The 72,089-nt window shown below is 38.7% G+C and overlaps 1 protein-coding gene and 2 long non-coding RNA genes across 3 annotated transcripts; 2 read left to right on the top strand and 1 right to left on the bottom strand.

The window, feature by feature from the left end:
* Window positions 1-29,775: 29,775 nt before the first annotated feature.
* LOC103419335 (RING-H2 finger protein ATL52-like) lies at window positions 29,776-31,806 on the top strand. The gene has a single exon (XM_008357454.4). The coding sequence runs from the start codon at window positions 30,376-30,378 to the stop codon at window positions 31,540-31,542; it is 1,167 nt and encodes a 388-aa protein (XP_008355676.1). The 5' UTR covers window positions 29,776-30,375; the 3' UTR covers window positions 31,543-31,806.
* A 25,615-nt stretch (window positions 31,807-57,421) lies between these two features.
* LOC114823688 (uncharacterized) lies at window positions 57,422-57,753 on the top strand. Its single transcript, XR_003771689.2, has 2 exons — window positions 57,422-57,457; window positions 57,538-57,753. It is a non-coding gene; the product is annotated as an uncharacterized lncRNA (long non-coding RNA).
* LOC139193176 (uncharacterized) lies at window positions 57,745-59,305 on the bottom strand. The gene is made up of 3 exons (XR_011577579.1): window positions 59,041-59,305; window positions 58,905-58,955; window positions 57,745-58,108 (listed from the first exon to the last, which is right to left on the bottom strand). It is a non-coding gene; the product is annotated as an uncharacterized lncRNA (long non-coding RNA).
* Between the last annotated feature and the right edge of the window lie 12,784 nt (window positions 59,306-72,089).

Below are 72,089 nucleotides of genomic sequence, written 5' to 3'. Positions count from 1 at the left end.
GTTGGTGGCATGAAAGAGAGTTCAGGTTCTACATTTCATCACCTGGTTGGTGGCATGAAGATGAGTTCCTTCTTCACCTGGTTGGTGGCATGAATGGCAAGTTGCCAAATGATATTAGAGTACGGGTTGTACATTTCATCACCTGGTTGGTGGCATGAAGGAGAGTACGGGTTGTACATTTCATCACCTGGTTGGTGGTATGAATGGCAAGTTGCCAAATGATATTAGAGTACGGGTTGTACATTTCATTACCTGGTTGGTGGCATGAAGGAAAGTACGGGTTGTACATTTCATCACCTGGTTGGTGGCATGAAGATGAGTTCCTTCTTCACCTAGTTGGTGGCATGAATGGCAAGTTGCCAAATGATATTAGAGTATGGGTTGTACATTTTATCACCGAGTTGGTGGCATGAAAGAGAGTACGAGTTGTACATTTCATCACTTGGTTGGTGGCATGAAGATTAGTTCCTTCTTCACCTAGTTGGTGGCATGAATGGCAAGTTGCCAAATGATATTACAGTACAGGTTGTGCATTTCATCACCTGGTTGGTGGCATGAAGAAGAGTACGAATGGTACATTTCATCACTTAGTTGGTGAGAATAAGGGCAAGGTGTCTAGGCACATTGTAGCAAGTGTCGAATGACACAAAATATGTTAAACCTTTTCAAAGCACAGTTGGCTTATGTATGAATGTGTTGGAATGTATGATTGAACGAATATACTGTGAAGCTGTTCGTTTATTTGTATAGTCTTGTTGACATATACTTAGACTTTGTTTCATGTTGGAAGCATTCATGTTAAAGCTTTGAACCCGGGTGTTTCATTACTAGGAATGTAAGAGGATTAGGATTGAGTTGTCTAAATCACCTCTTTATTGAATTCATGCCAAATAGTCTTCGTTACATAGGATGCCAAACGGCTGAAGCTTAACACTTGTACAATGTGAGTTTACTTGTAATAGTACTTCAAGTGATCAGCGTTCCATGGATAGCCAAGGGTCTTGCCGTCGGAGCTTCTAACTTGTAGGAGCCAGGCCGACGGATGCCAACAACTTCAAACGGTCCATCCCAGTTTGGACTAAGTGTTCCTTCACTCGGGACTCTATCGCAGAGTAATCTTTTCTTCAATACCCAGTCCCCCACTTTGAAATAACAAGGTTTGACCCTTGAGTCATAGTAGTTGGAGATGCGCTGCTTGTAGGCGACATTCCTTAAGTGAGCCTGGTTTCTGTGTTCCTCGACTAGATCTAAGTTGAGGGTAAGTTGTTTGTCATTTTCACTTTGCACGTAGATCTGGACTCGGAACATTGCTTGCTCAAGCTCAACTGGGACAACTGCCTCTGTACCAAAGGCAAGTGAGAATGGGGTTTCTCCTGTTGATGTCCGATACGAAGTGCGGTATGACCAAAGAACTTAGAGTACAAATTCTGGCCAACAACCTTTAGCCTTGTCCAAGCTGGATTTCAAAGTTCGCTTGATTATTTTGTTGATGGCTTCAACTTGTCCATTATAATGGGGATGAGCTGGGGAGGCAAAACATAAGTTGATGTTGAACTTAGAGCAGAACATCCTGAACTTATTCTTGTCGAACTGTCGCCCGTTGTCAGTGACTATCGCATTGGGAATGCCGAATCTGCAAAGGATGTTCTTCCATACGAAGTCTTCTATTTTTGCCTCAGTAATGGTTGCCAATGGTTCTACTTCGGCCCTCTTTGTGAAGTAGTCAACTGCAATGATTGCATAGCGAAGCTTGCCCTTCCCTGCAGGTATTGGGTAAATCAAATCAACCTTCTTGGGCGAAGGGCCAAAGGCTGATCATAGGAGTGAGCGGCTCGGAAGGGGAATGAGGAATAGTTGCGTAGCGTTGACACTTATCACATGAGTGGGATATTTTGATGGCATATTGGTGGAGTGTTGGCCAGTAATATCCTTGGCGAAAAGCCTTGTGTGCTAGGGATCGAGATCCAGCATGATCTCCGCAGACTCCTTCATGTATTTCCCGAATGACTGTTTCCGCCTCTGCAGGCGTAAGGCATCTTAGGTATGGTAAGTTAAAACCCCGCTTGTAGAGTTGGTCATTAATGATCAAGTAACAGGTAGCCTTGTATCGAATTTGCTTAACTTGGACTTTGTTATTTGGAAGGGTGCCATGAGCAAGGAATCTATAAATCGGGGTAATCCAACAATCCCATTGTTGTAAGTTGCGCATTTCCGCAGCCATGGTGCTTGGTGCTGCCAACAATTTAACCTGAATTTTTCTCCCAATCTTGTCTTCCACCACTGAGGCGAGGCGAGCCAAAGCATCTGCATGACTGCTTGCCGCTTGAGGAATTTGGGTGAAATGGTAGTGGAAGTGCTTGAGCAACAATTGTGTTTGTGCCAGATATGCTGCCATGGAGCTATCCTTAGCGTCAAAGTTGTTGGTGACCTGGTTAACCACTAATTGGGAGTCACTGAAGATATCAATTCGTTTAACCCCAAGGTGTTTAGCCAAACGTAAGCCTGCTAGGAGGGCTTCATATTGGGCCTCATTGTTCGACGAGCCATCAACATATAGACTCCATGCTGGGGCTGTTGGTTTTATTTTCTGAGCTTCCGAGGGTAACGAAACCACTTATTTAGGCGTAGAAACAATGTCAACAGGATATGTGAAGTTAGCGATGAAGTCTGCCACTGCTTGGCCCTTCTCAGCTGGCTTTGGTTGGTAGAAGATGTCAAACTCACCCAATGCTATCACTCATTTGATCATTCACCCGGAAGTGTCAGGACTTTGGAGTATTTGTTGAAGAGGATGATTGGTAAGCACGATGATGGAATGTGCTTGGAAGTAAGGGCGAAGTTTTCGAGCAGACATAACCAATGCTAGAGCCAATTTCTCAATGTTAGAGTATCGTGTCTTCGCATCTTGTAAGGCTTTGCTAGCGTAGTAAATATGTCGTTCGACATTACCATCCTTTTGAATGAGAACAGAACTTACTGCTGAACCCAATACTAGCAGATAGATAATGAGAGTGTCACCAACCTCAGGTTTGGAGAGCAAATGGGCTTTACTCATGTAGTCTTTGAGGTTCTTGAATGCTTCAGTACATTCATCAGTCCATGTAATGTACTTCTTACTTCCCTTAAGTGCTTTGAAGAAAGGAGCACATCTATCTGTGGCCTTAGAGATGAACCTAGATAAGGCTACCACCTTGCCAGTAAAACTCTGGATGTTTTTTTAAGTTACCGGTTCCTTCATGTCGAGGATTGCTTTGATCTTCTCGAGATTAGCCTCAATGCCTCGTTGGCTTATTATGAAGCCTAAGAATTTGCCAGAGCCTACGCCGAAGGTGAAAGTTTCAGATAGGTTGGTGATGTGTTGGTCAGCATGTTTGCTCTTGACTAACATATCATCAACGTAAACTTCCATGCTCTTCCCAATCTGTTTGGCGAACATTGAATTGAATAGTCTCTGATAAGTCGCTCCTGCATTCTTTAGGCCGAAGGGCATGACTTTATAGCAATATAGTCCCCTGTCAGTAGTGAAGGTTGTGTGTTCTTAGTCTGGAGGATTCATGAGGATTTGGTTGTATCCTAAGTAAGTATCCATGAAGCTCAGGAGTTCACACCCTACCGTTGAGTCTATAAGTCTGTCTATGAGAGGAAGAGGAAAGCTATCATTCGGGCATCTTTTGTTTAGGTCGGTGTAATCGACACACATTCTCCACAAGACCTTTTGGAGCACGAGACTTTCCTTGGTCGGATTCTTCTTAACAAGGACAACATTTGCTACCCACGTTCAATAATTGACTTCACGGACGAAGCCTATGCCTTTGAGTTTTTCAACTTCTACCTTCATTGCCTCGTACAGTTCAGCGTCATAAGATCTTCGCTTCTGTCTCACTGGCTTGGTCTTGGGGTCAATACTTAAGCGATGACAGATTATATCAGGAAAGATGCCTAGCATGTCCTCGTATGACCAGGCGAAGACCTCAGTGTTTTCTTGTAAAACAGAGATCAATGCCAACCGAATGGGTGGTGACAAGGTGGTACCAATCTTCACCATGTGATCCGGATAATCTTTTGAGATAAAGACCTTCTCCAACTCTTCAGCAGGTTGTGCTTGCTGGATGAAAGAGTCATATCGAGGATCGTCAGGTTGACTGTTGCCACTGTGAAGATCCAAGTTGGCTTCGTCTGGGCTGGTCTTTATGACTTGGTCATGTATAGAAAGGGTTTCCTTGGGCACATGCAGGTGCTGTTACTTGACCGAAGTGTTGTAACATGATCGTGCGCTAAGTTGATCTCTTCTGATGTAACCATTGCCATAGGGGGTTAGAAATTTGATCGGATCATATTTATATATATTTTTACTTCGAATTCACTCGTCTTTTCTTGGTTAGTTCCTTATATTTTTGAGCTATTTACGTTATTTTTGTGTTTATAGGATCTATTATGCAAATTTACCCTTTATTGTCACATGATAATACTAATTTACATTTTATAAACAAGGTTTGTCCCTCTCTATGTCTATATATTAAAAGGAAGGCAGAAAAGAAGAATCCAATGGAAATAAGAAGACGGGCAAGTGCAAGCTGCCGTGGGTACTAGCAGGTGGACCAGCTGGTTTACATCGAGAGACGTGGGGACTAGGGGAAAAGATGCTGCTTTGCAGCTGGAGGAAAGCAGCAAGGAGCGGACGTGACTGGGGGGAGTAAAAAACGAAAAAGAATAAAATAAGAAAAGAAACGGGCAGACAAAATGAAGAGGCCAAGTAGGTGAGAAAGGCAGAAAGAATAAAAAAAACAGCTGCCTTTGGCAGCTGGCGTGACTGATAGAGAAGAAGAAAGATATAAAAATAAGAAGAGGCTGGCGTGATGAAGGGGGGTCTTGGAGTGAGAGAGAGGGAGCTGCCCTTTGGGCAGCGTGAAAAGAGACAGCAGAAATAGGGAGGTCAGGAGAGAGTCCACAGGGACGGAATAGGTGCTTCCATTTGGCAGCTTGAGGAAGAGAAATAGAGAAACCGAGGGGGAGAGAGGCGCATGTCAAAAGGCAGAAGACCAGCAGGCACGGGATTGGAAGCGGGAGAAAGAGTACTGGAAGGAGAAGGCTGCCTAGCAGCGTGAGCAAGGGACGTGACGGGCAGAAGGGCAGAGAGCAGTGGGGGAATAAAAGGTCAGGGACTGTGCAGGAACGGCGCAAAGAATAAGGACAGAGGCAGAGGGCTTCACTCCATTCTTATTGGTGTTATTTTCTCAAACTCATGTTTAATTTATGGTTTAATTAGAAAATAATGTGTAATTAAATTTATTTTGGCTAGAGGTTAATTCAAAGCCATGAATATATTTGTAATATGAATTGATTACATTCGGTTGTGATTTCATAAGTTGTGATTTCAATTTACTTATCCGTTCGTATAAAAACTGATTTGTGTATGTTGGTTAAGAGTGCACGCTTAATTTACATGCATGAATTTGATGCTAGAATATAAGTGAATTTCACCTAATCGTTATGAACTTATTTTCACAAGTAGTAAAGGTTGCTAGTCACAATCACGTTAAGTAAATTCTTGGCAAGAGTATCATGCTTTTCATAGTTACGAATGCCTCGTCAATGCTTATAGTTTTCACAAAGTTTAATGATCTTTGATTGTATCGCTATTGTGCTTTTCACGTAGGGGACTTTTGAAGAATGTTTTGAATTGTTGTATGCGTTTTTCCGTCCAATTCAATAACTTAAGGAAAACTTGAAGATTAAAAAAGTGCTGTTCACGGTTAATCTGGAGTATTGAGATTCACAATTTATTAAATGAACAACTGGAAATCATTTTGTATGCAAGTATAACATGTGTGGAGAAGAACCCTCTAGCTAGTCCGTCATTTATCATTTCACCTTAATTTCATGTTTTTGTCAATTCTGTAATTTAATTAAGTTTAATTTACTTTTCATCAAAACCAAACACCCATCCATTATTAAATTATATTATTTATTTAGTTTTCTTTATTGTTAGTCTTTTAATTTAATTTCCATCCATTTCAGTTCCTAGTGTTTAATTTAATTGTTTTCATTATTTTGAGTCATTTTAAGTGTGTTTCGAGTTATTAGAGTTTTTAGCCTAGTTTTGTGTCCTTGAGTCTTGTTTAATATTTTTAAATTAATTTAGAATAGATTAGCAATCCCTCCTAATCCCCGGCCTAGAACGATACCCTACTTACATCTATACTACAATTGTCAAAAAGAGGGTTTAATTTGTGTGTTAACTTATTTTACGCATCAAAATTTCATCAATAACATATGTGTCGATACCATGGCCTTGAGATCATTGATGCATGTGCGTCCGAAGATGACATTGTATGCCATTGGGCAATCAACCACAAGGAAGTTAGTGGCAATGATAGCTGTGTAAGGGCCTGTACCACTAGTGAATGGTAAGTGTATGCTCCCCAAAGGTTGCACGATATCACCGGAGAAGCTTATCAGAGGGGAAATCGAGCGGTCGAGCAAGTGTTTAGCTACATTAAATGCCCTGAAGCTTCAGCAAACATGATATGGACCGAAGCCCCCATGTCTACCAGGATTCATCGTACTTCAAAGTTGGCTATGTGAGCTTCCACGATCAGTGGGTTGTTGTGAGGGTAGATGATACCTCATTCTTCCTCAAGGTAGAAACATATTGGATCCTAGTTAGGCTTTTGATACTTACCTCCCTTGATATCTTCCACATTAAACACTTGGTGGCCAGACCTTAAAGCTCGTTCACTATTTTTCATGGCCCTATTGGAAGATTTAGATATGGGTGTGCCACCACTTATGGAATATATCACATTTACCTGGCATTGGTTACGATTACCCCTCGAAGGGTGAAGGAGGAATTGATCAATTTTTCCTTCACGTGCTAAAGCTTCAATATGATCACGAAGGGTGATACATTTCTCGCCGTCATGGCCGTTATGCTCGTGGTAGCAGCAAAATGTGCCCGTGTTCTTCGTGGGCTTGTAATCCGGGTACCTCGGCTTTGGCTTCGGTATCAAGTGTGCTATGCTGGGGTAAATGGCCACGCATGTGGCGTTCAAAGGTGTGTATGCCTCATACCTCATGGTAAGGGCTGTCCTGACACATGCTTGACCCACTGTGTTAACTGCCTAGGATCGGGGATTATCTTACTGATACCCTTGGTTATCACGGTAGTGTCCCTTACTCATTTTACTAAAATGAGACTGGTGAGGATGGAAATCTTTCCTTTTACCTTGAGATTGATATGTCTGTTGACTTGGCAAAGTATTACGTAAGGCAGGGGGAGGCACCGCTGCCGTTTGGAAGGTCGATGTCTTCTCATTTGGTTGGATTTGGCTTCCACTCCCTACTTGCTGATAAAGGGTGGTTGTGGGGTGTTTCCCTTGATATATCCTTGCCTCGGTGGAGGCATGGTTGTAAGCCTATGCCATCACTTTAAAGTAAGTCTTCCAAGTGTTGGCATTGATCATATACTTGAATAAACAATCATGTAGGCCTACCGTGAAGGCCTTGAGGGCGGTCTTGTCATTGCCTCAGCACAGCGAGAATACTCATGGCTGAAACGGCCAGCATACTCTCATAATGACTTGTCCGGCTTCTGGCAAATAGTGTACAAGTCATCTACAGAATGCAAGCGATCCGTCTGGGGAAGATGTGTTGAGAGATAAAAAGTTTCCTCAGTTCCTCAAATGAGTCTGCTGTCTCAGGTGCAAGACGACAATACCAATTTAGAGCTCCGCCAGAGAGGGTGGAGGGGAAGAGAAGACATTGCTCTTCGTCGGTGTGCATCCGATATGCCATGGTGGACTCAAAGAGGTTAAGGTGTTCAATTGGGTCTTCCCTTCCAGTATAGAGTTGTAAACCAAGCTTTTGTTTTGTCTTTGCTTGAAAGGGGTGTCGAGGATCCTCCTTATGAGAGGGCCAGGCCTGGGTTGGTTCCAGTCAGGTATCTCGACCTGACGTTCGTCTTTCAACTTGTTTACTTCCTCAATGAGCTGTAGGACAAGGGGGTCCTGAGTGGAGTCATGTACCACTAACTTCTAGGGCAAGTTTGTCGGAATACCTTAGAGTCTCCTGTACCTTCATGTTCCTCTAGGACATGTCGTTCCTTCTCTAGATTGGCAGCTGGCCTGGGTTGTGGGAGGGGACCGAGTATTTCAGAAACCCTTGGGTCATTGATCTTCGAGCATATGTGGAGGGGATTCTCTCGACGTTGCTTTAGGAAGTCTCGGCAGTCACGATAAACGGCTTTCGATCCTTCCAACCCTTCTGCAATGAGGTGTCTTCCTCCACTTCTCCTGCTTCGGGTCGAAGCAACTGGGTTAAGAGAAGTCTCATGTTGATCAATGTTTTGATGATTAGCTCGCTCCTCATCAGGGATACCCATGTCGAAGGAATGTGACCTTCCGTGTTGGGGGGCACCCAGATAATGGTTGATGTCCACATGGGCAACAAGCTCGCGTGTTTGAGTACGCATAGTTTTGTGGAGTGTCTCAAAGAGCTTCTCATACTACTCCTGGAGGACCTCATTCTTCATTGCTATCTTGTTGTTTTGAGCTTCTAGCTCATCGACTTTAGCTTGTAGAGCAACCCTTTTTTCTTCCTTTTTTCGTTGCTTCGCACTAGGTGCAAGAGGGGTGTCATTCTGTGTGATATGGCTTCCTTCGCTCCCCATGTTAGAGAGGGATGCTTGGTCAAAAGAGAGTGTACGAATGGTGGAAACCAGTTTGACAAAGCTGAAGAGAGTGGGAATAAGTGTCGTTCCCACAGACGGCGCCAAATGTTGATGCACAAAATCAATAGGGACTTTGGTACAACAGAAAGTGTTAAGTTTGTGACCTTCGCTAGATTGCTCCGGTCACTAGTGTGGATAAGTAAGTAAACGGATAGGGACAGGGAAGCAAACACAAGAAGTACGTGGTTCACCCAGATTGGCTACGTCCATAGAGTAGAGGAGTTCTCATTAATTGTGAAGGGTTTACACAAGTACATAGGTTCAAACTCTCCTTTAGTGAGTACTAGTGAATGATTTAATACAAATGACATTAGGAAATATTATGAGAGAATGATCTCTATTTATAGAAGAGAGTTTCTAATTTCATTCTGACATTGACACGTGTCGTGTTGTGATTGGCTTCTGATGTCGACACGTGACGCTCTGTGATTGGTCTTCTGGTTGTAGGGAAACTCTTCTGGGTCCTTGACGGTATAACGTTGACCGGTGCTCAGTAGTTTCGGGATTGGTCAAGTATGGTACAAACAGTACCCAACAAAGCTTCACAACAAAAGCTTCATTAATGGAGGACAACTACAAATTCTCAAAAGCTTCACACTATCTTGATCAAGATAGTGTGAAGCAAAATCAATTCATGGTACCCAACAAAAGCTTCAACTCCAAAGCTTCACCTACAAAGCTTCAACTCCAAAGCTTCACCTACAAAAGCTTCACCCACAATAGCTTCACCTACAAAAGCTTCACCCATAAAATCTTCACCAACAAAAGCTTCACCCACAAAAGCTTCACCCACCACAACAAAAGCTTCACCCATAAAAGCTTCACCAACAAAGGCTTCACCCACAAAAGCTTCCCCCACCACAAAAGCTTCACCCAAAAAAGCTTCTCCCACCACAAAAGCTTCCCCCACAAAAGCTTCCCCCACCACAAAAGCTTCACCCACAAAAGCTTCACCAACAAAAACTTCACCCACCACAAAAGCTTCACCTACAAAAGTTTCACCTACAAAGCTTCAACACAAACGCTTCACCTACAAAAGCTTCACACAATCTTGATCAAGATAGTGTGAAGCAAAATCAATTCATGATACCCAACAAAGCTTCAACCTCAAAGCTTCACCTACAAAGCTTAATATATATATATATATATATATATATATATTTTGGAAATTCGAAAATTCGAAAATTCGGAAATTCGAAAATTCGGAAATTTGAAAATTAAAAAAAAAAAAAAAATTGCCTAGGCCTTCTCTTCTTTAGGCCTAACAACTTTCATAACAAATATATATGAAGGAGGAGTTTTGGGCTACCACTTAGAACGGAAAATGGTGAAATTTTGTTACTTTGGAAACTTGGCTACTAGCAAGACACCTCCTTCGTCAACTCCCTCAACTGGAGACTTGGGGGACTCCTACCATATACTACTGCACCTTGATACTCGGAAGTCTCACGACCACTCAGTGACTTGGATTTTTTTAAGTCTCCAACCGAGAAGTTTTCCTCACTCGGGAAATTAAGGGAGCACTACCTCAACCTACATGCTTCACTCACAAAGCTTCAACATACAAGCTTCAACAAAAGGAAAAATTCAAAGAACTTAGTGAAGAAGGCCTTGGTGTATTTTATTTATACCATATTTAGGGTCTCGTATTTAGACCTCGTATAAATACTCGGGGGACTTAAATGTAATTATGTAATAAAGGAAGGGGTAAATATGTAATAAGTAAGGAGTCCTTATTCTATAAAAGGACCCCTCACCCTCACAATTAGGGGTGGGTTCAAAAAACCGAAAACCGAAAAAAAACCGAAAACCAAACCGAACCAAAACCGAAAAAACCGAACTGAACGAAAAAACCGAACCGAATTGAAAAAACCGAACCGAACCGAACCGAATTAATTAAATTAATTTTTTTATTTAATTATTTGTTTTGGGTATTATTTTCTAAACCCAATTTGTAAGTTAAAATGTGCTAACCCAATGTGTTGCCAAACTTTAAGCTCAAAATATTAAAAAAAGGCCTATAAAAACTCTAAACCCTAACCTATTATTTCTCCCCCATATAAGGTTCCGGAACCAAACCTCTTCCCGAAGTACCTACATCCATCTCCATAGCACTGTCTACTTCTGCGCCAGCTTTCTTTTCCAAATCTACTCTCATATAACATGTAACATAATCCATAAATATTTATTTCGGGTAGATTACTTGGGTAATTTGTGATGGAAAAGAATCCAACACACACTAAATAAATCCACCCACGCATTACCTTTACTAATCAAGTTGTCAACATGCAGTTACAAGCAAACAATTTAACTTTTCTAAGTCATTTGTACGATTTTTGTGTGATTTTTGTGTTGTGAGGTTGTTAGTTTGGACTTTGAAAGACTTGATTGATGATTTTAGTTCAACTTTAAATGTTTATTTCATTGTCTTTGATTCTAGTTAGAATGTTTATGTTATAATTGTGTTGGATATGTTAAAATTTAAAATTTCAATGTTTTTCATTTTTTGAAAAAAAATAAAAACAAAAAACCGAAACCGAACCGAAACCGAACCGAAAAAAAACCGAACCGAAAAAAACCGAAAAAAAATTGAACCGAACCGAACCGAACCGAAATTTCGGTTTGGTTTCGGTTTTGGCAAAAAACCAAACCGATTTAAACCGAACCCACCCCTACTCACAATTGGGGGAGGCCAATTCCTAAGGCCTTTCACCCCCTCTCAAAGCTCTCACATTCAAAGCTCTCTCTCCCTCAGATAAATACATAATCAGTGTGGATGTAGCCCAAACCTTAGGGTGAACCACAATACATCTTGTGTTATTTACATTTCTTGCAGATTCACGGTCGGATTTACGTTGTTCCAAGACCTCCGGTTTTGTGCATCAACATTTGGCGCCGTCTGTGGGAAACGATACTAAAAGTTGTGTCGGTTCTCTTTCAATTTTTCCCCTCACCACTGACCACCATGAATCTGCAAAAATCCTTAAAATCAACCTACCTCGAAACTCACAGGGTTTTTTAGAATAATAACAATCTCTTTCAATGGCAGACACCACCGCAGAAGTAGAGCAAGAAACGCCGCCACCGCCATCATCATGCTACTCGGTGATTCTGAGAATTATGAGCAAAAGGAGAACATGGGTATGTATATTCGTGCTAGTGTACACCATCTTCCTGACTTTTTCGTGGAACTTCCTCAAATCCTTGCTCTCCTAGTACAAATTGCAACCCCAGTTGTCTTTGTTGTCGTACGTATGACCTGTCTTTTTCGCCTCGGTGCTTATGGGGGTGGTATTCAAGCTGTTTTAGATGTTCGCGGCGCTTGCAGTGATGGTTCCAAGAACTGCAGAAACCCCGAGCAATCCTGGACGGGACCCGCCCTTGTCCCAAACTGCAACTCCCGAGCAATCTTCCACCAGCACCTGCAAGACCTGCCAGATCAAGGTTTGAGCACCGGTTCCCGGAAGACCATGTTTGCAGGAAGCAGACGGCGGCACAGCCGTCGTTGGTAGGGAAGGCTGTGAGTTGGAACAAAAAGGTCATGGCTGTTTTTGCTTTTGCTTCATGGCTACTGCTTTGCAAGACTGGACAGTGGAGATCACCGGCCTTGTCCGCTGACCGACCAGGTTCACCATGGACCAGCTTGTCCGCGAATTCAAGCCACGAGAGCTCCAAACCTTCAGCTATGGCCATGGTAGCTACTCCAGCGTGCGCCTCCTCAATCACCACCACCGCAACCCTCTCGATTTCCCGATTGAGTGGGAGAGGCTGAAGCCGAGTCCCTGCATCTTCTTTACAGGGCCATGTAAAATCATTCTTTTTTGGAGAGAAAGAAAAAGTGGAATAAAGGTGAAATGGAAAGAAAAAAAAAAGCGTTATGATGGGATTTTACAGCAAGAGTACACCAGCTTGTGTTCAAACAGCAAAAAAAGAAAAAAATGATGAGGTATATATACCAAAGATGCTTATGTCGGTACAGATCTTGTCGGCAAGGTTGAAAGAAATATTCTCGAGGATGACCCAAGAAACCCAATACTGAAGCGTTGTCTGCCACCTGCCAAAAGGGAAAAGAGAAAGCAAAAGCAAGGAATAAACACCCTATCAAAATGATGTGATTTACTTTTCTTGGTAGATGTATGATGTAATTTATTTTTCACATCTTTCGGAGACATCTGTATAAACCCCATCAGAGGGTAAAAAAAAAAAAAAACCTGCAAAGCCCAAAATAAATGGGCTGGAATGTTGCGTGGAAGGTGAAGGCCAATAAGCCCAAAATAGCTCTAACCGGGCGATCAAAAGTACGCCCAGTACTCCACAATTATTTGGCAACCTGCCGCTATTACCACCAACCAGGTGATAAAAAGTACACCCAATACTCCACAACTATTCGGCAACCTGCCGCTATTACCACCAACCAGATGATGAAATGTACAACCCGTACTCTAATATCATTTGGCAACTAGCCATTCATGCCACCAACCAGGTGATGAAATGTACAACCCGTACTCTCCTTCATGCCACCAACCAGATGATGAAAAGTACGCCCAGTACTTCAAATCATACATAAGCATTACTCATCCAATCATACATAAACATTCATGAGCATCACTTATGTCAACATTCATGAGTATCACGCATGTCAACATTTATGAGCATCACTCATGTCAAACATCCATGAGCATCACTCATGTCAATCAACATAAACATTCATGAGCATCACTCATGTCAAACATTCATGAGCATTACTCATGTCAATCAACATAAACATTCATGAGCATTACTTGATCGGATCATATTTATATATATTTTTACTTCGAATTCACTCGTCTTTTCTTAGTTAGTTCCTTATATTTTTGAGCTATTTACGTTATTTTTGTGTTTATAGGATTTGTTATGCAAAGAAAATAAAAATAGAACAAATGAAATTTTATGTAATAAATTCGTCAAAACTGTCTGTGTAGATCAGCTTTTAAATTAAATTAAAAAAATATATATATAATAATGATAAATCATGATGATGTTTGAAACATCATCATGATGGTTTTGTTTTGTAGAAGAAAAGAAAGGAACGAATGGGGAGAGAAGTGGACTGACGGGTGGGATTGGAAGAAAGGAAAGAAAAGAATAGAATAAGTGAAAGGGATCCAAGAGGGAGAGCTGCTTTGGCAGCTGGTGAGAGACAGGTCAGAAACAAAAAGAATAATAAAAAGAAGTAGAGAGATGCTGCCTTTGGGCAGCTGGCAAAGGAGATTGACGCGGGAGGAGAGAGAGGCAGCAAAGCTGCCAGCGAAAAGGAAAATAAGAAAAGAAGACAGCTGCCTTGCGTTGGGGGGCCTCGGTGAGAAAGGGGCTGCCCTTTGGGGCAGCTCGCAGAGACCAAGAAAAGAAATAAGCAGCACTTGCTGCTGTGAAGGAGAAACCGACAGTTTGGGCAGCGTGAGGCTGCGCAGAAATAAAAGGGACAGTGCGGCATGGCAGGAGAGAAGTGACGCAGGGAGTGAGGGCAGAAGCACAGAAACGCAGCAGATCTTATTCTCTCGGTTAAATCTTTCCAACTTATGATTAATTTTTGGTTTAATTTTAGAATAATGTGTAGCTAAATTTATTTTGGCTAGAGGTTAATTCAAAGCCATGAATATATTTGTAATATGAATTGATTACCTTCGGTTGTGATTTCATAAGTTGTGATTTCAATTTACTTATCCGTTCGTATAAAAACTGATTTGTGTATGTTGGTTGAGAGTGCACGCTTAATTTACATGCATGAATTTGATGCTAGAATATAAGTGAATTTCACCTAATCGTTATGAACTTATTTTCACAAGTAGTAAAGGTTGCTAGTCACAATCACGTTAAGTAAATTCTTGGCAAGAGTATCATGCTTTTCATAGTTACGAATGCCTCGTCAATGCTTATAGTTTTCACAAAGTTTAATGATCTTTGATTGTATCTCTATTGTGCTTTTCACGTAGGGGACTTTTGAAGAATGTTTTGAATTGTTGTATGCGTTTTTCCGTCCAATTCAATAACTTAAGGAAAACTTGAAGATTAAAAAAGTGCTGTTCACGGTTAATCTGGAGTATTGAGATTCACAATTTATTGAAAGAACAACTGAAAATCAATTTAAGTTGCATATGTGTCATGTGTGGAGAAGAACCCTCTAGCTAGTCCGTCATTTATCATTTTACCTTAATTTCATGTTTTTGTCAATTCTGTAATTTAATTAAGTTTAATTTACTTTTCATCAAAACCAAACACCCATCCATTATTAAATTATATTATTTAGTTAGTTTTCTTTATTGTTAGTCTTTTAATTTAATTTCCGTCCATTTCAGTTCCTAGTGTTTAATTTAATTGTTTTCATTATTTTGAGTCATTTTAAGTATGTTTCGAGTTATTAGAGTTTTTAGCCTAATTTTATGTCCTTGAGTCTTATTTAATATTTTTAAATTAATTTAGAATAGATTAGCAATCCCTCCTAATCCCCGGCCTAGAACGATACCCTACTTACATACTTTACTACATTTGATAAAAAGAGGGTTTAATTTTGTGTGTTAACTTATTTCACGCATCATTACTCATGTCAATCAGCTTCAAAAGCTTCATTTACAGAGCCCTAGCTTTAAAAGCTTCATTTACAAAAGCTCCAGCTTTGAAAGCTTCATTTACAGAGCTCTAGCTTCAAAACTTCACTTGCAAAGCTTCATTTACAAAAGCTCCAGCTTCGAAAGCTTCATTTACAGAGCTCTAGCTTAAAAACTTCGCTTGCAAAGCTTCAATACAGGGTATACAAATACCACCTCCGAAAAACCGCCATTTCGGCCCATACATGGATTCAATTTGAAGTCTCCAGCCAACAGACTCTATTGACGGAAGACTTGGGGGACTACATTATGTACCATATATTGGGCCTCAACTGGGCCTCATGAAAATACTTGGGGGACTTAGCCCATTATCTATGTACTGAGGAGCGAGCCCTTATTCTATAAAAGGGATTCCCTCATTTTCATTAGAAAGCACTCATGAAAAATACTTGGGGGACTTAGCCCATCACTTATGTATTGAGGAGTGAGCCTTTATTTTATAAAAGGGACTCCCTCACATTCGTTAAAAAGCACCGCCGCCAGCTGAGCAACCGCCTTGCCACGAGCATCACTCCTAACCCATTATTCATGTACTGAGGAGCAAGCCCTTATTTTATAAAAGGGACTCCCTCACCTTCGTTAAAGAGCATCGCTGCCAGTTGAGCAACTGCCTCGCCGCGAGCATCACTCCTAACCCATCATTTATGTATTGAGGAGCGAGCCCTTATTCTATAAAAGGGACTCCCTTACCTTCAAACACCACAAGCCGAGCCAACCAAGGCAACATAAGCCACAAGCCAAGCAGCCTCGCAACATGTGCTACTTCTAGTTGAGCATCATTTCAGATTGAGCACCGCCTCATATCGAGCATCAGTTCAAGACAACATCTAGTTACTTCGGCCCATGCATGGACTAAATTTCAAGTCTCCAGCCAAAATACTCACTTGACAGAAGACTTGGGAAACTACTGTTTATACCATATTTAGGGCCTCGTATTTAGACCTCGTATAAATACTCGAGGGATTTAAATGTAATTATCTAATAAAGGAATGAGCAAATATGTAATAAGTGAGGAGTCTTTATTTTATAAAATGACCCCTCACCCTCACAATTGGGGGATGCCAATCCCTAAGGCCTCTCACCCCCTCTCAAAGCTCTCACATTCAGAGCTCTCCCTCCCTCAGATAAATACATAATTAGTGTGGACGTAGCCCAAACCTTGGGGTGAACCACGATAAATCTTGTATTATTTACATTTCTTGCAGATTCACAGTCGGATTTACGTTGTTCCAAGACCTCCAGTTTTGTGCATCAACACAGTGCTCCCCTAAGTTCTTGAGTGAGGGAAGCTCCTCGGTTGGGGACTTGCAAGATCCAAGCCATTGAGTAATCACGAAACTTCTAAGTACCGAAGTGTGGTATCATTTTCACTTGCCCTATCTGTTTCATATGTAGATGTGACATCTTCTCTGGAAGTACTTTTCCTTCATCCAGGGGTGGTTTCTTTAACAGATAAAGATGCACAAGGTAATGTATCAATTTCACTTGAAGCTTACTTGTAGTTTCGGGCTTGGTCAAGTGCGATACAAACCCTATAGTAGGAGTCCCCCAGGTCGCCGAGCTAGGAGATTTGCCGAAGGAGGTAACAGATAAGGTAAGAAATCAAACTTCCAAGCAAGCAACCTGGATTGGAGGTTCAACTTCGGCTTCCGGTTGATTATTCTCATTTTTCTTGTGTCGTAAACAGCAACAAGGATAAGGACAAACAAATGGAGAGGAGATGATATGAGATACTTTTGCTTTTGAAGAAGTAACTTTCCACAAGCTTATTCTTGCACTAGGCTGGAGGGTTTTCTGGTTTCCTCCAGAGTATAAGGTCGACTCAAGAATTTGAGGGTCGAAACAAATCCATCAAATCTAGAGTACGTTCGACCCTGATGATATGGGATACTTTTGCTGTTGATAAAGTAGTGGATGTATCGGCACGTGTTCTGTTACGCTTGTCTCCACATGCTTCCTTGTATCCTTCTCACTTGCCATATTTGTTCCTCAGGCAGATGTGGTATCTTCTCTAGAAGCATAAAATGTTGAAGATGAGTACTCGAGAGAAATGCTAGGTAAGTAATCAGGCAAGGGATTCCAGGCAGTCAGTTCCTGACTAGAAGCTTGATTCCAAGTGCTGACTGATTGCTCTCTTCCTCCTTATCTTACAGGTAAGAACAAAGCCAAAGGAAAAGACAGAGAAAAAGCATGATATGAGATACTTTTGCTTTTAACCCTGATGATATGAGATACTCTTGCTCTGGTGTGGCTTGTTTGCAGAGGTACTATCGAGGGGAAAAGAAGTTGAGTATTTCGAGAGACTCTGCTGAGAGTGCCCTCTCAGATGTGAAGAAAAGTTGAGCATTTTTTTTATTTGCAGGTCTGCGTGGCTATGGAGAATGGAGGTCGACATATATAGGAGTCTCCCTAAAAACAAGTAATAGTGTTATTCCTTTACCCTTCTTGGTCATAGTAATGCAGTGGGAGCTACAAGCTTCAAGTGTTTTAACTTTGTCAGAGCACTTTGAAAAAGTGGTCTGTGGTATCTGGGAAGCGAATGTTGCATGTGAAGATTGCAGACAAGTTTTATTCAAGGAAATCTGGCTCTCAAAGTTCAGAGAGCGGTGCCTCTTCGGTTTTCAAACAAGCAATCCTGTCAGAGATCTAGTTCTCGAGATTCAGAGAACGGTGCCTCTTCAATTTTTGAGAAAGCAATCATGTTGGGAGTCTGACTCTTAAGATTCGGAGAGCAGTGTCTCTTCGATTTTTGAGAAAGTAATCCTATTGGGAGTCTAGCTCTCGAGATTCGGAGGGCGGTGCCTCTTCGATTTTTGAGCATGTAATCCTGTTGGGAGTCTGGCTCTCGAGATTCGCAGAGCAGTGCCTCTTCGATTTTTTAGCAAGTAATCTTGTTGGGAGTGTTTTCTCAAATGTGAGTAAAGGTTGGGCATTTTTGCCAGTCTAACTTGCCACAGAGCACGGAAGTTGACACACATTGAGACTTTCTAGTTATCAAGTAGTGGTGTTGTTCATTTACCCTTGTGGGTAATAATAGGGTAGCTGGACCTTCAAAATTTATGTGTCTAAACTTTTACAGAGATCTTTGGCAAAGTTAACTGTGGTACCCGAGGAGCTGATGTTGCGTGGGGAAAGTGGTGCCTCTTCGATTTTTGAACCAACGGTCATGTTGCCCTTTCTTTTATAAGGGCACCAATTGTGTGCAAGAAGTACATTCAAAGAGTTATTGCTTGTAGGAATTTTCCCCTTACTTCAGAGATTTATTGCATCTCATTTCTTCTTTATTGCATCTCATTTATTGCATCTCATCCGACCGTCGTTTTGACTTGAACTTTGGTGAAGAGGCAACCATGCCTTCTCAAGACAATATATGGTGCCCATCCTTCTTATCCCCTACTGGTCCTCTTACTGTTAAGGACTCTGTGATGAAGAATGATATGACCGCTGCGGTGGTGGCCAGGAACCTTCTTACTCCCAAAGATAATAGACTACTTTCCAAACGGTCTGATGAGTTGGCTGTGAAGGATTCTCTGGCTCTCAGTGTTCAATGTGCAGGTTCTATGTCTAATATGGCCCAACGCCTATTTGCTCAAACCTGCCAAGTTGAATCATTGGCGGCTGAAGTGATAAGTCTCAAACAGGAGATCAGAGGGCTCAAGCATGAGAATAAATAGTTGCACAGGTCGCACATGACTATGCTACAAACATGAAGAGGAAGCTCGACCAGCTGCTGGAATCTGATGGTCAGATTTTACTTGATCATCAGAGGTTTGTGGGTTTGTTCCAAAGGCATTTATTGCCTTCGTCTTCTTGGGCTATACCGCGTAATGAATCTCCAAATGATCAACCTTCGGTGCCTCCTTCTTATGGGGTTCTGCCTAGTACTGAGGCTCCGAATAATCACCCTCTGGTGCCTCCTCTTTCTAGGGCTCTGCCGACTGTTGAGACTTCTCCTGAGCAACCTTTGTGAAGGCTCCCTCTTGTTTGTTTATTTTGATTCATGTATATGTACATATTTGTAACTTATTGAAGATATCAATAAACAAGCTTTGCTTCATTTCAACGTATTGTGTTAAATATGTTAATGCACAAAACCATAGGTCTTGGAACAACGTAAATCCGACCGTGAATCTGCAAGAAATGTAAATAACACAAGATGTATCGTGGTTCACCCCAGGGTTTAGGCTACGTCCACACTGATTATGTATTTATCTGAGGGAGAGAGAGCTCTGAGAGTGAGAGCTTTGAGAGGGGTAAGAGGGCCTAGGAATTGGTCTCCGAGGGTGAGAATGAGCCTCCCCCAATTGTGAGGGTGAGGGGTCCTTTTACAGAATAAGGACTTCTCACTTATTACATATTCGCCCCTTCCCTTATTACATAATTACATTTAAGTCCCCCGAGTATTTATATGAGGTCTAAATACGAGGCCCTAAATATGGTATAAACACACTGTTTGTACCATACTTGACCAATCTCGAAACTACTGAGCACCGGTCAACGTTATACCGTCAAGGACCCAAAAGAGTTTCCCTCCAACCAGGAGGTCAATCATAGCGTGACACGTATCGACATCAAAAGCCAATCATAGCGCGACACGTGTCAACATCAGAAGCCAATCACAACACGACACGTGTCAATGTCAGAATGAAACTAGAAACTCTCTTCTATAAATAGAGATCATTCTCTCATAATATTTCTGAATGTCATTTGTACTAAATCATTCACTAGTACTCACAAAAGGAGAGCTTGAACCTATGTACTTGTGTAAACCCTTCACAATTAATGAGAACTCCTCTACTCCATGGACGTAGCCAATCTGGGTGAACCACGTACATCTTGTGTTTGCTTCCCTGTCTCTATCCATTTACATACTTATCCATACTTGTGACCGGAACAATCTAGCGAAGCTCACAAACTTAACACTTTCTGTTGTACCAAAGTCCTCACTGATTTTGTGCATCAACAAAAGCAATTTAAGAAACCTTCTCCACTGCTCCCCAATCCCCAAGTTGGACAGACACGCTATAAGATTTACGTGTCGAATTTGGGATGGAAAGTAAGATCAAGCCATCTGAGTGATTTTGTCTCTGAAATTTTCAAACTTCCAGTTTTAGCCAGGGTTGTCTGTAGCTGCCCTTCTAGGAAATCTGGTGGTAATGGATTTCTTTCTTTTACTACAAAGGAGGAAGCGGAAGCTGCATTTTCTTCTTTGCAAGGGAAGGTAAGAAATGTTTATCAAGTTGTCGGTCATTGCCATTCATTTGTTTTCTATTTCTCTGCTCAAGCTTTTATGATATCAGCTCAAATGGATGTGTATTTTTGCTAGTCTAAGTGATATAAGTTGGTTTAGCATCTTAACTTTCAAAAGAAAACTGTAATATGGATTTCTTTTATGATTCACACACATATCTATAGGACTCTGGATGTATGCCGTTATTGTAGAGAAAATTGTATCACTTATGTATGTCGCAATTTTACTCTTGTTTCAAAAAGAGGGGTTGGTAGTATCTGCTTAGGTACATACTTGAAAGCATGATTATGAAATTGGAATCTTATTAATTATCCACGGCAAGGTTCTAAAAAGCGCTAGGCGGGATCTAGGCGGCCTAGGTGGGATTTAGGTAAATTTCTTGTATATCTTGTAAATAAGTGCATATTAACACTTACAAAAAATTATACTTGTATGAAATCCATGGATAAGATAATAAAAAAAATGATAAAATGCAAAAAGAGTATTCAACAAGTCCAAAATTTAAAAACACATTAAGCATATATGCCATATAACCATAGTGAGGAGTATTGTAGGATGACAAATATACAACAAGTTCACAATTTTAAACCACTTAGACTTGGATAGGATTTTTTATTTTATTTTTTAATTTCATGAAAAAAAAAAACCGCCTAGAGCCAATCCGATTTTTCCAACCGATTTGCAAGAAAACGCCTCGACTCACCACCGCCTAGGCACTTTTTTAGAATAGTGATCCACGGAGCCGTATATATGTTCAGTATATTAATATGTAGTTCAATATCGTCGCTTGTTTTAGTTTGCATTCTGTAACTAGAAAAGCATTTTAGATGAAGAAGAAATAATTACACTGCATTTGGGTGCATGTTAATAGATTGTACCACATAGAGAGAGAGTAATTATTTAAACTTTGTGATTACTCAATGAAAGCCTCTTGACAGAATACAATTTAATATTACGTTTTAGGGTTTAGGGATAAGTTTCCAACTTATTTCTCTTTTCTTTCAACATATATCTTCAGACATTTTTCTGGACGGATGCTAATTGTATGTATAACAAAGTCGATCCTTTCTTGGGACAGCTTCTTTATAGTCTAAGCCGAGGTTTTGATTAGTACAAAGTGGATCACCTAAAAATTATGCTTGATGCCTTTGCTTACTGGTGGAATGTTTGAGTATGGACACATGGGTGTCCGTGTGCTGTGTTTTTTTATCTTGTTTGGGCAGGAGGTAGACCTTCAGATTTTACAAATAGAAAGTTTTTTGTTCGTTGTGTTTCCTTCTTGAGGGTTTAATTGATGAAAAAAATAGTCGGAGGCTGCAGGGTTGATGAGCACTGAAATGGGCTATAGCATAATCCAATCGTAGCTGTATGAAGGCAGGAGCATAGCTTAGTATAGATTAGTTGATGCTTTCTTTTCAAGTCACAGTTGATCATATATTGAAGGGGTTCATTTTGAACCTTTATGTTACTTGTTAGACATTGTCTATAACAATATGTAGTACTTGTCTGTACCTCAATTTCTTTCTTGCTCTTTTTCTCCCATAGGGTCGTTAATGCATAATAAGTTATTTCTTCGATTGAGGTATTGAGTAAAACTGATCAAGCATTCTGATAAAATTGTTTATCACTTACAATATGGTAATGGAGGAAAAGGTGGAAGGAGCAGATATATCATAGACTGTGAGGTACTTGGTTTACATCCTGGTTTATTAAGTTACGCATTATGGGCTCACCATGGTTCTTTGGAAAAGGAAGGAATTTGGGTTCTAAAGAAGAAGAAAGATCCCTAATAGATTAAACTCATAAATGTACAAGTACATATTACTTTGTTCTATTTTCTTGGAGATGTGATATCAGGGGCTGTATCTACCGCGATGAACAATGAATTCAGAGTCATCGCAAGCCACTGGTTTACTAAGCGTAAAATGCATCTACTGTATAGACCCAGGCTCCAAAGACGCTTGTAGGTAAGATTGTTTCTCTATTGTGTTTTACATGTATTACATGTGCGTACACGTGAACATGCACTTCCAAGTGTGTAGTTTCTTTTTTGCTGAATAAAGGAGCTGAGTATATGGTAATTGTTAACGTTATTGTGTTGAAGATCGGTATCTTGTTACATATCTCAAATCTTGGCTTTATACATTTTAGTTTTTCTTTACAGTTTAGAATCATCAAAATTCTATCAAAAGCATGTCAAATTTTATTCTGTGTGCTTTCTTTCCTTTTCTTTTTTACCACTATTTTTATAGCAGCTTTTCTTTCTATTAGTTGGTTGGAACCAAATTCACTTTAACATATTTGTGTTGGTTTGGGAAACTGGACCACATGAAAGGGATTAAGCTCTTGGGGTAAGCTCAAGTGGTTAGAGAGGGTTATATGATAGGTCAAGGGTTCTTCGATTCCCTTCCCTCCAACACAATCACTTTTTTTTTTTCTCTTCTGATACTGGAATCACTTTTGAGGATGTCCTCATTGCTAGGTTCTCTAAATTTAGATTTATATCTGTAAAGAAGGGTACAAATTGTTTATAGGCTAAGATGAATCTAGGGTTGGCGTGACTTTGGAAAAGAAGCGGTCCAAAGTTTAAAGGAACGCGTTTAGTAGAGGGAAAATCCAGTCATTCTTCGTGATGAAAGATAGCTTCGAAATTGTCTCATGGTACCGTAACTTAATGTCAAACCTCTTATTAAGGTTTTTACTCTACCTTCACATGGAAAATATTCAGTTTAGAGAAAGCAAAAGTTTGCCAATGTTGAAAGAAGTTTGGTAGAGAGACAAGTCTTCCTTAGGTCTTAAGGCTCCTGACACACGACAGCTTCTTTTTGAATGAGGATCTCCGGATCCTCTTTGTGAGGATCCTGGGGATCACTTTATCATGTCCGTTCATCAAACATCATGCGGTCAGTTTTCGTTATATACTGTTTGTGTTCAATTTTAAGTAAAAAATTTTAAAATGATTTTTTACTGCAAGATGACAGATGAACGGACATGATGAAGTGAGGATCCCGATAGGATCCTATTCCCTTCTTTTTAATACAATATCACATTTCCTTTAGTTTTTGACTTACTTTACTAATTTTCTTGACCAACAATATTTTGGGTTTTAGGAATATTAGAATCATGATTTCTTCTCTTATTTTAGGGGACTGTGATTTGTTCGACAGTTAATTTGTTGGGAACAAATGTTGGTCCCTACAACACTTTTCAAGCGAATATATGCTCATCTCAAGGGGAATCTGAGGCCTCCTTTTCTTGAGACCCGCATTTTCACTTTTGTGGATTTTGAAGAGAAAATGGAGCTATAGAGGGATGCTCTCAATCTTCTCAGTCGGACTTCTTGTTCTATATTATTGGTTCTCCTTATTTCGTAATGTTCAGCCATGATGAGAACAATGTACTTTCTAGTTCACCTTTTAAAGATAAACTCTGCAAAAAATTAATCAAATCAGAAATTGTGCTTCTCATTAAAACATTCTTGTTCAACCTTCTCGACTATTTTTATTCCGCGATGTTGCACCTCGCAATGTTAACTGAATAAAAATGGTTTGTCTCTTTATTGGATAATCGTTAAATGACCAAAAGATATTGAATTTGGGTAATTTTTTGACAGGGTTGATTTTCAAACGATGACTTAGAAGATAGTTGGTTCGAATTATTGTGCAACATTGCATGATGAGAAAAAGAACCAAGAAGATAGAACATAAATATTTCTCCTTGCGATATTCTTTCAAACATTATATTCTCCCTTTTTCTTTTCTTTATTTATCCAACATAGAAAGGATGTGTCTGTCATTGACTCATATGTTCTCTTTAGTCTAAAGTAGAGACTAATCAATGTTTGTCGCAAATCTTGTACAAAAACTTCCCTGCATATCCCCATTGTGTTGCTCTCCTTCTCCATCTCCTCACAAGACAACACTCTATCCTTATGTGGCTTACGCAGAATAAAGAGAGCGGCACGGTGGTGATATGCAACCGTGACACGAAAGTTTGTTCTCCAAATTTAGGCTTTGTTAATGTCGACTTCTATAGAGAAACTTAGTTGTGTGGATTTCTTGCAAAACATGCTCTTGAAAGTTTGGTATAGGCCTGGCAAACGGGTCGTGTCAGTCGTGTTCGTGTCGTTTTCGTGTAACACCTGTTATCTTAACGGGTCGTGTCGTGTCACACCCGTTATCTTAACGGGTCCTTAACAGGTCGTGTCACTTTACCCAACGGGTAAAGTGACCCGACCCGTTATGACCCGTTATGATCCGTTAAGAAAAATATATTTTTTTTCTTAAATTTGCACATACCACACATTGCCACATAAATATTACTTCAAAACATTAAAACATATTTGTCGTTTAAGTACTACATCTACACTCGAAAATAAGAGCCTAATAAAAAAATAATACATACACTACTAATCTATTACAAATTTTAAATGTGCAAAGATATGCAAAATGAAACAGTTTTTGTTTTCAAGGTTGTGAAATCTTTCTCAAAAGTTTAAACCTCAATTTAAAAAATCCTCGATTTACATCGATCAACATGAAATTGCATTGGAACTTTGGCTTGATCTATTACCTTCAAGAGTTATGTTGATAATGTTTTCAGTAAGGTTTTCCACGTCATAATTATCTTCTGCATAAACTAAGCATAGAAAAACCAAACATTAAAAATCATTCAAATTATGAGAAGTTTACCAAAATAATTATGAAAAAAAAATAAAACAATAGTACTATACCATACTTTTATTAAGTATAAACATAAGATTTTGTGGTATCCACTAGTGTAAATATTTTAAATTGAAGATCGAATTCAATTATTGTATTCATATAAGGTCAAGGAGTGTAGTTGTAAAATATCATCAAAATCGAAGTTAAATTAACCGTTAAATCGTGATTTTTCGTTTATAACCGTCGAAAAGTTTTGTCTCGTTACGTGCTCTCTGAATGTTTGTTTTTTGCAATTTTTGGCGTATGCGATCTCTAAATATATACAAACATGTTTGACGGTTGGATCATTGAAACTAGTTTCGTAGAATGAGTATCCCATCAAAACAATAGATTCACTAATACTTAAGAGTTTATTCATACTTTTATTAAGTATAACATAAGATTTTGTGGTTTCCACTTGTGTAAATATTTTAAATTGAAGATCGAATTCAATCATTGTATTCATATAGGGTCAAGGAGTGTAGTTGTAAAAAATCATCAAAATCAGAGTTAAAATGACCGTTAAATCGTGATTTTTCGTTTATAACCGTCGAAAAGTTTTGTCCCGTTACTTGATCTCTGAATGTTTGTTTTTTGCAATTTTTGGCATATACAATCTCGAAGTATATATAAACATGTTTGACGGTTGGATCATTGAAACTAGTTTTGTAGAATGAGTATCCCATCAAAACAATAGATTCACTAATACTTAATAGTTTATTCATACTTTTATTAAGTATAGTATAACATTTTTTGGTATCCACTAGTGTAAATATTTTAAATTGAAGATCGAATTCAATCATTGTATTCATATACGGTCAAGGAGTGTGGTTGTAAAAAAAACATCAAAATCGGAGTTAAAATGATCGTTAAATTGTGATTTTTCGTTAATAACTGTCGAAAAGTTTTGTCCCGTTACTTGATCTCTGAATGTTTGTTTTTTGTAATTTTTGACGTATACGATCTTGAAGTATATACAAACATGTTTGACGGTTGGATCTTTGAAACTAGTTTCGTAGAATGAGTATTCCATCAAAAGAATAGATTCACTAATACGTAATAGTTTATTCATACTTTTATTAAGTATAATATAAGATTTTGAGGTTTCCACTAGTGTAAATATTTTAAATTGAAGATCGAATTCAATCATTATATTCATATAAGGTCAAGGAGTGTAGCTGCAAAATATCATCAAAATCAGGGTTAAAATGACCGTTAAATTGTGATTTTTCTTTTTATAACCGTCAAAAAGTTTTGTGCCGTTAATTGATCTTTGAATGTTTGTTTTTTGTAATTTTTGACGTATGCGATCTCGAAGTATATACAAACATGTTTGACGATTGGATCTTTGAAACTAGTTTCGTAGAATGAGTATCCCATCAAAACAATAGATTCACTAATACTTAATAGTTTATTCATACTTTTATTAAGTATAACATGAGATTTTGTGGTATCCACTAGTGTAAATATTTTAAATTGAAGATCGAACTCAATCATTGTATTCATATAGGGTCAAGGAGTGTAGTTGTAAAAAATCATCAAAATCGGAGTTAAAATGACCGTTAAATCGTGATTTTTCGTTTATAACCGTCGAAAAGTTTTGTCCCGTTACTTGATCTCTGAATGTTTGTTTTTTGCAATTTTTGGCGTATGCAATCTCGAATTATATATAAACATGTTTGATGGTTGGATCATTGAAACTAGTTTCGTAGAATGAGTATCCCATCAAAACAATAGATTCACTAATACTTAATAGTTTATTCTTACTTTTATTAAGTATAGTATAAGATTTTTTGGTATCCACTAGTGTAAATATTTTAAATTGAAGATCTATTTCAATCATTGTATTCATATAGGGTCAAGGAGTGTGGTTGTAAAAAAACATCAAAATCAGAGTTAAAATGACCGTTAAATCGTGATTTTTCGTTTATAACCGTCGAAAGGTTTTGTCCCGTTACTTGATCTCTGAATGTTTGTTTTTTGTAATTTTTGACGTATGCGATCTTGAAGTATATACAAACATGTTTGACGGTTGGATCATTGAAACTAGTTTCGTAGAATGAGTATCCCATCAAAACAATAGATTCATTAATAATTAAGAGTTTATTCATACTTTTATTAAGTATAACATAAGATTTTATGGTATCCACTAGTGTAAATATTTTAAATTGAAGATCGAATTCAATCATTGTATTCATATAGGGTCAAGGTGTGTAGTTGTAAAAAATCATCAAAATCGGAGTTAAAATGACCGTTAAATCGTGATTTTTCGTTTATAACCGTCGAAATGTTTTGTCCCGTTAGTTGATCTCTGAATGTTTGTTTTTTGCATTTTTTGGCGTATGCGATCTCGAAGTATATATAAACATGTTTGACGGTTGGATCATTGAAACTAGTTTCGTAGAATGAGTATCACATCAAAACAATAGATTCACTAATACTTAATAGTTTATTCATACTTTTATTAAGTATAATATAAGATTTTGTGGTATCCACTAGTGTAAATATTTTAAATTGAAGATCGAATTCAATCATTGTATTTATATAAGGTCAAGGAGTGTAGCTGCAAAAATTCATCAAAATCAAAGTTACAATGACCGTTAAATCGTGATTTTTCTTTTTATAACCGTCGAAAAGTTTTGTCCCGTTAACTGATCTCTGAATGTTTGTTTTTTGTAATTTTTGACGTATGCGATCTCGAAGTATATACAAACATGTTTGACGGTTGGATCTTTGAAACTAGTTTCGTAGAATGAGTATCCCATCAAAATAATAGATTCACTAATACTTGATAGTTTATTCATACTTTTATTAAGTATAACATAAGATTTTGTGGTATCCACTAGTGTAAATATTTTAAATTGAAGATCGAATTCATTACTTGTATTCATATAGGGTCAAGGAGTGTAGTTGTAAAAAATCATCAAAATCGGAGTTAAAATAACCGTTAAATCAAGATTTTTCGTTTATAACCGTCGAAAACTTTTGTCCCATAACTTGATCTCTGAATGTTTGTTTTTTGCAATTTTTGGCGTATACGATCTCGAAGTATATACAAACATGTTTGACGGTTGGATCATTGAAACTAGTTTTGTAGAATGAGTATCCCATCAAAACAATAGATTCACTAATACTTAAGAGTTTATTCGTACTTTTATTAAGTATAACATAAGATTTTGTGGTATCCACTAGTGTAAATATTTTAAATTGAAGATCGAATTCAATCATTGTATTCATATATGGTCAAGGAGTGTGGTTGTAAAGAATCATCAAAATCGGAGTTAAAATGACCGTTAAATCGTGATTTTTCGTTTATAACCATAAAAAAGTTTTGTCCCGTTACTTGCTCTCTGAAAGTTTGTTTTTTGCAATTTTTGGCGTATGCGATCTCGAAGTATATACAAACATGTTTGACGGTTGGATCGTTGAAATTAGTTTCGTATAATTCGTATCCCATGAAGTTCAATGGTGTGTGTGTGTATATATATATTTATTTATTAAGTAGATTTAAATTTATTTATTTTGTATGTATAATTATTATAGTTTTTAGGGGTAAAAAATTTAATATATATATATATATAATTATTAGAGTTAATATTTTGGGTATAATTATTATAGTATATATAATTATTATAATTATTATAGTTAATTTAATATATATACATATATATATATATAATTATTATAGTTTTTAGGGGTATAAAATTGTTAAATTAATATATATATAATTATTATAGTATTTTTTTAGGGTTATAAATTATTAAATTAATATTCTGCTTATCGTGTATCGTGTTACCCACGTGTATACCCGAACAAACCCGTTATCTTAACAGGTGCTTATCGGGTTACCCGATAACGATCCGTTTTGTTATCGTGTCGACCCGAACACCTGTTAATTTCGTGTCGTATCGTGTCGGGTTATTAGGTCGTGTCAGGAATTGCCAGGCCTAGTTTGGTACACCCATCATGGCGGCTCTAGTTTTAGTTTATAGGTAGAATGCCTCTTTCACCAATTTAATGGAAGAGAGTAGAGCAGAGGGATTTGGATCCCATCCCGATTCTCTGTGTGAGGATCCTAGTCCAAGGGATCCTTACATTTTCTCCGTTCATCGTACATTATGCGATCATAAATTATTTTAATTTTTTTATTATTTAAAATTCAACACAAACAATTCTAACAAAAGTTAACCGCACGATGTATGATCCTCACAAACATGATACGGAGAGGTTCCTCATCTAGAGCAGATCACCTTGAGATGTATGTTCACTTGCAACTGTATTTGTCTTTTTCTTCGGACAACAACAAAAGGCAGGCATTCATTAAATCAAACTCCCAACCAACACCAGCACGTTAGTCAACAACATTATCTCCCAAAAAGATAGAAAAAAGAAAAAGAAGAAAAAAAAAATAAAAGAGAATGAACAAAGAAAAAGAAATAAAAAAGGAAAAGCAGAAAACACAACACAACTCATCTTGTAGTCTAATATGTCTGCTTTTGCTTTCCAAGTAAGCTGCTTTTTTTCTCCCACAAGTCCCAACCCATCTTGTCTCTGCAAACAAATTTAAATTGCGCAAACTTGCTGTTCCTGCATTGACAACTCTTCAGAATCTCTACAAGTTCAGTGTGTGCTCATTGCTAGCAAGAAAAATCCCCAACCCATCCAATCTAATCAACAATCTTCAGGTAAACCCTTTTTGGTCTTCTGTTCTAATGTCCTTCTGAGTTGCTTATTAGGCCATCTCCAACGCTAAGGTCCACACTCAAACTTTTACGGAGCTCTAAACAACTTTTAGTCATTTCAATAGCCAATTCCCTCAACTCTGCAGTACTAAATTTAGCACCTCAGCTATATTAATTGTCGCGCACCTGTTTTAGCCTCAGTTAATATTTTTCGTTAACATCTTTGTCTTTTAATCTTTGTGTTGATCTCTAGGGCATATAGTTTTGAATTATTTGCCAGATTTTGCTTGCGAAGCAAGAAAAGTATGATATTGAGAATGTGAGTATTGGGTGCGTGGGTGGGTGGGTTTTAGAATCCAGATTAGTGATGGGGTCTCAAGTCAGTCCTAAAACTTGGATACCATATATGAACACAAACGATTGTTCTCAAGGCTTTTGTAGTTTGTATTGCCCACAGTGGTGTTACATCACAATACCACCCCCACCTGCCCTTGAGTTTCCTAGAGACGATTCATCGTCTTCGTCTCCAAATTTCTCTCCTCTTGTTATTGCAATTATTGGCATTTTGGTCAGTGCCTTTCTTCTTGTGAGCTACTACGCCGTAATCTCCAAGTACTGTGGCAACGAGGACCGGAGGAGAGCAAGAAGAGAAAGTCCTGGCCTGAATGAGGAGCTCGATGACACTTACAACCCGTCGATCCATGAGCCATGGCATGTAGCAACGGCTGGCTTAGATGAGGATTTGATTAAGTCATTAACAGTTTGTAAGTACAAGAAAGGAGATGGATTGGTTGAAGGAACAGATTGTTCGGTTTGTTTGAGTGAGTTTGAAGAAGATGAGAGCCTGAGGCTGTTGCCTAAATGCAATCACGCTTTCCATCTCCCTTGCATTGATACATGGCTTAAATCTCACTCCAATTGCCCTTTGTGTCGCGCTAACGTAGTTTCTGTTTCTGCAAATGCTTTTCAATTGCATCCCAATGCAGTGTCTGAAAGTCCTCGATTAACCGATCATGATACATCATCATTTGCTGAAAGCCAAGGAGCAAATGAAAATGCGGTAACGGCACAAGATTCAGAAAGGGGTTCTTCTCAAAACGTGGATGTAATTCGTGGAGATGAAGTTATTCCGAAGACATCATCAGTACGTGCTTTTAGTGATTTGGGAAATGCAGAAGGGAGAGAGAGTACCATCATTGAGATTGGAGGAGACCATGAGGGATGTCATCAAGTAGTTAGAAGGTCAGTTTCCATGGACGATTCACGTGGGAACCGTGTTTTAGTCGCAGATATTATTTGCATGAATGACGAGTACGATGAAGAGGACAATGATATAGATCATGTGGGAGGCTCAGATGATGTTGCTGGTCCTTCGAAACGGTCCGCTGGAGGAGTAGGAAAATCTAGCCATAGAAAAGGAGTACTCCTGCATTGTGTTATGAGTCCAGTTGCAATGAAGAGATCATTTTCAAGCGGAAGATTCTTTCAAATTAGGCCTTCAAGAGCAGGGCATACAGTAATTCCTCCAGTCTAGAAAACTACTATTGTGGGAATTCGGATTAAAGTGGAAAACCAAAGATTTTGTTCTGAATTAGGTATTATATTTATCTGTTTACAATCCATTGTCCGACTTCACATGAGATTTAAAATCGAAAAATTGTTGCGTACGACGAGTGCATAGAATGTCCTTTTTAGGTTATAAGACCAACAATGAAGTGTTATTATTTTTAGACGGATATGGTATACGCAAATGGTATGCAAATATTTCTCTGATTAATATATTGTTTCTTTTGGAGTACGTTTTACTGTTTTCTAATATCCATTGGACTACACATGGTGAACTTTGGATACTGCATGTCCAAATTTTCTAAATATACGAAGCGTTCAACAAAAACAGTATCTAACGAAAGCTAGCCGCACAATGTACAATGAATGACTAAGATAAATTGATCATGTTTGGGTTAATATTTAACATTGGGCTTTGTGTTAGTGAAAGCTAAAACGCGCCAAAACAAATCAGACTTGCCCGAAGCCCAGTTGACAGGCCTGAAGCAATGGGAAGCCATTTCAGTCGCAGCATGGGCCATATGCCTATGATTGAAGTGATGGGTGATAGCAACCAACTCACCACCAGCCAAATAGAACTTTTCAAGGGCATGGCAAGTAACTAAGGGATGACTCACTGCCCTCTAAAAGATATTAGTTAAAGGCAAGGCAAGAAGGGTCGGGCCAAATTGTCTATAAATGGAGAAAGGGACATCAGAGATAAGGATACTCAACCAACCAATCAAAAGACATACAAATTTTGCTCTCAAGCCATTTTGTACCAAAAAAAAAGTAGAAACTTGTCCAGATTCAGTCCTTTCAGCTATAGTTCCCTTAGTAAAAGCCATCTTTTGTCTAATGTAAAAGCTTTGCTACCTTCCCATAGTGTTGTAATATCGATTCCCTTGTGTAAAACCTATTTAATTTTCATCTTCCTTAGCGTACAAACCTCTGTAAACACAAAGAGAAGTGGATGCAAGAAGTTCAACCTTACCTGACAAGGTTAAGTCTTGCCCGAGTCTTTTTTGTTTGTACTTTTATGTAGTAGATCTATGGTTCAATGCATGTTCCCTTATGGATTTAAGTCATTTCAACTACTTTATAGTTAAAAGCCTCATTTGCAATTGAATCAAAAGAAGTTAACAAAACCAGTTTTCACTAAAGTAAACTTTGATCGAGAAAGTGGTTGAAAGGGCCTTGAACTCCCTTCGTTTTGGACATACAAGATTATGAACTAAAAGTCCTTGTTTACAAGGCAAGAAAAAGAACTTAATGCAAACTTAACTCATCTTTGACAATCCTTTGATAAACAAAAAGTTTGAGTAACTTGGGGCGTGAGCAATCAATTTAACTCACACCTATTAACAATCTGTTATACTAAGATAACAGTAGCACGTTCAGATCCTTGTTAGTTTTGATTGTGAGCCTCAAGACCTACACCAAATGCCCTATAAAGGCACATTTCGAACTAACTGTAAACTCTTCTTGCAATACACCAAGCATCAAGAACTTGTCCGACAACCAACAAAGTGTCATCTCCTCGAGGAGCTGTGTGAAGGAAATCATATCTAAACATAGTTTTGGCATGCTCGGTGGGATCCTAGTAGTCTTGTATGCCAAGAAGAAAAAGGAAGGAGTGAACTTTCAAGTGGAAAGCAGAGTATGGGCAACCCTTTTGTCCAAAAGGATCAAACATGATAGATCACCTAAAAGACTTTCCCTCCTTATGAGGTCCTGCTATTATGGAAAGCCTAACTTCTTCTGAAAAGTTGGGCAAAAAAGTTACGAACGAAGACTGACAAGCTATTATGGTGCAAGTGTTGAGAAGTATGGAGAAGATCACTCTGGAAACCAGATGAGAGGTCAGCAGACTCTGTTCCTTAATGGAAACTCTGTAGAGAAAGTTGGAGTTAGAGTACTCCACACCAAGAAATGGTTATGGCAAGGAGGTGATCAGGGAAGCAAGCCTTGAAAAGGAACCAGTGATCTCTCTACTTCCCTTACTCGAGGAAAAGAAGGATAAGGGGAAGAAGAATGAGAAAATTAGGGCTAGTCGACCAAAGGAAGAAGAGATCTAGGAAACAGGTTTGCCCAACCCTCAATTATTCCCAATAGATGGTAGGGGATAGATTGGGTTAGAAGAAATGAAGTTTGGGATGACTCGGCAAGTGGGAGAGAGTAGTGGAAGGAGTTTGCCCATAACTGCAGGCAAACCCCTCAATTATAGGCCACCACCGTTGGCTAATAAAGGAGGGGAAGCTAGGTAGAGACAGTTAGAGCCACATAATAAGGCTTTCTCAGGCAATGAGCGTAGCTTGAAGTGGGGACCTCCTTATACCCCACATAACAATGCAGTTAACCAGCAACTTAGAAATGAGTTGGCCGAATTGAGAAGGATGGTGGTCCAGAATGTTCAACCACAGGCTCGGCCGATGTTCAAAATAACATACTAGAAGCCCTACCTTGAGTCCATTGATGAGTAAAACCCTTTTCCCCATAACTTCAAGATGCTCGCGTTCCCAACATTCAATAGGGAAGACTGTAATGTGTCTTCCAAAGACCATATCTTCAAGTTTTTCCAACTACTATGTAACATTTGAAGACAATCCTAACTACAAGTTGAGACTGTTTGAGAATTCATTGGTAGGCTTGTTATTACAGTGGTACTCTCTATTACCCCCTAATTCCATTGCCAACTGGGGGCAAATGGAGATGGCCTTCCATGAGCAGTTCTATAGGGTAGAGTCCGAGATGACTATCAATGATTGGGTGGAGGTGAAACAGTATGAACATGAGTCTATGGATGACTTCATAATGAAGTTTAGAAGGATAAGGATTGCCAATTTCCAATCAATCATGCTCAGCTCATAACCATTGCCCAGAAAGCTTTAAGGAAAAAGTTTTATGATGTGTAGTTTAATGAGCTTTAGGAGTTGGTGATTGCAGCTACTAAGTATGAGAATTTGTTAACAGATGAACATCAGGTGAAACACTCGTCTATAGTGCCTCATTTCTACAAGAGCAAAGCCCTAATAAACTAGTTCGAGTTTGAAGGTCTAGAATGATAGCAGTGTAGGAAAATGAATTGAGTTGTGTGCAGTAGAGATGAGCACTCATTTCAAATTGTTAATGGTGAAAGGATTGGTCCAGCCTGTCAAATACCAGAAGATTGTGATGAATGATGAAGGTTTTGTATCTATGAAGCCTTCGAAGTACTAGACTTATTCCTTTGATTTGACCAAGGCAGCATACATCTATGAAGAGTTAGTGAGGGCTAGAGTAATTTTGCCCGACAACACCAAAAAGATAGCTAAACCAAAGAGTTAAGAGGGAAAAAGTATTGCAAGCTTCACTACACCTTTAACCACTATATAGCTAACTGTGTGTAGTTTAAAGATTGGATCCAGGACCTCATAGTGAAAGCGAAGTTGTTGCTAGAAAAACCTCAGCCTAATATGATGATCAACACGATCAACTTTAACTGGGTTGAAAAATGGAAAGCAAAGGCTACCTGGGAAGAGAAGGGCAAAAGAAGGCAAGCTATTAAGCCATTAGAAGGTGTTAGTAAGTTGCCCAATAGACCCCAAGCAGCTGTGATCAAAGGAATGGTGTTATGCAGCAAATGCTAGTGTGAGTGTGAGCTCGAGATACCAACATTGGGTGCCATTATTGACCAAGAGCTAGCCAGAAGAAAAGAAATGGAAGAACATGATGCCCGCAGAAGTGCCATTCGGGCAGCTAAGAAAGAAACCTCAAAGAATATGTTCTAGAGGTTAGGTGGAGATTCAGAAACAAAAGGTTTGTCGGAGGTGTTCAAAAAATATAAAGCCTCTGAACAAGCTGAGGATAAAAAAGCAAAGATGCCAAGATGGGTGGATATGAAACCTCCCCAGACAAGTTACCATGGTAGCATAAAGTAAGGATGCCAAGAGAGAACAATGAAGCCAATTTCCCTAGTAACTAAGAATGATTCAGCCTGACTTGGTCAAAAATGGTATATAGTTGGGAAAAATAGGAGGCCTATTAAAGGGATGGGGGCATCCATGGTAAGGAGGGTTCATAGACAACACAAAGCTCACATGAACTCATTGAAAATCCCTACTGATAGGAGCATATTTATGTGACTGAGTTAGCTTGTTCTCATGCATTTATGTTGTTATTTCTTAGTTAATTATGTATTTTAAGCTATTTTTATGTGTTTGTAGGTCCATAGGCCTTATAAAGCAATAAGATGCATTTTGGTGCATTTTGGAGCAGTTTTGGGCTTGGAATGAATAGCACATGCATGGAGCAAGGTGGATGGACGAAATTGAAGACTAAAGAGGCTAGGAATGTGTTAAAGAGAAAGAATAATTAATGTAAAAAGGACAAAGAGCTCAGCCACAAAGGGGTGTCACTCCACCATTCACCTTTCCATCATTGCCGTGCACCACCCTTGTCCCCTTCATTATTTCAAATTTCATGCATCATTACATTAAATCATTGCACTCAACTGCTACACCATTCCTTGTTCCCTCCATCATTTTAGATTCATGCATCATTACATTGAATCATTACACTCAACTGCTACACCATTCCTTGTTCCCTCCATCATTTCAGATTTCATGCATCATTACATGGAATCTTTGCACTCAATTGCTACACCATTCCTTGTTCCCTTCATCATTTCAAATTTCATGCATCATTGCACTCAATTGCTACACCACTCCATGTTCCCCTCCATTGCCATGCACTTCCTCTATAAAAGGAAGTGTGTGTAACATAAATTGAGTTGATACTTTGTTAGATCATTCACTCCCATTTTCAACACAACCTTCATCCAAACACATCCATTTATCTTCACATCCATTCCTCCATACAAACAAACCTTCAAACACTCACCAACATCTTGTGCCATAGCAAAGGAAAGGAAGGAAAGTGCTTGGACGTGCTTGCTGTCCAACTTTGATCGTTGGAGCGTTTAGGTGTTTTCTTTCTTTTGTTTCTATTGTTTAAATTCATTTCCTTTCGTTTTGTTGTAAATATGAGTGGCTAAACCCCTCTTGGCTAGGGGTGATTTCAAAGCCATGATTATGTGTGCAATATAATTTGATAAATTCCAGTTATGAACTCTTGAATCGTGAATGCAATTGGCTTAACTATTTGATTGATAACTTATTTGTATTTGTTAATTAAGGGTCGACACTTAATTGGCATGTATAAATCCGTTGCTAGAATATAAAGAAGTTTTACATAATCATTACAAACTTATATTCACATGTAGTGAAGGTCGCTTATAAACGATCGCGTTAAGTTCAATTCCTAGCATGAGTGACATGATGTCATAGTTGCAAGTGCTTCGTCAATGCTTATGATTTTCATTAAACGTAATGATCTTTGATTGTATCTCTATTATGATGTCATGTAGGGAACTTTAGAAGAATGTTTTGGGTTGTCGAATGATGTCATCCAATCCAATAAAGCAAGGAAAATTTGAGAGTTAACTAGTGATGTCACGGTTAATTTGGGGCATTATCGTTCATAATTCAATGAAGTAGTATCTGGAAATCAAATTATTTGCATACATGTCATGTGTGGAGAAAAAGCCTCTAGCTATCCCATCCATCTTCTTATTTCTTAAATTTGTTTTACAATCTGTCTAGTTTTTCATACTTGTTTGTTTGTTTCAACTTTGTCCAAAACTCAATCCCCCTTTACTTTAGTGTGTCTAATTAGTTAGAATCTGTTTTAATTTGTGTTTTTAAATGTTTTGATTCAAGTAAAAGTCAATTTTCGTCGAAAGTCATTCCTAGTGTCTAGTTTAAGTTTATTTAGTGGTTTTAAGCTGTTTTGAGTATTTTAAGTTTGCTTTGAGTCTTGTGAGTCTTGTTAAGTATTTTTAAGTTTAGTTTTATGTTTTTGAGTCAGTTTAGAGGTTATTAGCAAACCCTCCCAATCCCCAGTCCAGAACGATCTCTACTTATACTTATACTACAGTTGTCAAAAAAAGGTTAAATTTGTGTGTTAAGTTAATTTTCGCATCAAGTTTTTGGCATCGTTGCCGGGGATTAGCAACTTTGCTAATCCCTTATTATTTTTTTTTGTTTATTTTCGTGCCTTTTGTTTTTAGTTACTGACTTTGTTTCTGTTTGTCTTTTTTTTTTTTTTTTTTTTTTTACTTTTGATATTAGATTTAGTTTTGTTTCCTTGATTTCAGGTACTAGAGAAGTAAGACATGGATTTGGTACCATTGAAGCTCAATTGGCGGAACTTACTTCTTAATTGTCACAATATGCTGAAAGGACCACAATGCAAAGTGTCCCTACATGTGGTGTGTCCTATGGGCAAGGATATCCAACTCAACAATATTCTCAATTCGCTGCAAATGTAGATGCTTGGGGTTATCAAGGCCAAAGCCAATCATGGGACAATATGTTTTCCAACGCTAACAATTCGGATTGGAGAGATTATTCAGATTACATAGAACCTCAACAATTCCAACAAGATGGATATTGGCAGCAAGAAGAGGAGTTCCATTCAAGACCTATGCAACCATCACAACCTCATATACAATATGTTCAATCAAACTCAGGTTCGTCAATAGATTATGATCGAATTTTTGATGAAATAAATTCTTTGGTGTAGGGCTCACAAAATCAGACCAAGGAGGCTCAACAAGATGGATATTGGCAGCAATCGGAGGAGTTTTATTTAACACCTATGCAGCCACCACAGCTTCCCCTACAACAATTCCAATCAAATTCAAGTATGTCCACGGATAGTGATCAAAATTTTCAATTACTAACCTCTTTGGTATAGGGGCAGCAAAATCAAAATGAAACAACACTCAATCAAGCTAAGGAGATAAGCGAATTGAAAAATCAACTTTGAGAGATTATGGAGTTCACGGCACAAATTCAAGAGCAAAGTGGACTCTCCAACTCAACTATTGAAAATTTGAAGGAAGATTTTGAAATCCATGATGTTATCACTTTGGGAAGTGTTATGGAGATTAGAGGTGAACCCAAGACATCCAAACCAAGCCAAAACATGGATGAACAGCTGCTGCTCGAAGAAGAGGAGAATAACAAGGCCACGGCAAGGGAAAAACCACTCTTGCCGTAACCCCATATGCCCTCTATGCCGTCTACTACAACCAAGGTAAGCCTAAATTCAATTCGTCTTGACCCCGTTTCACCAAATGTCCTTATTCATTGCAGGATCATGCAATCCAAGGAAGAAGAGGCTGAGAAAGGCATCTTCGAAACCTTTCCAAAGAATCAAGAGCAAGAAGTGGATGGGGAATGTCTAGAATTCATCAAAGAAGATACACTTGAGATGAAAAATCCCAAAGAAGTTGGATTTTATGACACAGGACAAGTCATAACTCTCAAAACACCAAATATGGCCAAGTCCCATATGCCTGCAACCTTCAAGTGGTGTTCGTAATTGAGTTTGTGTCGGAGTAAGCAAGTAAGCCATCTTTTCCAACTTCGATTTTATTTTATACTAACTTGCTGATTTTGATGATTCATGCACCTACACTAGAATTTAAACCATTGCCAGATCACGTCAAGTATCACCTTCCATTCAAGGATCAATTCCATGCTATGGGCTCTATCCAAGCGTAGAAGGAGGTATCGTCCGGCTGAAAAACGTTAAAGCAAGCGCTTCTTGGGAGGCAACCCATGTATTCAAATAAGGAAGATTTTTTAATTGCTCCACAATTGGTTTTGCGTTTCTAAAGACCTTCCCTTTTCTGCAATTTTATTTTGCCATGATTGTCATTTTTATTTGTTGCTTGTTTAATTGTTTTTGGTGTGGGTTTATTTTTGAAACATTGATAGATATGCAAGGTATTTTTACATTCATTTTCATGAAAAAAAAGGAACATTAAGGAGAAAATACAAGAGGAAGCCTTCACAAAGGCTGCTTAGGAGAAGTCTCAATAGTCGGTGGAGCCCCAGAAGGAAGAGGCATCGGAGGTTGATCATTTGGAGCTTCATTACGCGGTATAGCCCTAGAAAACAAAGGCAAATGCCATTGGAACAAATCCACAAACCTCTGATGATCAAGTAAAATCTGACCATCAGATTCCTGCATCTGGTCAATCTTCCTCTTCATGTTTGTAGCATAGTTATGTGCGAGCTTGTGCAACTGTTTATTCTCATGCTTGAGCTCTCTAATCTCCTGTTTGAGACTCATCACTTCAGCCGCCAACGATTCAACTTGACGGGTTCGCGCAAATAGGTGTTGAGCCATATTAGACACAGAACCTGCACACTGCACACTGAGAGCCAGAGAATCCTTAACAGCCAACTCATCATATCGTTTGGAAAGTAGTCTGTTATCTTTGGGAGTGACAAGGTTCCGAGCCACCACCGTAGCGGTTATATCATTCTTCATCACCAAATTCCCAACGGTAAGAGAACCAGTAAGGGATATGAAGGATGGGCGCCATTTGTTGTTTAGAGAAGGCATGGCTGCCTCTTCACCAAGGTTCAGGTCAAAACGACGGTCGGAAGGGCCATACATTTTCAAAGGTGTTGAAGAAAGAAAAGGTCAGACAAGTCAAGATCGTAGAAGTGCAAGAAAGGAGTTTCTACAGGCAGAAATTCAAGTGTGCTCTGAAACATACTACGTGCCTTTATAAAAACCAGCACTCGACAGGATTTTAGAGATCGAAAAGGTGAGCTCCGAAATTGAAGAGGCCAATTCAAAAATCGAAGAGGCGCTAGCTTTCTCAAAAGCTGGGCTTGCTCAGAAACCACGGGCCAATCTTCTTTTCCAGATTTGTCTGCACTTGTCACATGCAACCTCTGCACTCGACGGAGCTCAAAACTCGAAGAGGCAAGCTCAGAAATCGGAGAGGCATCTGCTTTTCCAAACGTGTCAGCATCTGACTGATGTGAAAAATAAGTTAACACACAAAATTAAACCCTCTTTTTGACAATTGTAGTATAGATGTAAGTAGGGTATCGTTCTAGGCCGGGGATTAGGAGGGATTGCTAATCTATTAAATTAACTTAAAAATATTAAATAAGACTCAAGGACACAAAACTAGGCTAAAAACTCTAATAACTCGAAACACACTTAAAATGACTCAAAATAATGAAAACAATTAAATTAAACACTAGGAACTGAAATGGACGGAAATTAAATTAAAAGACTAACAATAAAGAAAACTAAATAAATAATATAATTTAATAATGGATGGGTGTTTGGTTTTGATGAAAAGTAAATTAAACTTAATTAAATTACAGAATTGACAAAAACATGAAATTAAGGTGAAAGGATAAATGACGGACTAGCTAGAGGGTTCTTCTCCACACATGACACATATGCAACCTAAATTGATTTTCAGTTGTTCTTTCAATAAATTGTGAATCTCAACACTTCAGATTAACCGTGAACAGCACTTTTTTAATCTTCAAGTTTTCCTTAAGTTATTGAATTGGACGGGAAAACGCATACAACAATTCAAAACATTCTTCAAAAGTCCCCTACGTGAAAAGCACAATAGAGATACAATCAAAGATCATTAAACTTTGTGAAAACTATAAGCATTGACGAGGCATTCGTAACTATGAAAAGCATGATACTCTTGCCAAGAATTTACTTAACGTGATTGTGACTAGCAACCTTTACTACTTGTGAAAATAAGTTCATAACGATTAGGTGAAATTCACTTATATTCTAGCATCAAATTCATGCATGTAAATTAAGCGTGCACTCTCAACCAACATACACAAATCAGTTTTTATACGAACGGATAAGTAAATTGAAATCACAACTTATGAAATCACAACCGAAGGTAATCAATTCATATTACAAATATATTCATGGCTTTGAATTAACCTCTAGCCAAAATAAATTTAATTACACATTATTAAAACAAAAATAAAATAGAAGTTTGGAAAGATTAAACCGAAAGAGAGGTGAAGATCTCTGTCTGCGTTCTCCTTTCACGCTGTATTGGACCGTCCTCACCTTTGTACTGACTCTGTCCTCCTTATTTTCTGCGCCTATTCCTGCGTGCTGACCTTCACAAGCTGCCCAAAGGCAGCCTTCTCTCGTCCTCACTCCTCTTTTCCTCCAGCTGCCAAAGGCAGCTTCCCCCTGCAGCTTCTTGCTGCTCTCTGGACTCTCCCGCCTTCTGCTATTCCACGCTGCCCAAAGGCAGCGATCTCCCCAATCCCGTGCGCACTCTGCGCTTATTCCCCCGCAGCTTCTTGCTGCTCTCTTTTCACGCTGCCCCAAAGGGCAGCTCTCCCCCTCCTTTCTTCACCGATTTCCACTCTTCTCTGTCTTCTATTTTTTTTATTTCCTTTTTTTTTTTCTGGCAGCAAGGCTGCCTTCTCTTTTTTCCACCCTCCGCAAGTCCTCAATTCCCTCTTCTTTATTTTCTGTCTTTCTTTTTCTTTCCGCGTGTCCTGCTCTTCTTTCTTTTATTATTTCTTTCCGTTTCTGCTGGTTTCTCTTTCTCTCCCGCCAGCAGCCAAGTGCTGCTTTTCCTATTATTTTATGCGCCCCCCAGCTGCCAAAGCAGCATCTGCCTTCCACCTCCTCACGTTTCCACCTTGGATTCCTTCCTTTCCAGCTGCAAAGCAGCTTCCTGTTGTTTTCAGAAGTGAAGAATATGGGAGTCAACGAGGTAAAAAAAATATAAATCATGATGCTCTCTTGCTCCCTCTTTGACCGACTCTCCCCATTTCTTTTGTTTATGCCGTGACATAATTCTACCAATAATCCATGACAGAATGAGAACGACTAAAGCAATTTTCGACGAATTTATTATTTAAAACTCATTTGTGCTATTTTTATTTTCTTTGCATAACAAATCCTATAAACACAAAAATAACGTAAATAGCTCAAAAATGTAAGGAACTAACTAAGAAAAGACGAGTGAATTCGAAGTAAAAATATATATAAATATGATCCGATCAAATACCCCCACACTTAACTTTTGCTAGTCCTCGAGCAAAACCAAGAAAACTAGAAAAAGTACTAACATGAAAAACATTAGTTTCCCCCTATGTGACCCTCATAGAATTTCATTCAAGAAAACAAATCATCAAGAACCATAGCTAGCATCAAGGAACTAATCCAAGTTCATCTTCCTTATTCAAATATTAGCAGTAATCTTTGAATCATCCTTGAAGTGTAGTGTGTGAGATAGCCATGCTAATGCAATTTCAAGTTTTTATTTTTAAAATCATCATATGCAAACTAGTAACCTTCTCACGGGATATACACTCAATCACATATGTGTTTAGTTTTAGTGTGTTTCGCTCAAAGAAACAAATGTAAAATTTCTACCATAAGCTTGCATAAAGATCACTTCTCCACAGTCATAATTGCAAAACTTAAATCAAGAGGACTTTTATTGGATGTAATGAGGCTTAGGGATAGGGTTATTGAAACGAAAGAATAGGAAAACACAAGTTCCAAGCTACATTGCAAGCAATTCTTTTGTCTAGATTTATAAGAACTCAAGCTCTCCAACGATTCTTCAGAAACCTCCAATCACACCCTTAAACTGAAACTTGAAAAACAATTTTTTTTTTCTTTTTTCTTCGTATACAATCTTTCTTTTTCTTTTTCTTCTCTTTTTTTTTTTTTTTTTTTTTTTTTTTTTTTTTTATACAAACATGAAATACCCCCACACTTATTTTTTTTGCCAAACACCTTCAAAGTACTTTACAACATTTCTCATAAGACAATCTCACATTGCTCACTAGCTTGCTTTGGAAAGGGTAAGGAAAAAAAATGTTTCAGGTATAAGGGTAGACATATCTGGAAATAAGAAATAAAAGGCTCAACATACACGGCTCAAATTGGCAATCTAATGATATCATTTTTCTTTGGGAAACATAGTTATTTGGGCCATAGTGGTAAACCTAATGCCTCTATCATTTCCAAGTTCATGCAATCAATGACAAACATTTCGAAAGATCGTTACGCAAGTTCTAGAGATGTATCTCACATAAGTTCATCACACATGAAAGAATAGGAGTGTATGAAAAATGCACACTTTCAATAGGCTCAAAAACTCACATAGGATGTATATGGTCACTAAATTCACATATGAAGCTTTAAGTCATACTTTAGTTTCACATTAACAAGGCTATGTGCATTTGGTTTTTCAAAGATGATCAAACATGTACAAAACTAACAAGAGAATTAGGAATTTCACAAAACACATGTTAACTAAGTTCTTGATGATCATGGTTCAAATTTGATCCAATTATATCATTGGGTCGGGAAACTAACAAAAATCTAATTCAAAACAATAAGGGAAACAAGACAATTTTTTATTTTTTAAAATTTTCCGAAATTTTTTTTTTTTTTTTTTTTTTTTAAAAGAAAACAAAACTAATTAAGAACACAAAAAACAACAACACAGTTTTTTTTTTTTTTTTTTAAAAGAAAACAAAACTAATTAAGAACACAAAAAACAACAACACAGAAACAAATGAAATTCTGGAGATTTCTACCCCCACACTTAAACTGGACATTGTCCCCAATGTCAGAAAACACTATAATGCAAATAAAAATAAAATAAAATAAATAAATAATAAGAAACAAAATAAAGCAATTGGACTGACAACTTCCCTAGTTTGCAGTAAAATCAAGCGATGACCCCCAAGATAAAATTCTGCAATCAACTTCAAGGGTGGAAATAACCAAAAGTTCCTGCAAAAAAAAAGAAATAATTCAGTTAAGTACGCAAGAAAATTAATTAAAAAAAAATTGCAAACGAAAAATTGAAAATTACGATAAAAGATAATGAATAAAACTAATAAGTAATCATTGGTCGTGCTTGTTGACTTTCCACAGCTTTCCTCTTGAACAGGGTGACACTTAGCTTTTTACTATTTGATGATATTGTACGGCGGAGCTTTGCTCTTTGGGAATGTTGCAGTTCCTTATTTGTTCTCCAAGCAGATGTGGCAGCTTCTCTAGTTCCTCAGTTCGGACTCCTTCCGCTGGGATGATTGTGCAAGCTGCATTCTTCTCTGCTTGTTTCTTCTGCACAACGGGCAGGCACGAGGGAAAGGTGTTGGTCCTTATTTCTTTCTTCAATCTTTCCAAGTGCCCACCTCTTGCTTTCTTTCTCCTTGTCCCTAGCTGAATTGTCTCCACATGCTTCGAGGTATCATTTTCACTTCCCTTACTGTCCCCCAGGCAGATGTGGTAGACGAAGAGAAAGCATAAAATGATGAAGATGAGTACTCGAGAGCAAGGCTAGGTAAGCAATCAGGAAAGGGTTCCAGGCAGTTGGCTCCAGATTGGAAGATTGATACCAAATGCTGGCTGATTGCTCTCTTTCTCCTTGTCGGAAAACAAAGACAAGGAGAAGGACATGGAGAAAGCATGATATGAGATACTCTTGCTTTCAACCTTTATGATATGAAATACTTTTGCTTTGAATGGGTTGTTCGCAGGAGTATCCCAAGGAATGAGGAACACAGAGTGACTCGAGAGGATTCTTTGGGAATGCATTTTCGGAGATGAAGAGGTGTTGAGAGGGTGTGCTGAGAGAGTGTGCTTTTGCTGTGGAAGGCGAAGGTAGAAACTTATAGGACTTGTCTTCACAACCGGAACTGTTCTCCCACTTAGTGTCGGCAGCCGGTGGATGGGTGAAGAATACAAATTACGCGCTTTCTGACAAAGCTGCCCGTAATTTCCGCAAAGCTGCCAGTTGCATGTGACAAGTGCTGACTAGGCTGAGAGAGACAGATGGTTGGAATCGGCACTTCGACAGACTGCCCGTGATTTTCGCAGAGCTGAGTTTGCGTGTGACGGGTGACAACACGTCTGGACGAATTGATCTTGCGAAATCCGGGGTTCGGCTCGTGGTTTCTGAGCAAGCCCAACTTTTAAGAAATGAACGCCTCTTTTGAGAAAAGAATCCGGCTTTTGAGAACGGAAACTCCTCTTTTGAGAAAAGAATCCGGCTTTTGAGAAAGGAGCCCCGACTCTTCGATTTGCGAGAGGACGCTTCTCTGAGGAGCGCCTCTTTGATTTCTTCTTTTTATAGAGGCGTTAATTTTGTTCCACAACACACTTAAGTACCCTCCTGTAAACACTCCCTTCTTGCACTTGTTTAATCTTGATCATTCCGACTCTCTTCTTTCTTTACCACCTCTGAAAAATGTCTGGCCCTTCTGATCGTCGTTTTGACTTGAACATTGGTGAAGAGGCAGCTCCGCCTTCACCAGACAACATATGGCGGCCATCCTTCATATCCCCTACCGGTCCCCTTACCGTGGGGGATTCGATGATGAAAAATGACATGACCGCTGCGGTGGTGGCCCGAAACCTTGTCACTCCCAGAGATAACAGACTGCTCGCAAGGCGGTCTGATGAATTGGCGGTCAAGGAGTCTCTGGCTCTCAGTGTGCAGTGTGCGGGTTCCGTATCCAACATGGCCCAACGCCTATATGCCCGAACCCGTCACGTTGAATCCTTGGTGGCTGAAATACAGAGTCTCAAGCAAGAGATTAAAGGGCTTAAGCATGAGAATAAGGAATTGCACAAGCTCGCACACAGCTATGCCACCAGCATGAAGAGGAAGATTGACCAGATGCAGGACACCGATGGTCAAATTTTACTTGATCATCGGAGGTTTGTGGGTTTGTTCCAACAACATCTGCCTTCGTCTTCTGGAGCGGCACCGCGTAGTGAAGCTCCAACTGATCAACCTCTGCTGCCTCCTCCTTCTGTGGCCCCGCCGACTGCTGAAGCCCCGCCCACTACTGAAGCACCACCCGACCAATGAATACTATTAGTTTACATTATTGTAAAATATTTGCATTTTTTTTTTTTTTTTTTTTTTTTGTAAATTAAATTTTTTTTTTTTTTATGTAATTTTTTTTTTTTAATAATTTTTTTTTTATTTATTTATTTTTTTTTTATGTTTATTTTTTTTTTTCATTAATTTTAAATTTTATCTTTTTTTTTTTTTTTCTTTTTAAATGTAAATTAATGTAAAGAGACTTTGGTTAACCTTCCCCCACACTTAAACTAAATAACACAAACACAAACTCACAGAAATCAACCAAATAACACAACTAACTAAACAAAACAAAATGAAAGCAGTAAAGATAAGGGTGGAAGAATGCAAAGCTGATTGGGTTAGTGATTCCAAAGTCTCCCTTCGTTGAATGCTTGGGTTGCCTCCCAAGAAGCGCTTGATTTAACGTCTTTAGCCGGACGCATCTTTCCTTTAAATTTCCCTCAGCTCCATTTGTGCCTAAAATCAAAGAAAGAAAAATAAATCAAATATCAAAAGTAAAATACACAAACACCAATATAAACATAAACAAAAACAAAAATAAAAGGATTAGCAAAGTTACTAATCCCCGGCAACGGCGCCAAAATTTGATGTGAAAAATAAGTTAACACACAAAATTAAACCCTCTTTTTGACAATTGTAGTATAGATGTAAGTAGGGTATCGTTCTAGGCCGGGGATTAGGAGGGATTGCTAATCTATTAAATTAACTTAAAAATATTAAATAAGACTCAAGGACACAAAACTAGGCTAAAAACTCTAATAACTCGAAACACACTTAAAATGACTCAAAATAATGAAAACAATTAAATTAAACACTAGGAACTGAAATGGACGGAAATTAAATTAAAAGACTAACAATAAAGAAAACTAAATAAATAATATAATTTAATAATGGATGGGTGTTTGGTTTTGATGAAAAGTAAATTAAACTTAATTAAATTACAGAATTGACAAAAACATGAAATTAAGGTGAAAGGATAAATGACGGACTAGCTAGAGGGTTCTTCTCCACACATGACACATATGCAACCTAAATTGATTTTCAGTTGTTCTTTCAATAAATTGTGAATCTCAACACTTCAGATTAACCGTGAACAGCACTTTTTTAATCTTCAAGTTTTCCTTAAGTTATTGAATTGGACGGGAAAACGCATACAACAATTCAAAACATTCTTCAAAAGTCCCCTACGTGAAAAGCACAATAGAGATACAATCAAAGATCATTAAACTTTGTGAAAACTATAAGCATTGACGAGGCATTCGTAACTATGAAAAGCATGATACTCTTGCCAAGAATTTACTTAACGTGATTGTGACTAGCAACCTTTACTACTTGTGAAAATAAGTTCATAACGATTAGGTGAAATTCACTTATATTCTAGCATCAAATTCATGCATGTAAATTAAGCGTGCACTCTCAACCAACATACACAAATCAGTTTTTATACGAACGGATAAGTAAATTGAAATCACAACTTATGAAATCACAACCGAAGGTAATCAATTCATATTACAAATATATTCATGGCTTTGAATTAACCTCTAGCCAAAATAAATTTAATTACACATTATTAAAACAAAAATAAAATAGAAGTTTGGAAAGATTAAACCGAAAGAGAGGTGAAGATCTCTGTCTGCGTTCTCCTTTCACGCTGTATTGGACCGTCCTCACCTTTGTACTGACTCTGTCCTCCTTATTTTCTGCGCCTATTCCTGCGTGCTGACCTTCACAAGCTGCCCAAAGGCAGCCTTCTCTCGTCCTCACTCCTCTTTTCCTCCAGCTGCCAAAGGCAGCTTTCCCCTGCAGCTTCTTGCTGCTCTCTGGACTCTCCCGCCTTCTGCTATTCCACACTGCCCAAAGGCAGCGATCTCCCCAATCCCGTGCGCACTCTGCGCTTATTCCCCCGCAGCTTCTTGCTGCTCTCTTTTCACGCTGCCCCAAAGGGCAGCTCTCCCCCCTCCTTTCTTCACCGATTTCCACTCTTCTCTGTCTTCTATTTTTTTTATTTCCTTTTTTTTTTTTCTGGCAGCAAGGCTGCCTTCTCTTTTTTCCACCCTCCGCAAGTCCTCACTTCCCTCTTCTTTATTTTCTGTCTTTCTTTTTCTTTCCGCGTGTCCTGCTCTTCTTTCTTTTATTATTTCTTTCCGTTTCTGCTGGTTTCTCTTTCTCTCCCGCCAGCAGCCAAGTGCTGCTTTTCCTATTATTTTATGCGCCCCCCAGCTGCCAAAGCAGCATCTGCCTTCCACCTCCTCACGTTTCCACCTTGGATTCCTTCCTTTCCAGCTGCAAAGCAGCTTCCTGTTGTTTTCAGAAGTGAAGAATATGGGAGTCAACGAGGTAAAAAAAATATAAATCATGATGCTCTCTTGCTCCCTCTTTGACCGACTCTCCCCATTTCTTTTGTTTATGCCGTGACATAATTCTACCAATAATCCATGACAGAATGAGAACGACTAAAGCAATTTTCGACGAATTTATTATTTAAAACTCATTTGTGCTATTTTTATTTTCTTTGCATAACAAATCCTATAAACACAAAAATAACGTAAATAGCTCAAAAATGTAAGGAACTAACTAAGAAAAGACGAGTGAATTCGAAGTAAAAATATATATAAATATGATCCGATCACTGACACATGCACATTCAGCTTTGCAGAAATTACGGGCAATCTATCGAAGATTTCTTGTGAAGTAGAAGGCATGTGAAGTTTACTGTTAAATCATCCAACGGTTGTCGACAAAAGTGAAAGAATAATACCGGTTATTAATTCCTATAAATGTCAACCTTCACCCTCCATTGCAAGGCAAACATACATAACCTTTCTTCATCTCTGAGAATGCTTTCCCAACAAAACCTTTCGAGTCACTCAGTATTCCTTATTCCTTGGGGTACCTCTGCAAACAACTCATCTAAAGCAAAAGTATTTCATATCATGAAGGTTGAAAGCAAGAGTATCTCATATCATGCTTTCTCCCTGTCTTTCTCCTTGTCGTTGTTTTCATCTGCGGGACAAAGAGAAAGAGAGCAATCAGCCAACACTTGGTATCAATCTTCCGATCTGGAATCGACTGCCTGGAACCCCTTCCTGATTGCTTACCTAGCCTTGCTCTCAAGTACTCATCTTCAACATTTTATGCTTTCTCTTCGCCTACCACATTTGCCTGGGGAACAGATAAGGGAAGTGAAAATGATACCTCGAAGCAAGTGGAGACAATGTGCTAATTCATCCTCAGCTAGGGATAAGGAGAAAGAAAGCAAATGGTGGGCACTTGGAAATATTGAAGAAAGAAACAGACCATCACCTCTACCTCGTGCATGCCTGCCGTGTAGAAGAAACAAGCAGAGAATAATGCAGACTGCACAACCAAGGAACTCTAATATTCCTCACTAAGAATTCCAAACCAGTTCGAGATCAAAGCTGTGGAAAGTCAACAAGATCATCTATCTCCAAAACTAGATTTGCGTTCTTAAACTCTACTTTGTCTGGTTTTTACTTTGCTATACTTGTCATGTTTATTCGTTGTTTGTTTCTTTGCTTGTTTTTGTGTGAGTTTATGCTTGAAACATTGAGGACAATGTTTGATTTAAGTGTTGGGGGGGGGGTAACCAAGTTGTTTTGCATAAAATTCATAGGAGTTTATCACCCAATACTTCTAATGTTGGTCCTTACTGTTTTGAAGTGTTTTTAAGCTGTTTTGGAGTGTTTTAGTGTGTTTTGACATAAAAATCCGAAAATCTCATAAAAATTTGAAAAATTGTTTTGAAAAACCCAAAAAGAGTTGTTTTTGTGTGTTTATTTGTGTCTTAGGGTACCTTCCAACACAATGATGAGGATTTGGTTTTTAATTATATGACTGTTAGAGAGAGTTATAAACATGGATGAAAATTTGATTTACTCTTTGGTATATGCTTGGTTGTGGTTATAATTTATGAATTCACATGCAATCAGAAAGGAAAAATCAGTTTTTGTAACATGCTTGAAGGAAGGAACTCAAATGAACGCTACAACCTTATGAGACTTGAGCCTAAACATTTATTTGGAGAGTTAATAATTTGTGCACCATTGTTTTCTAAAGTCGTTGCATGATCTCATTATTCTTTGCTTGGTTGCTACTTAGAAAGCGTTTCATCATTTAGTTCCAAATGCTAGAACTCATGCCTATTTCATTCAAAGCATGCTATTGATTTGCATAACACATATTCAAGATGAGGTTGTGTAGTGACCACCAAAGCCAAATTGCCGTGCCCCTATTTCATTATGTGTTTAAGTTTAACCCTGTTGAACCTTGTTAAGTCTATATTCTTTGTTAACCCACACTATCCTTACCTAGCCTAGTTTTAGGACCATCCATACCCTTATTCTTGAAGCATAGTAAAGCATGACTTAAAATGAACTCTTTTTTGATCAATGTATTGCAGAAAGCAAGTGTGGGGGAAGTGATTCTTGTATGTGTGTGTGTGTCAAAGTCCTTAATAAGGCACGGGTAGAAAAGAAAAGAAAAAAAAAATAATTGAAAAAAAAAGTATGAAAAAGAGCTCTAAAGTGTTGTTTGTTAAAGAAAGGGTTCAAAACATTGAATTCGGCCCTAAGTGTTGCATGAATCTTCCCTTTGCATTTAAAAGTTGATTCTGCATTCTAAAGTGATTTCCAAGCGTCTATTTCATTGCTTTGCTTGCTATCGCTTTAAGAACGTTTGTTATCCCTATCCTTTCTTTGTTAGCCATTACCCCCAAGCCCTGTTACAACCCTTGACTTCAATCTTAAGTGTTGTGTGCTTCAATTTGTGGAGTTCGAAATTGGTATGAGCATATGGTGTCACTGGTTCTCACATCTAAGTAGTAGCATTCCATTCATGAGATCATATCTAAACATGCTTAATAGCTCCAAAAAATTGCTTTCTTTGTTATAACATATGTGAGTCCTAGTATTTCGTGTTTACATCAATCTCACATATACTAGTGTAGGGTGTGTAGTCATAAAATGTGTGTGAAAATAGAGAGTATCTTGTAAGGAATTGAGCAAATTCTCTAAGGCATGTTACTACATTCAAAACATTGTTTTAATTGGTTAATTATGAACTAGTAAGTGGTGACTATGATTAAGTATGTGCTCAAGTGTAAAGATGACCAAAATCTATGAGAATGATGATTTTTAACATTTCATGTTTCATTAAAAATCCTTGAGGCAAATGTTGGAAGATCTAGGTTGTGTTTTGTTTGTTTTGTTTGTTTTGTTTTACTCGAGGACTAGCAAAAGCTAAGTGTGGGGGAATTTGATAGGAGCATATTTATGCGACTGAGTTATCTTGTTCTCATGCATTTATGTTGTTATTTCTTAGTTAATTATGTATTTTAAGCTATTTTCGTGTGTTTGTAGGTCCATAGGCCTTATAAAGCAATAAGATGCATTTTGGTGCATTTAGGAGCAGTTTTGGGCTTGGAATGAATAGCACATGCATGGAGCAAGGTGGATGGACGAATTTGAAGACTAAAGAGGCTAGGAATGTGTTAAAGAGAAAGAATAATTAATGTAAAAATGACAAAGAGCTCAGCCACAAAGGGGTGTCACTCCACCATTCACCTTTCCATCATTGCTGTGCACCACCCTTGTCCCCTTCATTATTTTAGATTTCATGCATCATTACATTGAATCATTGCACTCAATTGCTACACCACTCCTTGTTCCCTCCATCATTTCAGATTCATGCATCATTACATTGAATCATTGCACTCAATTGCTACACAATTCCTTGTTCCCTCCATCATTTCAGATTTCATGCATCATTGCACTCAATTGCTACACCACTCCATGCTCCCCTCCATTGCCATGCACTTCCTCTATAAAAGGAAGTGTGTGTAACATAAATTGAGTTGATACTTTGTTAGATCATTCACTGCCATTTTCAACACAACCTTCATCCAAACACATCCATTCATCTTCACATCCATTCCTCCATACAAACAAACCTTCAAACACTCACCAACATCATGTGCCGTAGCAAAGGAAGGGAAGGAAAGTGCTTGGACGTGCTTGCTGTCTAACTTGGATCGTTGGAGCATTTAGGTGTTTTCTTTCTTTTGTTTCTAATGTTTAAATTCATTTCCTTTCGTTTTGTTATAAATCTGAGTGGCTAAACCACTATTGGCTAGGGGTGATTTCAAAGCCATGATTATGTGTGTAATATAATTTGATAAATTCCAGTTATGAACTCTTGAATCGTGAATGCAATTGGCTTAACTATTTGATTGATAACTTATTTGCATTTGTTAATTAAGGGTCGACACTTAATTGGCATGCATAAATCCATTGCTAAAATATAAGGAAGTTTCACATAATCGTTACAAACTTATATTCACATGTAGTGAAGGTCGCTTATAAACGATCGCGTTAAGTTCAATTCCTAGCATGAGTGACATGATGTCATAGTTGCAAGTACTTTGTCAATGCTTATGATTTTCATTAAATGTAATGATCTTTGATTGTATCTCTATTATGATGTCATGTAGGGAACTTTAGAAGAATGTTTTGGGTTGTCGAATGATGTCATCCAATTCAATAAAACAAGGAAAATCTGAGAGTTAACTAGTGATGTCACGGTTAATTTGGAGCATTGTCGTTCATAATTCAATGAAGTAGTAATTGGAAATCAAATTATTTGCATACATGTCATGTGTGGAGAAAAAGCCTCTAGATATCCCATCCATCATCTTATTTCTCAAATTTGTTTTACAATCTGTCTAGTTTTTCATACTTGTTTGTTTGTTTCAACTTCGTCCAAAAGTCAATCCCCCTTTACTTTAGTGTGTCTAATTAGTTATAATCTGTTTTAATTTGTGTTTTTAAATGTTTTGATTCAAGTAAAAGTCAATTTTCGTCGAAAGTCATTCCTAGTGTCTAGTTTAAGTTTATTTAGTTGTTTTAAGCTGTTTTGAGTATTTTAAGTTTGCTTTAAGTCTTGTGAGTCTTGTTAAGTATTTTTAAGTTTAGTTTTATGCTTTTGAGTCAGTTTAGAGGTTATTAGCAAGCCCTCATAATCCCCGATTCAGAACGATCCCTACTTATACTTATACTACAGTTGTCAAAAGAGGGGTTAAATTTGTGTGTTAAATTAATTTTCGCATCACCTACCTTGTCAGAAGCCTCTAAGAATGTCAAGTTCGAGAAGGTTCTTCAAAGGGAAAGGAAACAACTGCAGTGGAAAAGTAAGAAAGAAATAGAAAGAGCCAATAGTAAAACTGAGGGTGAACGAGATCATGTGCCTCAAAACCCCAATCCAAGGAAATACAGAATCCTGAGAAGAGCTCAAGAGAGTGTAGTGATGATGCCTACACCAGGTTGGAGTCAAGAGCCTATCTGTTTTAGGACTATCTCCCCTGAGAAAGGGTTACCTTCACCTTCATTGGTAGATACTCTCTGTGAAATCCTAAGGGAGTTACATGCTTTGGTGTAGCTAGAGAATAGGAGGTGCTCGAATTGATGTTGACAAAGGATGCACATGCATGGATGGATCAATTTGTGTATCAGACTGGAGGAAAGAAAGAAGAAGAAGTACCTAAACCTAGAAATTTCCACGTAAACATGGCTTATTTTTTCTCAACCATGTTTTGTGCTGAACCAGATCAACCAACTACAATGAAGGGTGATTATTTGGCACTAGAACCAATGATGGCACTTGTTAACATTGAGGAAGCTAGGAAATGAGGATTAAGCATGGTAGACTTGCCCGAACCTGCATGAAAAGAGCCTGAGAAGGTATATTCTGACCAAATGGTGTTCAGTAGACCAAGCCTAGCCGTGGAAAACCATCTCAAGCCTATATATGTGACTGCTCATCTGGAGGAAGTACCTTTCAAGAGGGCGTTGATAGATGAGGGAGCAATGGTGAACGTGCTCATACTCAAACAAATGAAGAGGTTGTGCAAAAATGAGGAAGGTCTTATTCCCACTGATCTAATAATTTCTAGTTTATCTGAGGCTATCACTAAAACATATGAGATATTGCCCTTGGAGGTAGACTTGAGGTCTAAGCAAATCATGTTGGCTTTCTTTGTGGTAGACAAGAATTCTACCTCTGGAGCCTTGCTTGGGAGAGATTGGATTCACCAAAGTCTGTCAATACCATTTACTTTACATTAACAAGTTGCTATATACCACGAGGATAGAGCTGAAGAGCCAGGATTTTGGGAGATTGTGTAGGCTGAGTCACGACCATTTCTTCCCATAACCAATGTTGTAGAAAAAAACTTATACAATCCCAGTGTTGGGATCTTGCAGTGCCTAGGAGCTGATAAGAATGGCCGCCCTACTAAGGTGACGACCCAGAAGCTCCTAGAACAAGGATCGTCTCTCACCAAGGAGGAATGAGACATACCTCACATTGTCCCAGCCCACCAACACCAATGATATCAAAACAAAATAGGAAGGACCAATTGATTACAATCAGGTGGCTAAATGTATATATGACTTGGACTGGCCAGATGATGTGCCTGAGGGTCTAAAGTCAATTGAGTTTTAGTGTACAAAGCATGATAAACCAACACCATAAATACAAGACCCTTTGGAAACCATTAATTTGGGGACTAAGGAAGATCCAAGGTCAATACAAGTCAATGGCTTGTTAGAAGCTGGGGATCGTGCAAATATAGTAGACCTTTTGCATGAATTCAAAGATTGCTTTGCTTGGCATTACATAGAGATGCTTGGATTGGACCCTAGTTTAGTATAGCACATAATTCCTATCAAGGAAGGGTACAAACCTGTGAAGCAAGCACTAAGGAGAATGTCGAAGGAAATAGAAAAGAAAGTTAAGGAAGTGATCGAGAGGTTGGTGAAGGCAAGATTTATTAGGTCTGCAAAGTATGTTGAGTGGTTGGCCAACATTGTACCTGTATTAAAAGATGTAACTAATGTCATCTAGTGTTGTGTCGACTATAAAAATATTAATGAAGCCACGCCTAAAGATGAATACCCCATGCCCATGGCTGATCTATCCATAGATGCAGTTGCAAAACATAAAGTTTTATCCTTCATGTATGGAAATGCTGGATATAATTAGATAAAAATGGCTAAAGAAGATATACATACGACATCCTTTAAGTGCCTAGGACATGTAGGAGTATATGAATATGTAGTCATGCCATTTGGGCTGAAAAATGCTGGTGCTACCTATCAGAGAGCAATGAACGCCATTTTTCATGATTTAATCGGCCATAGCATGGAGGTATACATTGATGACATTGTGATAAAGTCTAAAATTGAGGAGCAACACTTGGAAGACCTCAGACAAGCCTTAGTGAGAATGAGGATCCATAAGTTGAAGATGGACCCTAAGAAATGTGCCTTTGGGGTTAGATCGGGCAAATTTCTAGGATTCCTAGTGCATAAAAAATAAGTGGAGATAGATACGAATAAAGCCCGGGCCATAATGGAGCCACCTTCTCCCACTAAAAAAGTGTAACTACAAGGGCTATTGGGGAAGATCAACTTTTTAAGAAGATATTGTTAATCTGGCGCGTAAAATCCAACCCTTGACTCCTTTATTAAGGTTGAAAAATCAAGAAGAGTTTGAGTGGGGTCTGATGAGTAGATTTTATATTATATATTTTACCCTAGTCTTAGTATATTTTGGTTAATATTTTGGAAGAATTTTGATACTTTGAATTGTATTTTCAATATAGGACTTTCGACTTCCTCTGGAGCAAAACAGGATCAAATGGACGAATTTTGGAGTAATTCCAGTTGGAGGACGTTCGTGAGTCACTTAGCTTAATCGTATCAAAATTTGGGATTTTTCCACCAAGCGGTGATTTTATGGAGATGAAATAAAGAAGCAGTGCGCAGTGCTGGAAAATGACGTTTTTGGGCTTAAATTGCGTTTTTGGAGCCCAAGATGACCTCGGATTGGTTCGTGGCCTTCTGGAAAAGTGTTCAGAATATTCCAAACATGAAATCTAGCTATATTGGGCCAGTTTTGGAGCAGCTTATGGGCCAAAACGTGGCTGTTCAGATTTTAGACATTTTCTGGAAAATATATTGCTGAGCCGTCTACAGTTTGAGAGACATTTTCTTTTATGCAATTTTGGAGACAGAGAGAACTGTTAGGGTTTTGAAGACTTTGTACTTGAAGGTGTTTTCAATCCTTTTCTTAATAGATATTTCTATGATTTCAATTATGAATATGTGGAACTAATTTCTTTTGCTAGGACGAAGCCTTGAGCCTTAGCATGAATATGTGATTTTTATTAAATTGCTTATGATTGATTGCATGCGTACTTTGAATTGTTAATCACCGAGATAAAAACTATCTAATTGTTTTAATGCCTGATCACCATTAGGATTTTTAGAAAAGTAATTTGATGCAATTTTGGTCGGAAGGTTCCCTGAAATTGACGCTGGCTTCTTGTGATTAATAATTGTAATTTCACTTAAGATGAATATCACGTCTAAAGGATTGCATGGTTTTTCAAAGGATTTTCATAAAGCATAATGAGTCTTTCATGTTCAGATTTGATCCGAACGTCCGGACGGGTTGCATGTTAGATATACGTTCTATGTTGGAGGTTCCAAGTAGAATATGAATTAGGAAAATCTAACCTTCAAAGTGGCATGTATAGATCATAAGTAATGGGTAAAAATTCATAGGATTGCTAGGTGATGGTGGAACTCTAGTGCTTTCTTAATTTGATTTCTCCCAAAACTGTTTTCTTTTCTCTCTAGTTTTAATATTGCAGATTGTCTTATCTTTAATAGTTAAATTCGTTTTTAATTTAAGTAGGTTATAAAATCAATCATCTAAGTTTCTACTTTACAATAATTAATTGGAATCTGATTACTTTCGAATTATTTAATAATCCCTGTGGAGATGACCTTGCGAAATCCGTTTATATTACAATAACCTTGTGATTCTTGCAAGTAAAATAGGAGATTTAAACCCGTTCACATGAGTACTAAAAATCCTATCAAGAAAATGGCGCCGTTGCCGGGAATTATTTAAAATAATTCCTACTAATCAGATTTTCAATTAGTTATTGCTGTTTATACATATAAAAAAACATTTCCAATTTTCGTTTTTGTTTTATTTTTCTCAGATTACAAAGATAATTTGTGCATATCAACTCTTAGTTAATTATTTTTGTATATATCTTTTTATTTAATTGTTGATTTTGTTTGGTAGGTTACAATTTGTTTCTTTTTTTAGCAGTGCAACAATGGAATTTGCAGTTCCCCCTGAATTCAATCTAACACCCGATGGACCACCTCTTTGGGTGTCATTAGCAGAAAAGGGTTATTATGGATTTAAGCCTACAGTTTGTGCTCTTTGCTATTCAAGGACCCATGATATTTTGCAATGTCCTGAGAGGAAATATTTTCCAGATTATGTCCAAGAGTATATATATATGAGAAACGATTCAAAATGGAACTGGAATAATCCCCATTCAGAGTTCTACACTCAAAGTTTGAAAGAGCATCTTGGGCAGTATTTTGAGCAACTTAATGTGCCACAAGAGCTTTCAGTGGAGGACAAGCTCTCTAAATTGTTGGAATTAACTGACTTATACATAGAAGTAACTAATCAAGAATTTCAGATTCAACCATTAATAAACTGTGGGAAAAGCTTTGATGATCAAGAGGAAATTGGTGTAGAAACGGAAGAGCAATCTGCCAGCCAGTCATGCCCAAGGGAGGAAACACCACCTGCTGATCGTGAAACAATTTCCCCACAATCTTTTCCTCCCCAAGTTTATGTGCCACCAGAACCCTTCCCAACAGGGCTGCACGAATGCACAAGAATTGATATGTTAGAAACTGTTCATTCAAAATCAGTACATCAGACATCACATGATCAGCTTTTGACTACTCTGACCATTTTGGATTCGGAGCAACATGCTACTGATCAGAAAATTTTGGTTGTTGAATTGGACACGCAAACATCACAATTCATCAAATTTAAAGAAAATCAGGATCAATTCCGTGACAGCCAAATTCCTCGTAGAGAAATTCTGCCAGTGCAGAGGTTGTGGGTGTTAAATACAAGGTTCAAGGCAGCTCGATGGAAACATAAACCTCACTGGAAACAACCTTATTTGATCACAAAGATTCATTCACATAGAAGTGCACTTATGAAGAATTCAACCACTGATAAACAACAACTCATTCCATACCTACTGTTGTCGTATGATGCTATCAAGAAGTGGTTAACTCGAAGGGAACAAGTGACGTGATATTCAATTCTTCTCTCTACGTCTAGCTATAGACATTAACTAAAGCGCTAATTGGGAGGCAACCCAATTTTTCTAACTCTTTGCTTTTTATTTTCATTCTACCTTCTTGCTTTTATTCCTAATTACAAAAATCACAAAAAAAAATAAAAAAAAAAAATCAGAAAGAAAAAAAATTGAAATTTTAATTCTTGTTATTTTCTGTACTTATCTAATTAGGTTTTTGATTTGTGACTGCAGGCTGCATTCGGAACTCATTCGGTCTAATCTCAACTACTCGTGGATCCATACATTTATCCATTCATCTCAGATACAGAAGGAGTACAGGATGAGGTCTAGGGATACTCACAGTGGGGATCCAAGCGGCACAGAGAATAAGACATGATGAATTTATAGAGCTCTGCATGCATGACGAAAAAGCAAATTCAACATACTGAGGCATGTGAGACAAAAATCGAAGGGAGATGGGGATAAAAAAAAAATACCTGTGAGTGTGTCAGATTCAGAGAAGGATGCGATTTGCGATTTCATCTTCACAGACTAAGGGTCTTGTTGCTCGAGGGAGCTGGATTTCTGAGACATGGAGGCAAAAAGAAGATAAAGGAGGACATCGCAGAGGAGTGGTGACTGAACTCGAATGATTTTGGTTTGGATAGATTCTGAAACGAAGGGCCTTCATAGCGCTGGGCTCGAGGTCAGTGGGAATTGGAGAGAGCTAAAAAGGCACGGATAGGGTTTGTTAGACGAGCATCTGAAATGCTATATGCAGCTTATATAGCAAAGTGCTAGGGTACTTGACACGTGAAGGCTGCACGTGTGGCTTTGTGTGTGCGTGCAAGGAGAGCCTCATGCTGCTTCCAGGTCTCGAGTTCGACTCCAGGTCAGCTCGTTCTTTTTCTTGTTTTTCTATTTTATTTGTTTTATTATATTTTCTGCTGTTTCTTTGCCTATTTTAGGTTTGAGTTCATTTTAGTTTCCTTTTATTTGTCTAGATTCATTTATTTTTGTGTCTTAGGAATTTCTAGTAGTAAGGAGTCATTTTTTTTTTAATTTTCCACACCTTGAGGACAACGTGTGAACTAAGTTTGGGGGTAGGAAATAACATTTTTGGTTTTTAATTTTTGTGTCAAGTTTAAAAGTTTTCATTCTTGTTAAAGTAATATCCATAGATTATTTTAAACGTTAGAACAAATGGACATGGTAAAGATTAATCCCACATTAGAGTCTTTTTTATTTATCGTTGCTTAGACACTAATTCATGAATTATACTTTGAACTTTGCACATCACAGCAACATGGTTTGTGGGGAGTGAGATTGAAACACTTGCTTTTAGTCTAAGTTTATTTTTAATTTTTGTTTTAAGTAAAGTCAGTTATTATTGTGAATAAAGTAATAATTGTCTCACCCGAGGTTTTGCCTAGTAACCGGGCCAGTCCTGCCTAGTCAGCAGTGATTCTCGCGTCAAACGGTAGAGTTTTGGCATGGGGCAGGGTGGTTAGTTGGTTTTGTAGCCTTTTCAGCTCGGGTTAATAAGTCCTTAGGGGTGTTCTACACCTAGTGCCCTAAAGCCCTAGTGGTTTGGGAGTCATTGACCTAAAGCTCGCTACATGGGTCGGATTGAAAGCTTAAGTGAACCGACATTGCACGACCATTACTGTTACTGAAAAGAAAAAATGTTATACATGAGGAAAAAAAAAATTGAAAAGAAAAAAAAATGAATGAAAAATAGTTATATTTAATGAGAGTATGTGTGGAATAAAGAAGGACGAGAGGTAAGGGTTTTAGTCGAGTCTTCTTAACTATGTTGGTTCACTTTACACCAAAGGAAGTTTGTGAATTCTTTTCTAATTGATTCTAAATGGCTTAGATTATGTGGTGGGATTGGTTGGAACTTTTGAAAAAATGTTCTAGTTTTTAAAATTTGCTATGGATTGCAACTTTGAAGGTGAAAATTTTTGTCAGTTAAATTTAGCTAGTTGTCTAGTTTGTTAAGTTTTTATTTTTGTTTGAGTCTTGTTTTGCTTGAGGACAAGTAAAAAGCTAAGTTTGGGGGTATTTGATGAGTAGATTTTATATTATATATTTTACCCTAATCTTAGTATATTTTGGTTAATATTTTGGAAGAATTTTGATACTTTGAATTGTATTTTCAATATAGGACTTTCGACTTCCTCTAGAGCAACAGGACCAAATGGACGAATTTTGGAGTAATTCCAGTTGGAGGACGTTCGTGAGTCACTTAGCTTAATCGTATCACAATTTGGGATTTTTCCACCAAGCGGTGATTTTCTGGCGATGAAATAAAGAAGCAGTGCGCAGTGCTGGAAAATGACGTTTTTGGGCTTAAATTGCGTTTTTGGAGCCCAAGATGACCTTGGATGGGTTCGTGGTCTTCTGGAAAAGTGTTCAGAATATTCCAAACATGAAATCCAGCTATATTGGGCCAGTTTTGGAGCAGCTTATGGGCCAAAACGTGGCTGTTCAGATTTTAGACGAATTTTATTATTTAATTTAGGGTTATGTTTCCTAGGTTTTGTGTGGTGGCTTGGAAAATATATTGCTGAGCCGTCTACAGTTTGAGAGACATTTTCTTTTATGCAATTTTGGAGACAGAGAGAACTGTTAGGGTTTTGAAGACTTTGTACTTGAAGGTGTTTTCAATCCTTTTCTTAATAGATATTTCTATGATTTCAATTATGAATATGTGGAACTAATTTCTTTTGCTAGGACGAAGCCTTGAGCCTTAGCATGAATATGTGATTTTTATTTAATTGCTTATGATTGATTGCATGCGTACTTTGAATTGTTAATCACCGAGATAAAAACTATCTAATTGTTTTAATGCCTGATCACCATTAGGATTTTTAGAAAAGTAATTTGATGCAATTTTGGTCGGAAGGTTCCCTGAAATTGACGCTGGCTTCTTGTGATTAATAATTGTAATTTCACTTAAGATGAATATCACGTCTAAAGGATTGCATGGTTTTTCAAAGGATTTTCATAAAGCATAATGAGTCTTTCATGTTCAGATTTGATCCGAACGTCCGGACGGGTTGCATGTTAGATATACGTTCTATGTTGGAGGTTCCAAGTAGAATATGAATTAGGAAAATCTAACCTTCAAAGTGGCATGTATAGATCATAAGTAATGGGTAAAAATTCATAGGATTGCTAGGTGATGGTGGAACTCTAGTGCTTTCTTAATTTGATTTCTCCCAAAACTGTTTTCTTTTCTCTCTAGTTTTAATATTGCAGATTGTCTTATCTTTAATAGTTAAATTCGTTTTTAATTTAAGTAGGTTATAAAATCAATCATCTAAGTTTCTACTTTACAATAATTAATTGGAATCTGATTACTTTCGAATTATTTAATAATCCCTGTGGAGATGACCTTGCGAAATCCGTTTATACTACAATAACCTTGTGATTCTTGCAAGTAAAATAGGAGATTTAAACCCGTTCACATGAGTACTAAAAATCCTATCAGGGTCCATAACACCAAGAGGCTTTTGACAAACTAAAAGTTTGTCTAGCCTCTCTACTAGTACTCATGCCCTCTTAGAGAGGCAAACCTTTGAAGCTCTATATTTCTGCATCTGATAAGTCAATAGGAAGCTTATTGGCTCAAAACAATGAAGGAGGGAAGGAACAAGCAATATACTACCTTAGTAGGATCCTTACTATGGTAGAAACAAGATATACCCCAATTGAGAAGCTATGTTTGGCTTTGTACTGCACTGCCTGCAAGTTAAGACATTACATGTTGCCTTACCACATCCATATCATTGCCAAGACTAATGTAATTAAATACATGTTGTCTAAAGCAATGCTAACTGGAAGAATTGGGAAGTGGATTCCAGCACTATCAGAGTTCAATTTTCAGTATGTGCCTCAAAGAGTAATAAAGGGGCAAGCAATTGCAGACTTTTGTCCGAGCACCAAGAACCCCAGGAAAAGCTTGTTAACATCCCAGGAACTCTGGAAGTGGTCAGCCTTTGGATTCCATCTAGTAAGGATCACTTGGGAAAGGAATAGTGGATTCGGCAAGAAGTAAGGAGAATAACTAGCCTATGAATCACTCATTAGAGGTTATATTTTGATGGGTCTTACACTCAACATGCTGCTGGAGCTGGGATTGTCATCACTAATCCAACATGAATTCAACATTGTTATTCATTCATTTTGGATTACCAAGATACTACCAATAACATGGTAGAGTACAAGGCATTAATCAATGGCTTGGAAATCCTGATAGAGTTGGGGACAACTGAAGTTGAGGTGTTTGGTGATTCAGAGTTAGTGATTAACCAGTTGAATGGAGACTACAAGTGCAGACATATCACAATGGGAGGTTATTATTTGGCAGCCATTCAATTGTTAAGTTATTGGGTACTAAAGTATCAATTAATCATGTTCCCAGAGAAGCAAATTTATTTGCCAATGAGATGGCACAACTGGCTTTTGAAGCACAAATTCAAGAAAGAAAGTTCGAAGTGAATGTGGAGGTACAAAGAAGAAATCTCCCTTCTATCTTTGAGGGATGTTTTAGCTTAGATATAATGACCAAAGAACCTGAGCTAGAAGACTGGAAAACACCCATCACTCAGCACTTGAAAGACCCATCTTATCCCACAAGTAAGAACATTAGGCAACAAGCAACTAAGTTTTTCATGTGGGACAAAACTTTGCTAAGAAAGACTCCATATGGACTTCTGTTAAAATGCTTAAGCCTAGAAGAGTTAATGAGGGTAATGGCTGAAGTGCATGAAGGCACATGTGGAGCACATCAAGATGGAACTAAGATGAAATGGTTGTTAAGAAGGTATGGCTACTTTTGGCCCGACCTGGAAAAAGATTGTAAAGCTTATGCCAGAGGATGTGAAGAATGTCAAAGACATGGACCTCTTCAACACATACCCTCAGTACCCTTAAATCTAGTAGTGAAGCCATGGCTTTTTAGAGGGTGGGAAATGGACTTCATTGGGAAAATTTATCTAGCTTCCAGCTAAAGGCACACCTTCATAATTGTGGCAACTGACTACTTTACCAAGTAGGTAAAAGCTTGAGCTGTGAAAACTATCACTTCAGTTGCTATGAAGAAATTCATTGAAACCAAGATCTTAAATAGATATAGGGTGCCCGAGACAATTGTTACAGACCAAAGGCCATTTTTATCTCGAAAGAAGTGGAGGAATTTGCAAACAAATTCAAGATAAAGATGATCCAGTTTAGCCCCTGTTATCCCCAATCAAATGGTCAAGCAAAAGCTAGCAATTAGATCTTGGTGAATATTCTTAAGAGAATGGTGGCAGAGATAGTCTAGAGAGATGGCATGAGAAGTTAAGAGATACTCTTTGGGCTTACAGAACCTCAAAGAGAGTAGGAATTGAGACCACACCTTATGCCCTAACCTTCGGGCAAGATGCAGTACTCCCCATGGAAATCAGTGTAAGTTCTATAAGGCTTCAAAACCAGTTTGATTTACATAGTGAGGAATACATTCAGGTCATGTGTAAAGGGATTGAAGATTTGGATGTAGCCCAAATTGAAGCCTTGAACAAGATCGAAGAAGGAAACAGGGCTGTTGCCTAAGCATGCAACAAGAAAGTGAAATTGAAAACCTTCAAGGAATGAGAGTTGGTATGGAAGACAGTTCTACCCTTAGGAGCTCAAGTTAGAGGTTTTAGGAAGTACAGTCCTACTTGGGAAAGTCCTTTCATTATCAACCAAGTGTTAGACACATGAGGGTACTACTTGGCAAATTAAGAATGAAACTTGCAAAGACATCCAGTTAATGCTAAGAATTTAAAAAGATATCACCCAACTCTGTGGGATGTTAAAGACTGTTACATTAATGAAGTTTAAACATTGGAAGAAGTGTTGGACCCTTTTGAGACAGTTAGATGGATAAGTCAAATTAAAGCAAAAGGGACCTTTCATTCTTTCATAATGGAAAAGGTTAGAAAAGTTCCTAGCTTAATAGATTTACATCCCTAACTAATGCAGCTATGCTAGAGTGAGAGGTTTGCATGATGATGAAAATCCTTCCAGGCTCTTCTAGAGCGATATTACTATTGGCTAGTTGGGCCTCAGAATCCTCCACCTCAAGGTTGACCCTCTTCACCTCTTCGATCTTTTGGTAAAGTTTGCTCGAGAGGATCATCTGCTCGGCTTTCAAAGAAGAAAGTTGCTCCTCCAACTTTTGGATCTCAATAACAACCACCATAATATGATCCTCCATGGCCAAGTCTTCATCCACTAGCTATTATAGAGAAGTTGAAGTCCTGAGGTGTTTCTCTTTGTAGCACTTCACCCGGTTTGCTTGCCCTTCTGCCCAAAGGTGTTGATCCCTTAGAGCTCTCAAGTTCTCAAAGGAGGAAAGAAAAGACTTATACTGGACCTTCGACATCTGCTGAGCCTTATACAACTCAGTCAAAGCCTTTTTAGCTTCTTAGAGTGCCTTGAGACTGAAGAAAGTAGTGAAGTCCTCTTGCATCCACTCCCTAAAGACTCAGGGTAGATCCTGGAGATAGAATTAATGCAAAAGGTGGAGGCATTACTCCAGCTCCCCTGGAGGCAGCAGCTTCAGTTGAAATAGATGAGAGATACCTAAAAGAGGATGAGGCAGTAGCAACAACCTTTTTAGGCTGAGGGATGGGGATCCCTGTGAACTTAGAGGCCTTGGGAGGCCGAGGGAGGACCATCTTACGTGTTACTGGCCGAGGGAACTTGCCCGGTCTCTCGCTAGAAGCCTATTTTAAACCAAGGAAAGAGTGAGTAAGAGGATCGGTTTATACTTAAACTGGAGAAAAGTGCAAGTAAAGAAACTTGCATACCTGAGCTAGCCCTTAAGCTGAGGAAAAAGGGACCTCTGTTGTTACAGTTGTTCTGCTTCGGGTTGAAGCAGCTGGGTTGAGAGAAGTCTCATGTTGATTATCACATTGATGTGTAGCTCGATCCCTATCAGGGATGTCCGTGTTGGATATCGGTGACCCTCCGTGTTGAGGGGCATTCAAATGATTGTTGACCTCAACAGGGGCGACGAGCTTGTGTGTTTAAGCATGCCTAGCCTCGTGAAGCATCTCGAAAAGTTTTTCATATTGTTCCTGGGGGACCTCATTCTTCATCGCTATCTTGTTGTTCTGAACCTCTAGCTCATCGACTTTAGCTTGAAGAGTAACTCTATTTCCCTCCTGCTTTCATTGCTTCATACTAGGTCCAAGTGGGGTGTCATTCTGTGTGCTATGGCTTCTTTCGCTCCCCATGTCGGAGAGAGATGCTTGGCCAAAAGAGAGTGTACGAGCGATGGAAACCAGCTTGACAAAGCTGAAGAGAGTGGGAATAAGTGTCGTTTCCCACAGACGGCACCAAATGTTGATGCACAAAATCAGCGTGGACTTTGGTACAACAGAAAGTATCAGGTTCGTGACCTTCGCTTAGTTGCTGCGATCACTAGTGAAGATAAATACGTAAATGAATAGGGACAGGGAAGCAAACACAAGATGTACGTGGTTCACCCAGATTGGCTACGTCCACGGAGTAGAGGAGTTCTCATTAATTGTGAAGGGTTTACACAAATACATAGGTTCAAGCTCTCATTTTGTGAGTTCTAGTGAATAGTTTAGTACAAAATGACATTAGAGATTATTGTGGGAGAATGATCCCTATTTATAGAAGAGAGTTTCTAGTTTTGTTCTGACATTGACACGTGTCGTGTTGTGATTGGCTTCTGATGTTGACACGTGTCGCGCTGTGATTGGCTTTTGATGTCGACACGTGTCGCATTGTGATTGGCTTCCTGGTTGAAGGGAAGCTCTTCTGGGTCCTTGACGGTATAACGTTGACCGGTGCTCAGTAGTTTCGGGATTGGTCAAGTATGGTACAAACAAACTTCTCCTTGCAATGGCTGCTGACATCCTCTCCAAAGGCATCTTGAAAGACTTGGTTTGAGAACCAAGGGTACCTCATGAGCATAAAGGCACCCCACTCCAAAACTGCCCCAAGTCTGACAGATGCAAAAGAAGTAGAGGCAGGCGAGAGTGGAGTGGTTCATGACATAAGCCTCTACTAGGATGTGGGCTGGAGCTACTCCCTCAGGAAACTCCTAGTTGGGTGTCCGAAGCTCGGGGAAGTACCACTGAAGCCAGAGTTGGACCATCTAGGTAAGCCCATTGCGGTTGGTCTCAAATGGTTCGACCTTGGTCATCTGATGGAGGAGATGGTAGATGTGAGCCAAGATAAAAGGTCTCGTGGCAACGTCATCAAATGAGTGCAGCGCCCCTACCAAATGGATCCATTATATCTTTACTCTCTTCGACTTGTTTGGGAACACATGCTTGTTTAACCAATAAAGGGGGAAATACATGTGTTCTTGAGCCCTATATGCAGTGGAAGATGGTGGGCTGAACATTTTCTTAGTAAATGGGATAAAGCCCGCGAATGATGTCCCATAACTTTTGAAGGTTGAGAAGTTGTACTCCAGATGGGTGATGGACTCGGAGGCTTCTAGGACTTCAGTGGTCGGGCGAGAAGGCGAAGACTAATCGTCAGTGATGTCCACGCATCTGTCAGAGGGCTTCAAGTCAAAGAAGGGCCATATCTAGAACTATGGGAGACATGAGACCTATTCTAAAGTCGAATGTGTTGGTCCCATTATTCCAAAAGAGGAGAGTAGTGGTCAAAAGCTTAAGCTTAGCTATAACCATGACCTTAGAGAGCATGATGAGTTCGTAGATGCCATTTGCCATCCACTTCTGCTTCCATATGGGCTCAAGCTCATCCACCCACTGCGACCAGGCTTCATCCATCATCAGTGGGAAACCTTTTCTAAAGTTCGACCATTTAGAGGCCAAAATTCTAGCCTCGGTCGAGTAGGGGTTGTGAGTGAACCAATTGGCAGCATGAATGTTACTCTTCATTGCAATTGGGACTCAGGTAGTTTATGCCAGCCCCACAGAATGCACCCCTTTCTATTCGAAAAAAAATTGAGAGGTTCAGCCTAGCCCGAGGGCCATGGAGGCCGTTGAGTGGGCAGCACAAGTTGACGATCCCCTCACCAGACTCGCATGTAGGGGGAACTTTGGGTTTGCTGCAAAGGTAAGAGGGTTTAGGAATTATGGAAATTTAGATAGATGGGTTTGCTGGAAGTGATGGCCAAAAGAATTTAAATGGAGGTTATTTAACGGGTAGTTAGTTAACGTTGGAGATCGTGGATTAGTGCAAAGGTTTATTCGAAAATGGCTGAGTAAATTGACGTGAGTCTCGAGTTAAAGCATGCAGTTAATGTTTAATCATTATTAATATCTTGGTTAGCAGACTTAACAATGATTAAAGGAGGCATTGTTTGGGTTAATATTTAACATTGGGCTTTGTGTTAGTGAAAACCCAAAGGTGCCAAAACAAATCAAACTTGCCTGAAGCCCAGTTGACAGGCCTGAAGTAATGGGAAACCATTTCAGTTGCAGCATGGGCCATATGCCAATGATTGAAGTGATGGGTGACAAAGACCAACTCACCATCAGCCAAAAAACACTTTTCAAAGACATGGCAGGTAAATAAGGGATGACTCATTGCCCTCCAAAAGATATCAGTTAAAGGCAAGGCAAGAAGGGTCGGGCCAAATTGTCTATAAAAGGAGAAAGGGACACTGGAGACAAGGACACTCAACCAACCAATCAAAAGACATACAAATTTTGCTCTCAAGCCAGTTTGTACCCAAAAAAGCTAAAACTTGTCCAAATTTAGTCCTTTTAGCTATAGTTCCCTTAGTAAAAGCCATCTTTTGTCTAGTGTAAAAGATCTACTACATTCCCTTAGTGTTGTAGTATTGATTCTCTTGTGTAAAACCTATTTACTTTCCATCTTCCTTAGCGTACAAACCTCTGTAAACAAAGACAATTGGCTGCAAGAAGTTCAACCTTGCTTGACAAGGTTAAATCTTGCCCGAGTCTTTTTTGTTTGTACTTATATGTAGGAGATCTATGGTTCAATGCATGTTCCCTTATGGATTTAAGTCATTTTCAACCACTTTATAAGTTAAAAGCTTCATTTGCAATTGAATCCAGATAAGTTAACAAAACCAATTTCACTAAAGTAAACTTTGATCGAGAAAGTGGTTGAAATGGCCTTGAACTCTTTTCGTTTTGGACATACCAGATTATGAATTAAAAGTCCTTGTTTACAAGGTAAGAAAATGAACTTAATGCAGACTTAACCCATCTGTGACAATCCTTTGATAAACAAGAAGTTTGAGTAACTTGGGGCGCAAGCAATAATTCACACCTATTAACAATTTGTTATACTAATAATAGTGGCACGCTTAGATCCTTGTTAGTTTTGATTGTAAGCCTCAAGGCCTACACCAAAGGCCCTACAAAGGCACTTTTCAAACTAACTGTAAACTCTTCTTGCAGTACACCAAGCAACAAGAACTTGCTTGACAACGAACAAAGTGCCATCTCCTTGGGGAGCTGTGCGGGGAAAATCCTGCCCGAACAGATCCTTAGGATTGTCATAAAGAGGATCCAAAGAGAATACTCATCCAACTCAAAGGACCTACTTTCAACCCTTTCTACCCTATTTTTTTATTTTACATTTATTTTTGTTTTTAATGCATGTTATTTTGGCTATTGTGTCAATTGTCAAAGTTGCTTTTCTCTTCTAATGTACTGATTTTTGTGCAATTGGAACTTGAAGGCTACGTCTCCGTCTCGATTCCATAAACCAAAGCATGGCTTGTCATTGTATTCAACAACCAATGCCATATGGCTACAGGTAAATTTCAATAGCATTTTTATGTGCATGCCTTAGTCACCAGATAATTAAAATGTGTAATCACTCACTAATGATTAAAATATTAAAAATACATTTATTTATTCTTCACCTTTGATATTAAGTCACATACAACAACAACAACAAAGCCTTTTCCCACTAAGTGGGGTCGGCTATATGAATCCTAGAACGCCATTGCGCTCGGTTTTGTGTCATGTCCTCCGTTAGATCCAAGTAATCAAGTCTTTTCTTAGGGTCTCTTCCAAAGTTTTCCTAGGTCTTCCTCTACCCCTTCGGCCCTGAACTTCTGTCCCGTAGTCACATTTTCGAACCGGAGCGTCAGTAGGCCTTCTTTGCACATGTCCAAACCACCGGAACCGATTTTCTCTCATATTTCCTTCAATTTTGGCTACTCCTACTTTACCTTGGATATCCTCATTCCCAATCTTATCCTTTCTCGTGTGCCCATACATCCCACGAAGCATCCTCATCTCCGCTACACCCATTTTGTGTACGTGTTGATGCTTCACCGCCCAACATTCTGTGCCATACAACATCGTTGGCCTTATTGCCGTCCTATAAAATTTTCCCTTGAGCTTCAGTGGCCTACGACGATCACACAACACGCCGGATACACTCTTACACTGCATCCATCCAGCTTGTATTCTATGGTTGAGATCTCCATCTAATTCTCCGTTCTCTTGCAAGATAGATCCTAGGTAGCGAAAACGGTCACTTTTTGTGATATTCGCTAGATTGCTCCGGTCATTAGTGTGGATAAGTATATAAATGGATAGAGATAGGAAAGCAAACATAAGATGTACGTGATTCACCCAGATTGGCTACGTCCACGGAATAGAGGAGTTCTCATTAATTGTGAAGGGTTTACACAAGTACATAGGTTCAAGCTCTCCTTTAGGGAGTACAAGTGAATGATTTAGTACAAATGACATTAGGAAATATTGTGGGAGAATGATCTCGTAACCACGAAACTTCTAAGTCCCGGAGTGTGGTATCGTCTTGACTTTCCTTATCTGTCTCATAGGTAGATGTGGAATCTTCTCTGGAAGTACTCTTCCTCCATCCAGGGGTGGTATCTGTAACTGGTGGAGATGCACAAGGTAATGTATCAATGTCACTTGAAGCTTACTTGTAGTTTCAGGCTTGGTCAAGCGCGATACAAACCATTTAGTAGGAGTCCCCCAAGTCGCCGAGCTAGGGGATCTGCTGAAAGAGGTAACAGACAAGGTAAGCAATCAGAGCTCCGGCTGATTGTTCACATTCTCCCTATCTTGCAGGCAGCATGAAGGATAAAGAGAAGAAAAATGAGAAGAGATGATATGGGATACTTTTGCTTTTGAAGAAGTAACTTTTCACAGGCTTATTCTTGAACTGGGCTGGAGGGTTTTCTGGTTTCCTCCAAAGTATAAGGCCGACTGAAGAATTTGAGGGTCAAAACAAGTCCATCAAATCTAGAGTACGTGCGACCCTGCTGATATGGGATACTTTTGCTTTTGACAGAGTAGTGGATGTATCGGCACGTGTGCTGTTACGCTTGTCTCCACATGCTTCCTTGTATCCTTCTCACTTGCCCTATCTGTTCCTCAGGCAGATGCGGTATCTTCCCTGGAAGCATAAGATGTTGAAGATGAGTACTCGAGAGCAATGCCAGGGTAAGGGGTTCCAGGCAGTCAGTTCCTGGCTGGAAGCTTGATTCCAAGTGCTGACTGATTGCTCTCTTTCTCCTTGTCTTGCAGGTAAGAACAAGGCCAAAGGAAAAGACAGGGAAAAAACATGATATGGGATACTCTTGCTTTTAACCCTGATGATATGAGATATTCTTGCTCTAGTATAGCTTGTTTACAGAGGTATTATCGGGGGGAAAGAAAGCTGAATATTTCGAAAGGCTTCGTTGGGAGTGCCCTCTCAGATAAGAGGAAGGGTTGAGCATTTTTGCAGGTCTGCCTGTCCGTTGGGGATGGAGGTCGACATATATAGGAGTCTCCCTAACATCAAGTAATAATGCTATTCCTTTACCCTGCTTGGTCATAGCACGGTAGTGGGAGCTGCCAGCTTCACAAGTTTTAACTCTGTCAGAGCACTTTGAAAAAGTGGTCTGTGGTATCTAGAAAGCTGATGTTGCGTGTGAAGATTACAGACAAGCTTTATCCAAGGAGATCCGGCTCTTGAAGTTGGGAAAGTGGTGCCTCTTCGGTTTTCGAACAAGCAATCCTGTCGGGGATCTGGCTCTCGAGATTCGGAGAACGATGCCTCTTCGATTTTTGAGAAAGAAATCATGCTGGGGGTCTGGCTCTCGAGATTCGGAGAGCGGTGTCTTCGATTTTTGAGAAAGTAATCATGTTGGGAGTTGGGAGTGTTTTCTCGAATATGAGTAAAGGTTGGGCATGTTTGCTAGTCTACCTTGCCACGAAGCACAGAGATTGACACACAGGGACTTTCCAATTATCCAGCAGTGGTACTGTTCCTTTACCCTCTCTTCGATTTTTGAGAAAGTAATCATGTTAGGAGTCTGGCTCTCGAGATTCGGAGGGCGGTGCCTCTTCGATTTTGGAGCAAGCAATCTTGTTGGGGGTGTTTTCTCGAATGTGAGTAAAGGTTGGGCATGTTTGCTAGTCTACCTTGCCACGAAGCACAGAGGATGACACACAGGGACTTTCAAATTATCCAGCAGTGGTACTGTTCCTTTACCCTCTCTTCGATTTTTGAGAAAGTAATCATGTTGGAAGTCTGGCACTCGAGATTC

Source organism: Malus domestica, chromosome 16 (assembly GCF_042453785.1).
Source record: "Malus domestica chromosome 16, GDT2T_hap1".
Taxonomy (NCBI): Eukaryota; Viridiplantae; Streptophyta; class Magnoliopsida; order Rosales; family Rosaceae; genus Malus; species Malus domestica.
The sequence above is the reverse complement of the archived record's forward strand: the minus strand, read 5'-3'. Positions and strand labels throughout refer to the sequence as shown.

What these genes read in the sequence shown, in the direction of transcription:
- LOC103419335 (XM_008357454.4), top strand. Translation starts at nt 30,376, where the DNA reads ATGGGGTCTCAAGTCAGTCCTAAAACTTGGATACCATATATGAACACA.